The following is a 72,089-nucleotide window of genomic DNA, read 5'->3' as shown; positions in this document are numbered from 1 at the left end:
CCCCTATGCTAATTTCAGTCCCTCCCAAATTAAGAATTAAGAATATGTTATTAAGAATGCGATCATGGGATGAAATCCTATTTTAATGGTAGAAAGCATCTGTTAATTATTATGGGCCAATGCAGCTCAGAGAGATATGAAGAGACTGCAGATCACACTAAACAAGGCAGGAAGAATGCTCTTAAGGTGTGGGTTTGAAAAAGGAGTGAGGGATCTACATATTAAAATGGATGGCCCACTTACTCACTCAGTACAAAAAAAAAATCCTAAGAAAAGACCAACACCCACAATTATTTGATCATACTAAGTATTGAGAGACAGACTAATACATTGTTTGGTCTTTTCATGGCATTTGTTGACCATAAGAAAAAAATAGAGTAACACCCTTTAGATTAAAAGTTACATACATTTAGTCTGTACAAACGTTTGACCAGTACTACAAATATAACTTTCAAATTGTGCACTAAATGCTGAATCACTTTTTTAATAACTTGGAAGTATAAAATGTTCTGGTGAGTACAGGTCACATGAACCTCATTTGTAAGATATAATGATGTTCTAAGAGTTTTAAACTTAAATGTACTTCACATCCAATTCAATCAAGATATATACTATTATTTTCTGCTAATCTGTTAATTTTCAATATCTACTATATATATATATATATATATATATATTTCAACAGTAATCACCCATTTTCTTTATCCTCTGCAAATGTGATGGCATCCATCACTACTCAACCTAAGATACTCCTGTCTGGGCAGCTGCACTAACAGAGACTTATCTGTCAAGTTATCTGTTTTATTTGAAATACTCTTCTGTGTTATGACAGTTGGAGTACACATTGGTTAACAATTGTTAATATCATCAGTACCTTCATGTTTCATGTTAAAATCATGCTCTTTCAGAAGTGCTTTTCAGAAAGGAAGCAGTGTAAAACTACTTTAAGAAGTTGGGATCGGTTACTGGTAGTGGTCTCCATGTGTGGACATTAGCTTGTGCTATAAGTCCTGGGGTTGAAGATATCCCAGCAAGCCGGCAGCTTGTCAGACAAAAATGAATAGAAGCAAATTGGGCCACTCTACATGGCTTAGCATGTAGAACAAAATACAATATCTTTAGTATGTTTCAGAATTGATTATTTATAGATTCCAAGTTGCAGTAAAAAGTGTCCAATATGAGGCCATTCTACTGTCAGATCGTGCGCCATAAATATTACAGCTTACATTTATACAATAATATACGCACATCCAGAACTTGGCGAATGGAAAATACATTACTATATGTTTAAACAGTCATCCAATACATAAAATCTGTCTAATAACACTCCACATGTCTCTAAGTAAATGTTATGGGAAGCAATGAAGGCATTTATTTGTGGCCAAATAGATGCAACAGGCCCCAATCCTGATTCATTAACCGAAAGGACTTCTCTACAAACTGAATTCACTCTTATCAGAGACCATTAATTTCCAAATCATTTTACGAAAAATTGTACAAGAAGCCTGTGGAAATACTGGCTCATCAGGTTAGAGCATCAACTGGAACAAGATTAATTGCTAAAATTCATACAGATTCTGGAAGTATAACAGAACAAGTAATGATTAATTAAGGATTTAAAGAGCTATATGTTAATTTATATACAACAGAATCAACTGGGGAAATTAGGCTCAAAGAGGAGTTTTTTGGCAACCTAGATATCCCCTTCTATTAGTGAGGAAGTTAAAAATTCTTTAGAAAATCCTATTACTCTAGAAGAGATCACTCAAGCAATATGTTACAGTGCCGTAAGGCACCTGTCCCAGACAGCTGTATGTCTGAATTCTTATCTTATCTCCGTCCTGTTGGAGGTTTTTAATGAATCATTAGAATTGGGTCACTTTCCTCCAACATTCTACCAGGCATCAATTCCATTGCTTCATAAAAAGGATAGAGATCCACAGGATCCATTGTCATTACCGTCTAATTCTCTTGGATGTAGATATGAAGATTTTCGTTTACCTCTGTCACCCTGTCAAAGTTGTTGATGTTTTGTCAGTGTGCAGTGTACTTTTGGGGAAATTTCAGTCCCCAGAAGTAGCTGCAGAGTGAGCGCTGCTCGCTTTCACGCTCCTCGCTTTCACGCTGCTCTCCGTAAAATCATTCCACAACGTCAAGTCGTTCTGTCCGCACGGATAAGATGTCTGTGATGAGTATAGGCAGTTGCGGACCCAGACCCAGGGTGAGTCTCAGTGAGATGGAGGCAGCTGCCTGGAGAAAGAGATAATGTTATCTTCTGCCTTCTGCTTAGAAGTGGTGAATTTAGCACGCATTAGCTCGGAGGGCTAACTTGGCTTGTACTATATTATGTGAACGTCGCAGTCACCCTGAATGTCCTGCTGAACTCTCTTCAAAAGCCCCATGTCTTCATGAAGAGTTTCTTTCGCACCCTTGTGACCTACATGGGCCTCTCTCAGGTCTGCATCCATGGTATAAACACCTGGACACATTGGAACCTAGTCTAGCTTCCATTTTGCTTCCTAAAGTAACCTTTTTCGGCAGACGAAAGCCTACACTGCCTTCTCTTCATGATCAGGTCACCGCCCACCTCACTGACTGTGCTCATCAGTACGCCGCTCAGACAGCAGCGGCCATCAACAACATCTCGCTGCTCACCTCATCCACGTCCTCTATTGCAGCTCAGCCCGGGGCACTCCCTCCTGATCTGGCAAGTGAGATTGGGAAGGCAATGGCAGCTGTCCTGACACTCTCCATGGCTTCGACAGTGGCACAGGCATGGATCATGGCATGGATGACCATGCTGTAGCACAACATTTGGCTCCACATGTCTCAGCTTTCCGAGCCAATCAGAAAAGGCTTGTTGGATGGCCCCATCAGCCCCGACAGGCTCTTTGGTCCGCTCCTCCAGCAGGCAGTCACTCACATATAGGAAGTGACCGAGGAAGGTGAAGAGACACACCTCTTGGAGCAGAGCCTCATCATGTCCTCAGAGCCAACTACCTGTCAATAAAGAGCAGTTTCCTAACAATCAGTTGTCCTCTCTCCTCTCTGCAGCCTCCCCACACACTCATCAATATGCATTAGTGGAGGTTTTTCACCATGGCATGAATCTGATTCAGATAATGAGTGTTTCGAGTTTTCTACTGACACCCACACACCGCAGCAGCCTTTTCGGCCCTGCCCTCCCATTGGCTGTGTCAAGCAGACATTCACACAGGGAGGGCTCTTTCATGTAATGTCCACACAGGCTCCTCAGATGTTTGCTCACCCACTTTCAGAGCACTGCTCAGTGTGCTCAAAGTCTGCTTTCAATGAAACAGTGGATGGCAAAATGAATAAAAAAGACGCTTAATTTCATGTTCCCATCATCCCTAGGCACAGGAAATTCCTGCGCTTCTCTTTCAGAGGAGTCCAGTTTCAGTACTGTTAGTACAGTACAGTAACTGTTTGCCATTCGGTTATTCTCGGCTCCATGCACCTTCTCCAAATGTGTGGAAACGGCCTTGGACCCGTTACGCAGGAGAGGAATCAAAGTTTCATTCTATCTGGACAATCTGATCATGATGATGTCCTCCAGGGAAAGCGCAGCGCTCCACACGGTGGAGCTTGTGAATCACCATTTGCCATAAACTGTCGAAAGAGCTCCCCCCTCCCCTCCCAATCAATAATCTATCTGGGAGTGTGTCTGGATTCATCCAGGCTGTCCCCAGCCAGGCTGGAAGCGCTCAGCTCTCTCCTGTTGCACATCGCACCTCACAAAGTGGTCACGGCTCTGTCTGTGATGCGCCTGCTGGGCATGATGTCAGCAGCCATGTAGTAGTTCCTCTGAGTCTTCTTTACATGAGAAAACTCCAGAGATGGTTTGGCCATCTCCGCCTCGACCCGATTCGTCACAAGTTGCGCATGATGATGGTCCCTCCCTCCCTACAGTCGAACCTGATGTATTGGAAAACCCCTCACGTTCTGTCAGCTGGGGTTCCCCTCGGGAGAGCTATGTAACACATATCGGTACACAGACGCGTCTCTCATAGGATGGGGAGGAATGTGTCAGTCAAGTTGTGGAAGGAAAGTGGCCAGAGCCTCCATCTCTCCACATAAACTGCCTGGAGCTGTCTACAGTGCTGAAAGTGCTGAAACACTTTGTTTCACTGTTGAAAGACAAACATGTGGTGGTGAAGACAGACAACAAGACAGCTGCAGCTTATATAAATCGCCAGGGTGGTGTGCGCTCAGCTCGGCTGCTGGAAATGGCCAGAAGCCTCCTGCTGTGGTCACACACGAACCTACTCTCCATCCATATATCCTGGGCAAACAGAACTTAGCCACGGATCTGATGTCACGCAGAGGTCCTTCTCAAAACAAGTGGAGGCTGAATCCCACACTTATTCAAACATTGTGGGACAAGTTTGGGAGAGCGGAGGCAGATCTGTCCTCACAAGAAAATGCACAGTGGCATAGGACGCTCCCCCACTGGGAGTGGATGCCTTCTCCCACCGGCCGTGGCCCAAAGCTCTCCTTTACGCTTTCCCCCCAGTTCCCCTAATTCCTCTCCTTTTAGCGCACATTCTGGAGAAGTTAGTGGTCATTCTAGTGGCCTCAGAGCACACGCGCACCTCATGGTTTCCATCAATGATTCAGCTGCTGTCAGGAAAACCATGGCAACTGCCGTGGCACAGAGACGTGCTCTCCCAGCTGGACAGCTCAATCCTATACTTTCCAGTGGTAGGCCAGGGTCTGTGGGTTTGGCCCCTGAATGGGAGCACTTGGAACGGTTAGGTCTGTAGTACGCACTATTCAGGGCGCATTCAGCACTCCATCTACTACTGCCTCTTACGCAGCGAAATGGTCTGCTTTTTAGCGCTGGTGCGTGGAGAGGGATACAGATCCCACATCGTACCCTCTGTCTCCTGTGTTGACTTTCTTCCAGCTGTTAGTGGATAGAAATTTGGCTCTATCTACAGTGAAAACATATGTTGCAGCCATCTTGTCCTGTCATGAAGACAATGAAGAGAGATCTGTCTTTGTGCATCCGCTAGTTAAGTGTTTTCTGAAAGGAGTCAGAAGACAGTGACCTGTCATGTGCTCTTTGGCACCACAATGGGATTTGCCCCTGGTTTTACGCACTCTTTGAGGCTGAATCCTGCCCAAAGTCATAACTAGCTCTTTCAGATCAAGAGTTATTTCCCTGGAGGGTGTTTTCCCTCCTCCTCACAGAAATGAGATGGAAGAAACATCATATTGCCTCTGTCCGGTACGCGCGTTGTCCCATTATGTTGCCCACACGGCAGTTTTCAGACAGACGCAGCAGCTGTTTGTGCATTACAGAAAGCATGGCATTCATGCCCACTCTATGAGGGCTTTGTCCTCCTCCACAGTTCTCTTCAGAGGGATGGCTGTGGAAGACATATGTACAGTGGCATCATGGGCTTTACCATGTCCTTTTATTTGGTTCTATCTGCGTGATACATCTGGTTTTTCCCTGACTCATTCAGTATTGAACGTGCTTGAACAACCAGCGACACACTGTCAGCTCTGGGCACGTTACACACACACAGTCATCGCTGTAGAGAGCCGATACATGCACCGCAAGCTGTCATATGCTGAGGCTCTCTCTTAACATATTTGTAAGAGCATTGGGAATGTCACAGTGCGTAACGGCCGTCCATACTGCTCTTCTAACATAAGTTCACTGTGTGTGTGAGTGTGTGTACGTGCGCTTGCTGTGCGCACCCACGCGTCATGCCATATTCTCCCTTTTATTCACACCTTCGTGTTTTGAGTGAGTTATTCTGCCGTCCTGTTCCTGCTCTGTGTAATTATCATCCCCACCCTCTCCTCTTGTAGCAGCAGGTGTGTTACATGAGTGGAATGCCACCATCTTGTGGCCATGCTGTTTCAGAGTGCCCATTACAGCACGATGCAGGTGAAGGCGATACCACCATCTATGGCCTGCACAAGCACAAGTAACTTTGTGCAACACTGTGAAAAACCTATGACAATAACTGATGATATATTAAAGCAAGGCATTATCACACAATCATGGCTGCTTTTCTCTATCATTCTCAGGGGATCTGTTAATCTAAGTCCTGTTCAGGACTTAGTGGTTAAGAAACCAAAGTCATCTGCTGGAAGTATATGTAAATCAACGCTCTATCAAGCATACACAGGTGATGGTCATTATTATTTTACTGTCATACTGTTGGCTGTGTAATCATGATCATATTGTTGTATGTTACCAATTTTAACTTGCAAGAGAAGTGTGGATGGATGATGAATTTAATACTTGTACTTTTAACATTTGTTTTTTTTATGTTTAATTTGTTTCAGGATCCCTCCCTGACCCATCAGTGTTGTCCCTTAGGGAAGGACTAAAAAGCCTTAGACCGCAACCACTACCTTTCTGGTATTGTGTATAATAGCACTGTATTACATGTGTTATTACTATTTTATATTTTGAATTGTCACACAGAGCTGTGTTTTCTTTGTTGAAAAATACAATACAAAATAAACAATAAAATCAGTGAAATGCAAAAATGTAACTATATTTAGCATTTCACTGAGATAATTTTTCCCATCAAATTGTATTGTTTGGCAAAAACAAAAACAACACTATTCAAGTTAAATCAACTTAAAAAGAAAGAAAGAAAAGCGCAAGAAAAATGAAGATAAGCTCTCAGATGTTGACTCAGCCACAACTCATGACCCATAAGATGCCAAAAAATATATGTAATAATGTATTATGTGTACTATTGCTGCTAAGCAGCTTGAACGAAACATGTCACTAGAAGATTTTTTTTTAGCAAATGACCTCTAGGTGGAAGTGTTCATCAAGGGTGATCAAATGGGGGTCTGAATCCTTTTACAGTGATGTCTGGTGTTGCCCCCCAAATTCATTGAGGCTTCATTGGCATGCCATTTTGATTTAACCGTGTTGCCAAAGCATATACATAAATGAAGTGTCAACATATGATAAATAATACATAATAGTAATACAATAATACAGTGTCAGAATATATGATATTGTAATTAATACACAAAAATATTAACAATAAACATTCCATGTACAGTAAACAGTACATGAAATGAAAAAGAAAATACATTTTCTGTACTCTTTTTGGGAAGTCATTTTGAAATATTACGTGGACGAAGTAATTAGTTAAAGGAGAGGCTCTCCCACTAAGCCCTCTTTCCATTGGGGCTTGTTTAGGGTCAAAAAGCAGACCCGACAAATGGAATTTAACTGTTTAGCTCTTACTGTTCTTCTTACTAGACATGTCCAGAGCCAATCCTAAGAATCCTTATCAGGGGCTGATCCAGGCATATTTTAATCTCGATCAGCTAAAAGCGGATCAGAATCCGATCCTTTCTTTAGTGTAGTCTACTCTTTATTGTTCACCTCAGCCTGCTAGTGTTGCAACGCTGCTCTCCTTTATGACAGTGGGGCCTTACAGTACAGCATTTCACTGCATATGCAAGTGAAATGTATGCGTATGAGAGATCGAGCTTGGGTGAGTCCTCTCGAGCTTGGGTGAATCTCTCGGCTTGGGTGAGTCCTGAACCATCCCTTAGTTATGCTGCTATAGGCCTAGACTGCCGGGAGATGCGCCCATGATGCGCCTCTTTCCTCTGTCTTTCTTTCCCTCTCCATCTGTATACATTTTTATCCCATTACATTACTAACTCAACATCTTTTCTCTCTTTCCTCTCTCCTTCTCTCCCTCTCCATCTGTATGCATTTTTATCCCATTACATTACTAACTCAACATCTTCTCTCCCGTAGTCCTGTGCTTTCTCGTTTCTCTCCTCTCCTTCTGTCGCTTTCAGCAGGTATTTCTGCCTCTGGAGCTGCAGAGACTGGATCTGTGGTTGTGGGCCACCTGCTGCCCCCATGTTCCTGCTCGACAACTGCTACTACAGTTGTTGTTATTGGCTCTGTTACTAATACTGACATTATTTTTCCTATAGCTATCATTCCTATTATTACTAATTTATTAATATTAACACTACAATTACTATTCTACTATTTAAAAAATAAATAAATAAATACAAATTCTATGTGGTCTTTGCATTGTGCTTCCCCCCCTGAACTGAAATAAATTGAATTGAATCGGACATTTTTCTGGTGAAGACGGACTGCAAATGCAAGCAGTTAAATTTGTAACTTATAAGGTGAATGGTTTACTCAGTCCAATCAAGAAAAGTAAAATATTATTCACACTGAAGTCCAAGTCGCATTTTTGCAAGACAGAGCATGCTAAACTAAAAAGAATGGGCTTTAATCAGTTCTGTATCAGTTTTCATCATCATATTCATTTGGCCATAGTAAGGGACCTTTCTACATCTGAGGTATGTATGTAAAATTTTTCAAAATCTGGGGATGCAGTATGGCTTGATTAATAATGATTTTTTTTTTACAGATTTTCAGAAATCAGGCAGTTATATTGAGCAGTTAATGAAGGAAAGGGGTTTACAACAAACAAACTGTAACTCATTGTATGTAAAACAAAAATGGGAAAGAGAGGGTAATCTAAGTACACCGGAGGAGGAATGGGAGAATGTATGTGAGTTACAATGTGAAAAACTTCATGCTCAGCTGGAGAGATTTATTGGAAAAAATCTCATTAGGTTCTTTATTATTCCTGTTCAAAAATGTCATTACACCAAATCCTCCAGCTGCTGGAGACTGTAGGTCTTCAGAGGCAAATAATTACCATATATTATGGTCTTGCCCATTATTAGGTTCTTTCTGGTAGGAGGTTCATAAGGTTTTGGAAAAAGTACTCCAGGTAGATATCCCATATCCCTGCTCACTCTCTATTCTTTTTCTATTTTAATCTGCACTTTTCTCTTTATCTACTTTATTATCCACTCTCTGCATAGCTCACTAAGATAACTTATTAGATGTTGCTACTTTATATCATATCCAAAAAATCTTTAGGGGCCAGTGCAGCTTTGTTTTTTCCTCCTTCCAAAACTCTTCAACATACTGTTTTCAATTTACAAGCCCACATTGACTTGTGCTAACTGTGTTACCTTTGTAAAGAGAATGTCTTGTCTGTTTGTAAAATAGATTACAGACAGTAGCATAGCCCCACCTGTTGTCACCAGAAAGAACTGTGCAAACAAATTATATTATTAATTCTCAAAGATTATTATCTGCTATAATTTATTATCTATGAATATGGCATAGATCGTCCTAAATTGCATATCATTTGTGTTAGGATTTTAGTTTATGTTTATTGGTCCCTGCCTTGCTGCTTCAGACTGCATTACCCCGATTCGTGTCCACAGTAGGCCTATGGTGGCCTGAATGTGGGGCTAGCCCCTCTCTCACAATGCAATGTGTATTGTACGTGGGAAAATATGAATATGCATGCTCAGAGTGTTAGTGTATTCAATATAGATCACACAAATTTGATCATCTTTCACCGTCATTTCATATTTCAGAGTTGATTGGCTATCTGTCTGTGACGTCTGGCACCAACACTGTCTTGGAATTTACAGTCGGCAAGAAGAGGGGAGTTTCTTAGCTAACGCACTACTTTCATTTTCTCACTTGAGAAAATGAAAGTAGTGGATTTCATACTCGAGCACAGGTTTGAAACCCTTAAATTGGAGGAGAAATTGGAATTAAAGCAGCTCGGTGCCCACCAGCCACAGGATACTGTCATCAGTCAAAATGCTGGTAAAATTAACTGCAGGTGTAACGTGGAGTGGCTAACGGTTAACGTACAAAATAAGGCACTTATCTGTCTTCCATGTCTGCTATTTGGTGGAGATGGTACTTGGTCAAGGACGGGTTACAAAGATTTGAAATATCTTCCTACACTCCATTGAGCAGCATAACAGTCAGGTGGAGAAAACAGGTACATGCACAGTCAGAACTGTGTGGAAAATATGAAACAGCACTGTGGGGCCACAATGAAGTCGGTGGACTCTCTGAATCTGTGAATATTCAGATGTATTTTTAAGAATGTGTGACAGCGATTCGAGGCTTCAGAGGCACTATGACGCTCAGCCCATCTTCAAAGGGACATCCAGCACCGTACAAAACGAACTGTTGGACTGTATGTATGAAGTGCACAGGGAGAAGAAGTGCCAGGAGCCAAGCAAATGGACGAGACATAATTTGTCACCTTACAGGCAGACAAGACAACTGATGTTTCTTGTAAATCATAAATGGTGGTTGTGCTGCTATACATGTTTCCCAACAATAAAAGAGATGCATTCCATGGCCACCTGTTGTGTGATGGAACTTTAAAAGTAGAACTGTCAGTGTAGTTTGGGAGAACCGCACCCCGCTGCTCCACTGTATGGATACACACACAACCCGGATGGGATGATGCCACTATAAGTGAGGCATGTGGCCTGTCAAAGAAACTCCAGGACAGAGCCTTTCTGCATTTGCTGGAAATATTTTCCTTGCTTATGCCAGAAGTGGATGTTTTATGCAACACTCACTAACACTCGCCAAAACAGAGAATTGATGCACCTGGGATTAGTAGTGCGCTCATCCATTTCAAGGAGAATGTCGAGAACATGCGTCAGCAAACTGATAAATTGGCCACCACTGCTCATGATGGAGCAGGTAAGGCAGGCCAACCAGTAACCAACACAGCACCAGTGATGAAAGAGGCATGCGACAGTCAGGTGCACTCAGGTGGAACATTGGGTTTCACAGAGCGACCACCTGATCGCTGCAAAGCTAGTTGACAGCTCGCTCTTCCCACAATTTGTCCTGTCATTCCCTACATTTGAGCATGACTGTGCTGTGAAACTATGGCCTGTAGGAAATGAGGAAATGTTGAAGTCTGAGCTGACCACTCTGTACACCAAGCTTCATACTGGTAAGCTGGCCCTGTCTCTGTTAAAATCCATCCTCGAGAAAAACTTAGAAGAGGCTTTTGCTGAGACCGTCACTGCTGAAAATTATCATAACTCCCATGATGATATCTGAGTCAGAGAGGAGCTTTTCCACCTTGAAGAGGATAAAAACTTTCTCTCGCAATACCATGGGACAGCCGCGACTCAACACATTGGCCATGCTGTCCATCGAAAGGCAGCTGATTCAGCAGCTACATGACTTCATCCCCAAAGTTATTGAGAAGTTTGCCCAGAGCAAGAACTGCCGTGCCGCCTTTCTCTTCAAGTGAGCCCTCAGATTTGGTGAGTGAAAGAATATTTTAATATAGATGGTCAGTGTTTCCATTATCTCTTAAGGTTGTTGTTATAGAATGGATCTGTATCTCTAAAAAGTTGTGTGCTTCGTTGTGGCCTTCAGTGGTGTTGAGCTCTTTGCTGTTCACTTATGGCCCTGTAAGCTCATTTGTTCTGAGCTTAGTTGTGTCAGTTTATGACTATGGAATATTTCTTTCTTAATTGAGGCTTGTGACAGTGGTAATGTAACTTGTGTAATTGCTCTCCTTCTCTCTCTCTCTCTCTCGCTCTCTCTCTCTCTTACGCACAAACACTATCTCTCTCTTCCTCTGTGTATGTGTACAAGACCTGCAAGTGTAGTAGCAAGTAGTGTACTGTACTGTAGTTTTCCTGGTATGTAGCCTAGTATCTATTGAAGTGGTTGGTGCCCCACCATTTTTTTACATATAAAAACGCCACTGATTACAGACACTATTAGAAATAGATTTTAGGTGGAGTTGAGTGTTTCTGGGAAGAATAAATGGATAAAGATGTAAACTCACATCCTCATCTCTCTCCAACTCCAGCCCCATGTCTCTGAGTTTCCCCTCAAACTCCTCCCTCCTGAACGTCTTGTGATCCTCCTGGCCGCTGAAGGTCTCACCCGGACAGCCCAGCTCCACGTCGACCACTGGTGATGACGGCAGGGACGATGAGTCTCTCGCCCTTTGTGCTCGGTGATGTCGGAGATGTTCGTCACAGCTCTGGGGGCCACGGCGTAGGCTGCGGGCAACAGCATTTTCAGTGAGCAGGTGCGCTGGCTGTCGGCTAGAACGCCCCCCGGTCGGCTTCTTCACGGGATAGGTGAGGACGTAGTCGACACGCCGCTGACCATCCTGGAAGTAGAGGCCGTGCTGGCAGTGGGTGTTTTCCTCTGGGGTTAGAGCCTTCAGTAGCTGACAACACATGGGGACACACAGAGAGGGGTGAGGATTTAGGACACAGGAAACTGCATGTAGAGGCAGAAGTGCTTGTCTACGTGAACAGTTTTGTTTCTGTGATGCTCACAAAAAAGGGATTTTATGAGTCATGAAATTCATATTTATATAAGATTTGTGAGCTAATAATTCATATACATATAAATCCTTTACTGTTTGCGACAAATTTGTGACCACCAATTTACTATTGATCAGGTTGTCCAATTTAAGTCCTGTTATGCTCTTTTCTGTCAGTAGGTGGTAATATTTAGCTGTGATTCCTCTGGGGAACTGAGTTAGAGGGTAGGGGTGCATTCCAACTCATAATAGTGATGGATGAAGCAGTTCTTTTCATTGTATTGAATCATTAGAATCAGTTCATTAAAGTGATTCGTTCAAAAAACTTCTTCACCGAATAGTTCAGTGCTTGACCGGAGCTCCGACTGCGTAGTCCCACTCATTGAACTGAAACTCGACCGAACATTCAACTCGCTAATTAGTGAACTATCATTCGTGAAGGATAAACCAGTGAGCTGAGAATTTAGTTGGATTAAGATAGCCTACACTCTTTGTAATGCTTTGTAAATATCACAATAAGTTATTTTTTATTACCTTAATAAAATATCTGAATATCCCTTAAGTGATTGTTTGAGTTGGACATACCAAAATAAATAATAACTGTTAATTTTGTCTTAAATTTACATTTATTGTTTAAGTTGTTTTCACGAAAGTAAATTAGTATTTGACTAGCAAATTATATTTTTAAGATGTCCTTAATGTTTGGTAAATTTCAATAAAAACAATTTAAGAATGGCGTAATTATACTGAGTTTCAAGAACTACAATTATTACTCATTCCAAATCAGTATTCTTTCATCCTTGACAACAACTTAATAAGTTGAGTAAGTTACGCTCTAAATGTCATGATGTTGATGCAATTAACAATCGTTTGCAAAGTGAGCGTCCTCATGGGAAATCTGTTTTTTATCTGCATGTGGCAACACCGCAGCAAGAAGCACCTGGAAGCCTCCTTACAAATCCTGGTAAGTAGCCAGCTAGCAAAAGTTAATGAAATATTGACCCTGTCTTTGTACATGCACAACTTTACAGCAGCATCGAAATCCTCCCAGTAGCGCTGGCAGCTAGTGGCACCACAATGGCAGCTAGTGGCACTCTGTGATAGGTGAGTGGCACAGTTGCGAGACGCCTCCCTTGACTCGCTGTCAACTAGGGCAGGGCCAAGTAAGTGTGCATGGTCTGTTGTGACAGGTCAGCAGCCATCACTCTGTTTTAGGAATGTTTGTTTAGCAAGCACATTCTACTCTTGTTTTGAAATAAAAAGAAACAAAAATACAGTCTTTACTAAAAATGACTTTTATAGTAATTTTAAAAACCATTTAGGCTGCTTAATAAATATAAAATAAAAATATGAGAAAAATAACATTACACATTTTTATTTACAAACTTGTTTTTCACTGTTTCATGTTTGTTTTTTACTTCTTCGTAATATATAAGCAGGAGCAGAGTGACAACTGACACTGACATAGTTAAGTGGTGTAAAATATTAAAATATAACTGCCACAGAGTGCTACAGAGTGCCACTAGCTGCCACAGGGTGCCACAAAGTGCCAATAGCTGCCACAGAGTGTTAAAGGGTGCCAATAGCTGCCAAAGTGTGCCACAGTGTGTCACCTACTACTTCCTAAAAATTAAGTTTATTCATTATCAAAACAAACTGCTGTCACAGCTCTGTCTGTCTCTTCCCAGCCAGTTCCTCACTTTCCCTCAGTTCCCTAGCCTCTCTTTGTTGGTGTTTTGTTGTTCCGGTGTTTCCTCAGCAGAGGGTCCCTGTGTTCTCCATGTGTGAGGCCCACTCTGTCCTGCATACCTGTGTCTCATTGTCATAATACCCCCATTTGTATATAGTCTCTGTTCCCCTGTACATCTATGCCTGATCTTCATATTTGGTACCATTAAATGTTACCTTTAACTCCCTGTGTTCTTGAGCATTGTTCATGTTAGCTTGAAATCCCAGTGTTCCCTAGCTCCATTAATTGTTATAATAACTTTCATGTCAACCCTGTTTTCTGAGTTCCTCTGGTTCTATTGCTCTTGTGTTCCTACCTGTGATAACCGCAGCTTTATTGATTCAGCAAATAGTTTGCTTCAATATGTAACTTTATTTTATCAGTATCATTGAGTTGTTAACCATCACATATACATCTAATACATTTCAACAGCAGTTTTTCTTTGACAAAAATATAACCAATTATCAGTCAACAGAACCCAACAAGAAAATAAAATCCTCCTTTTTTACAAACTTTTAGAAAGAAGACAGCTAGTGGCTCTGTGGCAACTACTGGCACTCTGTGGCAATTAGTGGCACTCAATGGCACCTTGTGGCACTCTTTGGCAGTTTGTGGAATTCTGTGGCAGTTAGTGGCACTCTCTGGCAGTTAGTGGCACTCTGTGGCACCTTGTGGCACTCTGTGGCTCTTAGTGGCAGTTAATGGAACTCTGTGGCAGTTAGTGCCATTCTGTGGCAGTTAGTGGCACTCTATGGCACCCTGTGGCAAAAATTAGATATAATATGCCACAGTTAGTCACTGAAATAAACTCCCACAGCAGATGATATTGTACCACAACTGGGCAAAAGTTATTGGAGTTTCAAAATTCAACATGATAGGGCGTGAGTATGGATGAAACCATGGGAGCTTTGAGGCTGTCTTCCTGTTTTTGCAGAAAAAAGATTTGAAGCTTCGGGGCATTGCGCAGTGGCATCTGGTGGTTTGCAGACATTATAGCAGCAATTAAAAACTTGTTTTGAATTGAGAGGCCCTGATCTCATAATTTTATTTATATTTTATTATTTTTTTTAGATTTTTATGCCTTTAACCGAGAGCTGACAGTAGAGGGATGACAAGTGAAAGACATGAAGAATGACATCCCTCAAAGGTGCCCAGCCGGATTCAAACCAGGGATGTTGCCATTCAGTACCTTACACCCCTACAGAATGCAGTGTGTTAGCATTAGAAAAATGTGCTGAAAATACAGTGTGGTCACTGAATGCATTTTGTCTGAAAGCAATGAAAAATGGTTCACAGTTTGGTCTGCATTGACTTCTGTTTCGCTGACTGTGTGAAGAGTTTTGAAATGGGGTTTCAGTACTGAACAATGCTTGTTAGCAACTGGAAAAAAACTGTAATGTCTTTAGTGTAGTATATTGCACCAAAGACATGGTAGAGGTGTCCAAACTATGGCCATGTGTGGCCCGACACTCAGATTTACTCTCTTTCACCAAGTGACTATGGTCCCTTAGACTCACTCTTTCAATGCTTAGAACAAGTAAATAGCTGGATGGAATTAAATTTCCGTAAATTAAATAAAGACAAGACGGGGCTTGATTCCAGAGCTATAAAGACGAAAGTTAGAAATCTTGGTGCTTTAATAGACTCAGATCTGGACTTCAGCAGCCACATCAAGGCAATAAATAAATCAGTGTTTTATCATCTCAAACAAATAGCAAGAATTACAGGTCTCATGTCCAGACAAGATCTAGAGAAACTCATTCATGCCTTCATTTCCAGCATGGCAGACTATTTTAACAGTCTCTTGTCTGGTCTTCCCAAAAAGACCATTCGACAACTTCAACTCATTCAGAATGCTGCTCATTCAGACTCATTCAGAATGCTGCTGCATTGTTCAGTACTGGCCATCTTACTGGCCATCTTAACACATTAAAACATTTAATTAAAGCTTGCAAGGAAAAGATAGGCAGTGACGGCAACGCGGCACACATTAGATCAGGGTCAGGGAAATGAACAGGATGTTTGGCCACTATCTTTAATTTTCCAAGCAAAGTCTGCATGTAAATCCTGAGGTGTGAGTGGTCTAAAATGGATGTATGGTAATTCCTAGGATACTGGGCTGTAAAATTAACACTTTGGCTCACCTGTAGTGGAATACCTGTAGCTCTTTGTGCTGTTTATTCAAGTTGATCTTTATATCAATGTTTCAAATCACATCTTGTGATTAATTGATTACTTAAAACAAGGTAAGTGATGAATGCACCAGCTGCTTTATAGACAGAGACTGCACCTTCATCTAATGTTACATTAATTACTGCAGTATCACTATGGAATCCAATTTAGCGAACAGTAAATTACAAGTTTAGAATTAGAAGTTTACACAGATAGAGCTCATTCTGAGCTCCAGATACAGCTATTCAGGAATTTGGATGGCATAGAGACATGGTGAATGAAAATTATGATTTCAGGAGCTCGGGCAGGTGTTGGGTGCCATAGTAGGGGTGGCAGCTGCTCACTGTGGTGCTTCAAGTAAATTCTATATGAGACATAAATAGTGTGTTATGAGCTGTGTCATGGCCTCAGCCTAATACAGTATTTCTCCTTATGAAGTCTACTCATAAGGTGTGGCTACAGATCTGAGGGATGGTGTTTACAGATCAAACTACACAGAGAGCACGCACCAATATTAAAAGGGGAACTCCACCCATTTTACACTTGAAGATCCTTTTGATCCGTTTATTGCAATTAAATCACAGATTTTGCTGTGATTTTGTGTTCATAGCAACATAGTAAGTAGTAAGCCAGATAAAGGGCTAATATTCACAGACTGTGCTTAGTAAACACAAATTATCCCTTGTGCGACTAACACAAGGTGAAAATTCACTTGCTGTGGTCACATCCTCAATACATGGCAATGATTCTGTGAGTACCTCTAACACCTTAGAGGTGTGCTTTGCTAAATTTACTCAGGGCCGCTCAAAGTTTTGAGATTAGCACCAAATAGGGCTGATTATTTCTTTTTTTATTGTTTGATTATTGTTTAATTTTATTGCCAATACAATACCACTTACAGTACCAGTACTAAAAAAAAAAGTATGCCTTGCTACTCAATCCATTCCATGTGTATAGCACATGTTTGGAAGTGAAAATAGCAGTACCATTTAAAATTAGCAACCAAAAAACATCTGGTAACTGTCAGGGAAAAAACAGGTCACTAATCATAGAGACTCTGGCAAGAGATGTTCTGCACACACCTGCAGCACTGGAGAGCATTCCACTACAAATACCAGGCACCAAAGTCAGGTATTTAGCAACTCAAATGGCATCTGTGTATTTAAGTGTGCCAAAAGTAGTGACTTGTTTTATGCTATGCGCCATCTTCTAATGTCAAGTAAGTCAACAAGCCATTTTTGTATTACAGAAAAACAAACCATTTTGGAAACGTGATGAAAAACTGACAAAACAATCTCACCACAAGTTCAATATTTCTGAACACTTTAAGGAATTTTCATCAAGCTCCAGGACAGCTATTTTTTGTCAACTTCTGTTTCTGAAGGCAAGAATTAACTTTCAATCTCAATATGGACAACAAGTCCTTAAAGCGCTCAGAAAAATGTAAATTTCAACATTTACCATTTCGTGACAACTGTGCAACACAATCTGCTGAAGATGATCATGTGATATGATTTACAAGTAGTCTTAACCACTCATACGTTGCGTTCTAGTTAGCGAATATTTTGGAAATAAGAAAAAATGTATGAATCCTCCTAGAGTTCTTAGTTTGTTCACAAGAGAGGATCAAATCTGTGTATCGAGTTTTCATGAAGGAGGCCCTTTCTTGCAGTTCTAATCCAGCTCTTTTGTGAGCTTTCTGCTTCCCAGACAATAAGCAGAATGAACTTTGTTTTGATCTTCATCATGGATTGAGGTAGCAGTGGTTATGCAGCATGACAGGTCATCAACACTGTCCAGGGAATCAGTTATTATATGACTTCATGTTTACAACTCTTTGTGAGTAAAAAGACAGTGAGAATACTAAATGTACCATGACCATGGTACTGACTTAATAAAATCTGACTTTTAAAATCTTTTTTGTCTGCACCATTCCATCAAATGGAAAGATTTATTTCATGTCTTGGGTATCATTTTATACATATTTTCCTAAGCTTCAGCCTGACATATCTGGTATCTTTGGAAACTTTGGGATCTCCACAACAATTCCAAACAAGGTTCTGTGAGTTAGAACAAAATGTGGCAGAAAATCATGAGTCAGTGAGGTTAAAAAAATTATGTCAAATTGATTGTACTTTGTGTACTATTGTAAAAATGAAAATCATTTGTTTTTTTTTTTTTTACAATGCCAATATCCCAAATCACAAAATACTTCCTGTAATAGCGTTACCTATAACAAGTATCTATGGACAGTCCATACTGTGTACATCTATACCTAAACAGATTTCATTCAGTGGCTCTGTCTGTCTTGTCGTAACTCTCATTTTACTCCCTCACTGTTAGTCTCTGTCTGCTCTGTCTGTCTCTCATGGAGAACTCACCTTAAACTTGCCGTGGAAGATGACATCTTGTAGAAAATGTGGAGCATGTTGCTCAGACCCGGAGGTTGGACAGAGGTCAACTCCCACTTCTACTTCCTCTGTCATTGTCCAGTCCCAGCAGGTAAAAAGCAGAGATCAACTGATGTGATGAACCACAAGTGAATTATTTCCAAAAAGAATAGTTTGTGCTCTTCCTCTCTCTATGCCTGTGTCTCCTTCTTAAAATGTTTCATTATATCACAGTGTCCTGCATTAACAGCCCCTTTCCTGCCTCTCCTCTAATTTTCTTGTGAATTGCCACTGTTCTGTGCCTTTGTGCGTCTCCCTTTAAAGCTCTGTGTGGAGCTCTGTTTCTATCTCAATGTGGAGTGGCTGAAGTGAGTCTGCAGCCTTGTTACTTGAGAAGCCGTCTGTGAGCCAAGATCTAAACTTAGGCAACGATAAAACTCTGATGAACACAAGGTGCCCTCCCTCACTCTCTGTCTCTACTCAACTGTAATCACTACAAGATCAACCAACCCAATACATATCCAACATCTCTCTCTCTCTCCCTATCTCTGCCAGTAGCTACTAATCACTGCAAGATCAAATGTGATGTATTACGTGTAAAAGAAATTACAGCATGGCTCACGAACTGAAAACATTCTACAACTAAGTACACTGTAACCATTCTTCCATTTACAACTAAACTGCAACAACACTACAACAATATTGCTGCAGGAGGTACAGCTACCAGTCTGCTTTGAGACTCTTTAAGTATGTTGAACTTTTCTGTGTCACTGTACGAATGAAAGCAGAAAAATATCTACATGTTTTTGGCTTTGAAAGCACTTATGTTCAACAGGGTCACGTCAACAGAATGTCCCCAAATTTACATAGACATGACAGAGCAATGCTGCAAGGCGAGGTTATGCTCGAATTTGAGTTATAGTGCTCACAGGGCTTCCATCGTCAACAGCTGAAAACATTATTTCGCCCACATCTCAGGCTATACAATGTTCCTAAACACTTAAGTATATTGAGTAGATATTTCATATGCTGAAGTTTTAGATGTGCTTCCTTTTGGTGCCAACAGCGCCTCAAGTGGCTAGTGCTGGAATAACAAATTAAAAAAAATACTGACGATTTAACGCACTACAAGCCTAGGGTGTTGGCTTGTATTTGACCTGTATTCTCTACCGTATTTGCACTAAGGCTGTCACTACTAAAAGTCTGGATTAAACTATGGGAAAGAACACATTAAATTGCATCAAAAAAAGAGTATCAAAGTATCATATCAGCAATAGCTTATCATAATCAAAAGGTGCCAGTCTCTAGTAAAATATGATTATAAAAATATGATTTTACCCAAACACGTGTATTATGTCCTGGGGCCTCATTTATAACTGTTGCCTGGTATTAACATTGAATATCCTGATTCCTTTTCATCTTAACCACATTAACTATGATAGAATTATCATTATCAGTTATAGAAATCCAAGATCACATCAAATATCTTTATAGAAATGTAGAACAGTGCACTGGTCGATTTAAAAAAAAATCTTATAATACTGTTCATGTTTCGCTAAATACTTACAGTATATACTATTTATATTTTACTTAGATTTACGCACTCTGCCTTCTCCAGCCACCTCATCTGACACATCATCACTACCTGCATGCATTTATTTACTGTGTAAATAAGATTTGTTTGTTTTTTTTTATGCTGCATTATGGAGTTACGTACAGCGTTATTTGTTAGATATTTTAAATATTGAATGTGTGTTTTCATCAGCTACATACATGTCCACCAGTAACATGCTACAATACTACGTGGACCTCCATTTACCTCCATGTCTGAACATGTTAAATTTCGGGAATTGTCCTGTATTTTGCACTGACTGCATTAACAGCTGCTGCAGCCATCAGCCTATCAAACTTTCTTTTGTGTGTAACAATGCCCTTTTCCACAGGAACAGTATGTATATCAGTACTCGTGAATGGTTTTGCAGTGACCATTCTTGGTAAATTGTGGGAGTGTAGTGTGTATTGTATTTTGCCATTTTTGCATTTTGTCAGTGTGCACATAAACTGTTGGTATGGAATCTTATGCACGGTTATATAAATGGGGCCCCGGGACAGCAGAATAAAAGGACAATCTAACAAAGTCTTGTTAGAACTACTGCATGGATATTTTTTGACTTAAAATAAATCTAAAATGAATACATTTACTTCTTTTTACTTTGACCAGAAAAAATATGTCTATTATCTATATTCATTAGCTCACAAAGAAAGACATACATAATTCTTACAGTTGCATATGCAGACATTATCCATGATACATTTCTGGGGATGTGGGTACATTATTTTATACTGTGGGAATGATCACACTGCTAGGGTACGTAAAACTCTATAGTTTATAGTTTAGTCTATAGACTAAATACAGTTTGAGTAATTGACTTCATTACTGTCAGGTTTACTATCAGGTTTTACAGTGTAACCCTGGAAATTTGTGACATTTTACCTCAAGTATATTAAAAAGTGACCAAAACATGAAGCTTGAAGTTAATTCTGTGTAGATATTCCTCTGTGAAGCTGTTCCAAGAAACTGTCCTTTCTTCCATAATTGTTTACTTTTTGAGAACTAAGATCCAGAAACTTTCTGTACAACCTCTTATTCCTGACACTTCAATCCCACCAGCTTATGTAACACAGCAGCAACATCCGCACTCAAGTGTATTTTTAGACTTTAAGAGTTAAAAAATATACAGAGAATCAAGCAAAGGAAAGCAGGGACCTTGTAGAGCACATGCCGTCAAGCTCCCAAGGGATATCATGTTTCTGACTTGATGCTGGGAGCAAGATGTAGGGGTCAGAGGTCATTTCTCACAGGAAGCAGAAGGAAGTGGTGTTTGTGTTCACATACTGTAACTAAGCTTTTTCAACAATTACCAAAACTTGTGTACACCAGTAAAATTAGGTTTTGACTAATCTGGATTTTACAGGTCAGTTTTGAGACCTCTTCAATGGTCTAGTGTTTGGTGTTTATTCAGAAAATGAATGAAACTGCTATATCACTAGAGAACTGGGTAACACTTTACAATATGGTACACAAAATTGTGAGTATTTTCTAAGAAGTGAGTGAGAAAGAAATCAGGAACGACCTGATAATATACATAGTTCCTAAATAACTCATCATAATGATGATGAGTTGCTAGAGAACAAACTCTGTGAAACTATATTAATGAATCATTAGGTAATGATTAGTTCATAAATATCTGTGAATTGACATACTGACCACTTTCTCCATGAGTAGTTCCCAATTAACTATGAATCAGCCACTGAATAGCACAAACACTTACCAAATACTCTTTTGTGCACTTCCAGATAAAGTGATACATCATACAGAGTAGTCCCTCATTACTTCATGATTACCTGGCTATTACTTACCCCTTTTGTGCCCCCTGAAGTTAAGTGGTACATTATATTGATTAAATTAAGGCATCATCATACAAAACTAGCTACTGACTTGCTTACTACTGACTGAGGAATTCACAGTTAGTTCCTTAGTAACAAACCAGAGACAGCAGGATTCTCAGAATATTTTTTATTCATCATATTCAGAGCACATAAACATTAAAGTCCAACTGAAATCACATTTATTCTTCCCTTTTTGTAGTCAACATTAATAATGTCAATGTGTTTTTGAAATATATTGTCAAGTTTATTATTATAATTATTATTATTATTATTAATTTATTAATAAACGGAAGAAAAACGTTCTTTGGGCTCGGTGTCGGTGTCTGTTTTGATTGAATAAGAGACAAAGAAAACAAACTCGCACTGTAGCCTACATGTCATGAGCAGACAGCATTCGTTTTGTTTGTGGTACTGAAGAGTAAGGACCACACAAGCATCTAACCAGACTGAAGTGACATTTTTAGGTATGTTTTCAAGCTGTTCCTTGTGCTGCAGCTGAGCAGCCATCTAGTCTGCAAACTAACATTAGCAGTGCACTTTTCCCCAGTGAAAGTTTGCTTGGTCGCTCGTTCAACAAGCTAAGGTGCAGGGAAAGATGTGTGTTCATGTTTGTAACATGCCACACAAACTCTCGCTTATCTATAAACAATATGGAGTACATCAAACTTTGTTACAATACTATCACAAACAGAGTGTCTGTTTTACCATTAAGAGACCTGGAATTTACATTTAAAGGAAAGCTTACTCAAATCTTGGGATTTATACCTAACTATAAGTCTTTGAAGTCTTTGAAACCCGTGAGGACACGGTAATCGATGAGGATCATATATCACCTGATGTGTATATCGCACCACATCCTGCCGATATTAATGTTGGGATGTACAACATTTTCATCTATTCCGATATTATAGAATATCAAACTGTAGGACACAGCTATGTACCTCTTTTAAGAATCATACGTATTGAAGGACCGAACAATCGTATGATCACAAGGACGTACAACAGACCACACTACCTTACACATCGACAGCATCGAAATATCTCTCAAGTCAGATCAGAATCAACATATACCTTTTACATACGGAAAAGTAAAAAGAAAACTACACTTCCGACCCACAAAACATCGCTTTTTGACAAGAAGTGACCATGTATCAACCATATATGCACAATATGGACAGATACATTGCGTACTATACAGCACAAGCTGGTGGTGATTTACCAGGATACAGCGGTCTTGGTTCTCAATATGGGGCAGGTCTTGGGGGTATTTTTCGTGGCTTGTTTAGACTTGCATTTCCCCTGCTCAAGAAAGGATTTACCATCACAGCACCACATTTAAAGACAGCAGTCAAAAACATTGTTTCTGATGTTATCATCAATGTTATGCATCATAGTAACAAGCAGACAAGAGATATATTCTAGCAGAAATGGCTTTGGTACATGATATGTCGAATGAATGTGTTAAATTGGAATTAGATCTGTTTATGGTGCCTTTGACACAAACAAGTATCGAGAAATTTGCCTTCATCAAATCCCCCCTCTAGCAGCCATTTTGAACTCTGCGCCAATAGAATTTTTTGTCCCGGCAAGCACCGATGACTATCTGGATCTGAACATTACTTTTCTATATACACGTGTCAAGATCACCAAAGCTAACGGGGGAAATCTGGCACAAGGAGATGAAGTGGGATTTATCAACTACCCGGGTTGTATTTTCACAAGTGGACATTTCGCTGGGGGATCGGCTTATGACACAGTTGTCAAACATCTATCCTTATCGATGTATTATAGAATGTCTTTTAAATTATGGGAAGGATACTCTGCAGACGCAGTTTGGATCTGGACTATTCTGCATGGATACTACAGCGTATGTGACAGCTGGAGGAGATAACGAAGGTCTTGTTAAGAGAATGGGGTATACGGAAGGAGGCTGTGTGGTAGTTAATTGCACCTTTACATTCTGATTTGTTTTTCAGGACAAGTTAATGATAAATGGTGTTGATATTAAGATCAAATTTATTAGAGCTAAAAACGCATTTTGTTTAATGCGCAACACTGTAGATAACTTTCGAGTCAATATTCTATCTGCAAGCTTCTTTGTAAAGAAGGTCACAATGTCTCCTGCTGTTAAACTAGCTCATGCCAAGGATCTAATGCACAGTAATGCGAAATACCCTATCCACAGAGTATGCCTCAAAAATTTCAGCATTCCCACGGGCACTCAGGTTTGTAATCAAGAAAATATATTCTTGGGACAGATACTGTACCTAAATTTATTGTCGTAGGATTCGTAGATCATGAAGCCTTCACAGGTAGTTATGTGTGTAAGCCATTTACATTTAATCATTATGATATAGAGTTTTTATGTTTATATGTTGATGGACAGCAATACCCCTCAAAGCCTTTTCAACCTAATTTTGCTAGGAGTAATGCCATTAGGGAATATCATAAAAACAACGTATCTTAAAAACAACACTCATCCATTACCCGTGATGAATTTTGTCGAGGATATAGTTTGTTTTGCTTTAACTTGGCCCCTTACAAAGGCTGTGGAGATCACATGTCTCTCATAAAAAATGGGAATGTCAGATTAGAGGCTTGGTTTAGAAATCCTCTTCAGCGAACAATAAATGCAGTTGTCTATGCTACATTTGATTCTATAATTGAGATATCATCAAGTTCTCATTGACTTTTTCTAATTTTAAATAATTGTAATATGAATACAGTAGAATTGTCAGAGATTCTTGATAAGTTGGTGAAACAAAGTATCTTTTTAGGGGTATTTGCCAGCGATCAACTTCCTAAATCAATTATTAAAAAGAGACCTGTCATGCTTGTGATAAATACGGATCCTTCTTACTAGAGCGGCCAACATTGGGTCGCTATTTCATATCAATTATATCAATAAGAAGGGGATGGGATTATTCTTTGACAGTATTGCGAACCCGCCTACATACTCACATTTTCCAGAATAATTTTCTGGCTTCCTTAAGAGAAATTGCGGGTCTATGCAACATTCTGAAAAACAGCTACAAGATGTGTGTTCTGCTGTATGTGGTCAACATTGTATTTTTTTCTGTATCATATGGATAAGGGGTTATCTTATGATGATCTAATGATGAAATATACTAATGTTTTGTATGAAAATTAATTTATGGTTTGTAAATTTGTGAAAAGAATACCCATCGATTGCATGTGTTACGGACAGAAGGGCAGGAGATCCCGAGGTGGAGACAGATGTGGTTTTTATTCAATACAGCAATGAGAACACAGTACGTTGGTAAGTGATGGGTGATGGAGCAGTCTAGACTAGCGAGTGGAGTACTGATACTGTCCTTTGTAGAATGGGGTTGGAGATTGGGAGCTGGAGCCACACACACTGGAGACTGGTGAGCACTCAACTGGAGGAAGGAACGCTGGAGTGGAAGCGCACACTGGCGTAGGAAAGGGAAGGAATCCAAACGTCGTCCTTTCATCGATGGGGAGAGTCCTTAGTACAAACGAGACTGGACAGCTGGCTGAGGTGAGTAGGGTGCTTTTATACTGCTGGTGATGAGGTGTTGATGGGGAGCAGGTGTGTGTCATAGGGAACAGGTGTGTGGTTAGAACTCTGGTGAGGGAGTGCGCTGTCATTGGGTGATCGTGGAGCCTGGTGTGTCCGTGACAGTACCCCCCCACAGCCCGAGGGCCAAGGACCCCGACGTCATAGTTGTCGTCCTTTTCCCTGGGGAGCAGGACGAGTTGGATGGGCAGCGTGGAAGGCGTTGAGCAGAGAGGGGTCAAGGATGTCGTGTCTGGGTACCCATGAACGCTCCTCAGGACCGTAGCCCTCCCGGTCCACCAGGTATTCTAGTAGACCACCACGGCGTTGGGAGTCCAAGATTTCATTCACCTGGTACGCTGCTCCGTCCTCCAGGATGAGAGGCAGTGGGGGCTCTGCTGCAGCGCCAGGCTCTGTGGAAACAGAAACAGAAGGGTGGTGAGGTTTGAGGAGTGACACATGGAAAGTAGGGTGAATTCTGTATTGTGGTGGCAATTGGAGCTGATACGTGACCAGGTTGATTTGCTTGGTGATGGTGAAGGGACCAATGAATATGGGACTGAGCTTTTTGCAGGGCAGGTGGATCCTGATGTCTCGGGTCGACGGCCAGACCTTCTGACCAGGTTGGTAGACTGGAGCAGTGGAGCGTCTCAGGTCGGCTGTCAGTCTGCGCCTGCAAAGTGCTCATTGCAGCTGATGATGAGCTGTGTCCCAGACCATCTCACTCTCTCGGAACCAGTAGTCGACCGCAGGAAGAGAGAGGGTTGGTATCCGAGCACACACTGGAAGAGATTGAGTCCAGTGGTAGGTTGGTTGGCTCAGTCTGTTTCTCTCGCGGATTCTCTACAGATGTGGTGCAGACAGAAATGATCTTGGAGCGACGAGTAGATGGTGGAGGTAGGCAAGGGAAACAGTCTGGGAAACAGGAATTGCCCCACTTCAGCACGTCACCTGTGGTCCAGGAGATGATGGGGTTATGTTGTTCCAACCATGGGCGCCCTAAAATCACCTCAGCAGTAGAACCCTCCAGAACCAGGAGATGTTGCTGTTCCTCATGCAACACTCCTACCCGGATGTTAACGGGACCAGCACATACCTGGACACGTGCGCAACTGAGTGGTCTGCCTGTCACGGCGTGAATCTGGTAGACGGATGGTGTGGAGGTGGTCTTGAAGTGGGGCCGGTGGCAGAGGGCACCTGAGATGAAGTTACCGGCTGACCCAGAGTCAATGAGGGCTTGTACTGGGATGGACACAGCGGGAGTAGTGAGGGTTACCACGGTGGAGAGGAGTTTCATATTCTTAATAGATGGAAGGATGGCACTCAACATGGACCGGAGAGGGCAGATGGGACAGGAAGTGATGGCATGCCCCGCAGCTCCACAGTACAGACACAAGCCCCGGGTCAGTCTGTTGTTTTCCAGCTGCATGGGTTCTTGGTCTGGTTCTGGAGGGAGTCCAGGTTGGCGGAGGGATGACATAGACGACGGCTGGTTCTGGTGTTCCGCCAAACACACCTGCATACGGGTGGTGACTCGGCTAGATAGTTGGATGAACCGCTCGAGGCTGATGGTATCCTCGTATGCAGCGAGATGCAGCCGTACCCTGGGATCCAATCCCTGACGGAAGGTGGTGATTAGGGACTGCTCGTTCCATCCACTGGCAGCCGCGAGGGTTCGGAATTCCAGGGCATAGTCGTTCACGGATCTGGAACCCTGCTTTTTGGGGTTTGCGTTTTGTTATTACCTTGTGGATCTAAATAAACAACTTTACAATGATAAATGTCTGCTTATTTGTCTTTTATTTAAAAACAATCAATGATATACAATTAAAAATGTATCCAGTCAGTTACATGTGTTTCAGGAGATAACAAAGGGCTTGTTTCAATTTCTGTTAGCCGTTTCCTTCTGCTAATAAGAGAAGTAAGAGCGTCAGATGTCATTTTCTTAAACTCTTCAATTTTTCTCTTGACTTGATGATTTGGTACAAGTGATAAAGGAACATTCAGCATAGCCAATGATTGTAAGTATTCGTTTCATCCTCTAGGCCGGTGACTGTCAGACACATTGTGAGTAGCAGTCACACTTCTTATCAAATCATACACATGCAAGCCTTTCATAATATTGCCACTAAATACAAATTCTCCTTGTTTAGTCCACGAAGTAATGTTCTTTGAGGATGACATTTTGTCCAAAATATTTTGTACCTTATTCATGCTGTTTTTTGGAATGTTTTTTAAAATTTCTTCAATCACAGAGTCTTTTCTTTCTTGTTAGCTTGTTCTGAACCATGAACATCCTCCTCGACTGGGATAGACAAAGTTAGCGTATTCTGGTCCCGTTATCCCTGCATTACAATTGTGAGAAATCTCTGTAAGGCGATGGAATATTTTTTTGTCTTTTCATGAATATCTTTAGTTTTCTGATCCAAAATGCCTTTAATAGCACGATCCAATTCATTTTCTGCGGTCTCTCAAATAGAATAATGTGCAGGTTGTCTTCTTAAAAGATCAAGTTGATGTTAAGGCACTTTGAGCATACTCCATGGTCTATTAATTCTGTCTTGAAGCAATAAGACTCGATATAAAGGGCACAGCAATACTTAGGAGAGGCAAGAGAAATCCTCCAGACTGATTAATCAACCACCTTCTTCTTTTTTAATTGTTGATACTGTGATTTGTTTAAAGGTACCTTTCCTTTTAAAACATTGTATGTTATCTCACATAATGTTAAAATAAAGTCTGGGGATGCTGATTTAATGATATTCTTTCTCTGAGAAGGAAATTCTCTATGCAAAATTTTCAATAAAGACAAGTTTCTTCTGATACATTCTGACATGCTTTTATTTCTTCTTAGACACATACATAACAGGCTGGTCAGAAAGCAAATCAGTTCTGAGCCGGAGATGATCGGGTGTCTTGGCTTTATAATGAATCAATAGATACCCATAAGAAACACTTTTAGCATCATCAACACTCCATAAAAAATGTACATTGCCCAGGAAACATCTGCCTTGCCATTGTCTCAGGGGGTTTTAAACAAAGCAAGATAGTTTGTGTTTAGATTAATTGTCCTGCTGGCTTTACCTTGAAAAAACAAGTTTTGTACCTAATATAAACAACTCAAGTTTCAGCAGTAATCAGCAAATTGTTTTTATTTACAGGTAACAATGCATCATCACATAAAGACAAAGGCAAAGGCAAACCTTTCACATTTCTAATTTTTAACAATTAGACATACAATGGCTGCCAGCATGAATATTGTATATAATGTTTTTTAGATCAGTTTTTCAACATTTTTACAAAATAAGTCTTTCCACTATTTGATGGCCCTGATAAAATTAGACTAAATGGATGCTGTAGTCTAAAATCAAAATCAACATGCTCTCTACCACCCATTTTTAATAGCCGTAGGGTAAGGTTGTCAGATCAGAGAAGACACGACGCTTGGTTTACACCACTTGAAGCCTTTTAACAACTGATTCGTTTTTTAGCTCAAATAAATGCTTTTTTATTCCTCACTATTGTGTCTGATATCGTCACTATATTTTGTGGTGTCTCGTCACACTTCACAAACTCGAATAGATACATCTTGCCCCTAGCTTGTCCATCAAATCATAAAGCATAAGTCTTGCATGAGCCGTCGTAAAGGCTCCAACAAATATGTGTGGTTACAGGCACTGGTCTGGTTTTGAACCTCTGCACATGTTCTACACAAAAGAAACATTAGCTTATTGTTACACTGATATGGAAGAACGGGTGATACAATCTCCTGGGAGGTAGCACAGTACATTTTATCAGCCCAAAGTAATTTTCAATCGCCTCAAGATTACTTGAGAATGTCCAGTTGGGTAGCTCTTACAAGCCTGCACAGTTGGATACAACGAGGTGAAGTCATAATAATACATTTTCTCACCCTCGGCAACTTTATAGTGTAATCTGTAAGCGTTGGTGCGGCCCCCAAACAGTGCCTTTCGTGGGTCGAGCCTTTCAGGCATCTCGTAACAAAAAGTCCTGCAGAATCTGGTTTCTTTTTTTGGTTTGTTCCCACTTGCATTCCCACATTCCCGCCTGGACGTGGAGTTTGTGTCTCTGTCTAAGACCTTGTATTTTTTTCTTTAAACTGTCTGTACAGAACACCAATTGCAATACCATTTACAGAATTTTTATGTCTGGGACTATAGCACTTGGGACAACCATGTTAAAAACAACCAGTACATTGTCTCGTTTGCAAATTCCGTCAACATGATATGAACCAGTTTGTTCTTCAAGCCACTGTATAGAGACATTACAGAAAGACTTGTTTTGATTGATGTAAGTACCATCATGTCAGTACCAGTGTGTCAGGGGTTAGGAATTGTGTTTTAAACAATACAACATGAATCAAGTGTGGTGTAATCAAAAGGATCCAATTTGGTGCATTTGATAAAAGCTTCACGGTACATAATGCATGCTTTACGCAACACAACAACATCATTGATCCCATACACTTGGAGCTCAGCATGGAAATCAAACACCCCATGACGCACTGTATTGTACCACTGCATGAAAGTCGCACTGTTTTTGTCAGACATGTTGGCATATCAATAAAAATATGGATCTGGATACAGTCCTACATAGTTAGCATTCTCGGCTATGTTGAATATGTGTGGGAAATAACCCTTTTTGGCATTTTTTAAACCCAACGTGTCGGGAGCTCTCAATAAATGCATTGGAAGGAAACTGAAAGGTTGTTCAGAAGGTCCTGACACTGGTGTATCACTGATCCATATGGTCTGAGATGATGTCACCGGAGTATCTGGAGCACATTTAGGATCTGTTTTGACCATATAAAACACACACACGTTAAATCACGAACAATATGTTGTTTAAAACAGTTTATTTCCATGATACATATTTGAATACAAAACCCTCACCCAAATCTTGGGAATCGAGTATCACAACGGGATCCACATCTTCTGGGTTCTGATATTCAATAGGCCTTGCCCATGGTCTATCTGAGACACTAATAGTATCTGTTTTGATCATATAAAAACGCGCGCAGATTTTGTTCAGATACTTCTTCTTTGTCTCTAAAAATCATGAGCATATGCCAGCTCTTCTTTGAGGGATTTCATCAAATAAATGGCGTTCCTCTAGAGATAACATCAAGTTTTTTAAAAAGCAATATATCAGTTTTATTTTAAAAGAATCATGAATAGCGTATATTCGTCAGAGACACATGCAGTATCATGCGTGAGTGTAAAACAGACTATCACACCCCCTACCTGAGAAATATGTCCTCTTTCTTGATCCCCTGCTTGAATTTCCCCGCCCGGGGATTCTGTCATGCAACTCAGTGCTGTTTCGAAAATACCTGTATATTTTAATAATAAAAAATATATCAGATAAGAAAATACTATAACATTTTTGAAAACAGCATTTAGATCTTAGTTTTGTAAGTACTCACCAGCAACAACAGCCATTTTTTCTACAGAATGCAGGGCTTAGTTAAATTGTCTTCAGACTGAGACGATATCTCAGCAAAGAGGCCTCACGGAAAAGTGCTGTTGGTGCCCTACAGCCAGGCATATGTAGGGTAAAAAACACCCTGCACACACCTGTCTTACTTTTGATGTCTTTTGTTGTTATTGTCTGCTGGATCTTTAAACAGTATTTTAGGAAGTTTCCCCTTCACAGCCCCCCTATACCTGTCATGTAGTTAACTCCATCATCCTGTGTGAAATGCCCCCAAATGGCGTTTTATTACCAGCCCGGGTCTCGATGTATCTACTGTAGGAACATACATAGCCTACTGAAGCTGTAAAAAATAAGAATAAATTAACACCTTCCCGTGGGAATAGGCAGAGGAGAAGGACACCCCTTGCACTGCGCTCACATACCCACAGAGGATGAATAGACGAACGAAAACATACATTATGATCAATAATACACTATTTTTTAAAATAATTTACCCCATTATATTTTATAGTTTCGGAAAACTAATCTCTGGAAACGGACGGCGAAGGGAGGGGCCCTCTGGAGACGGACGGCGAAGGGAGGGGCCCTCTGGAGACGGACGACGGAGGCTGGGACCCTCTGGAGACGGACGACGGAGGCTGGGACCCTCTGGAGACGGACGGCAACTGGGCCTCAGGGCTGGAGTCAGGCGGCGGCGGCGGCTGGGCCTCAGGGCTGGAGGCAGGCGGCGGCAGTGGCGGCTGGGCCTCAGGGCTGGAGGCAGGCGGCGGCGGCAGGCGGTGGCGGCAGGCGGCGTAGGCAGCGGTGGCTGGGCCTCATTGCTGGAGGCAGGCGGCGGCGGCTGGGCCTCTGGGCTGGAGGCAGGCGGCGGCGGCGGCTGGGCCTCAGGGCTGGAGGCAGGCGGCGGCTGGGCCTCAGGGCTGGAGGCAGGCGGTGGCGGCTGGGCCTCTGGGTTGGAGGCAGGCGGCGGGACGTCGAGAGGCGAAGCAGATGAGAAGACGAGACACCCCTTGCACTGCGCTCACACACCCACAGAGGATGAATAGACAAACGAAAACATACATTATGATCAATCTCACAATTTTTTAAAATAATATACCCCATTATATTTTATAGTTTCGGAAAACTAATCTCCTCCCTAAAACCTGAAACCAAATGTATACCGTCATAGACACTGAGCGTCCCTGGCAACTATAGCAACGTCACCATTCCTACAAGCGCACATTTCAGGATAGGAGATCCGCTGCATTGCTGAGCTTACTCTAGCTGTCATATGGCCTCAGGGCTGGAGGCAGGCAGCGGCGGCTGGGCCTCAGGGCTGGAGGCAGGCGGCGGATGCAGGCAGCGGATGCAGGCGGCGGATGCAGGCGGCGGATGCAGGCGGCGGCGGCAGCGGCGGCTGGGCCTCAGGGCTGGAGGCAGGCGGCGGCGGTTAGGCCTCAGGGTTGGAGGCAGGCGGCGGGACGTCGAGAGGCGAAGCAGACGAGAAGACGAGACACCCCTTGCATTGCGGGGTTCGGTTGATGACCAGTTTGACAGGCCAAACTCCTGGCAGAACAGCGTCAAGAATCGGCCCAGAGAGTGTAGAACCACCTCTTCCCGTTCTGCCAGTGACCCCGCCCAGCGCAGCGCCGGACCGGCCAACCGGAGCACTATGAAGGCTACCTGTGACCGCTCAGACGGGAACTGAGCCGGGTACAACAGGAACACTAGGCAGCACTTTGCGAGGAACTCTTCGCAGTTCCCCACTGCACCAAAGAAAATCCCTGACTGTAGTAACTCATCCGCAGCTGTAAAAGGAGTGGGGAGGCTGAGAAGATTTGCGTTTGGCCAGACCACTCAGGTGAAGCAATGGGTTCTCGGGGATTCTGGCCGTCATCCTTGTTGTTGGTCCAGTCTTCTGTTACGGACAGTACAGACCAGAGACACAGGGAAGATACTGATATGGTTTATTGACACACGAGGAGAATGAACAGATAATGGATGGAAGTATACTGTCCTGTCACTGGAGATCGTGGAGCTCTGGAGTAGTGTGGCTAAATTCCAGAATAGAATTTAAAATCTTTCTCCTCAGCTACAAAGCTCTTAATGGTCAGGCATCATCATATCTTAAAGATCTCATAATACCTTATTACCCGACTAGTTCACTGCGCTCCCAGGATGCAGGGTTATTTGTGGTTCCTAGAGTCTCCAAAAGTAGAATGGGAACCAGAGCCTTCAGTTATCTCTCCTGTGGAATCAGATCCCAGTTTGGGTTCGGGAGGCAGACACCATCTCCACATTTAAGAGTAGACTTTCCTCTTTGATAAAGCTTGTAGTTAGGGCTGGCTTGGATGAGCCCTGAACCATCCCTTAGCTATGCTGCTATAGACCTAGACTGCCAGGAGACTTCTCATGATGCACCTCTTTCCTATCTCCTTCTGTCCCTCTCCATCTGTATTCATTTTATCCCATTATTGCATGTTACTAACTCGACATCTTCTCTCTCCCATAGTTCTGTGCGTTCTTGTTTCTCTCCTCTCTCCTTCTGTTGCTTTCAGCAGGTATTTCTGCCTCCAGAGCTGCAGAGACTGGATCTATGATTGTGGGCCACCTGCTGCCCCCGTGTTCCTACTGCCACTTGCCTGTGTGTTTCATTGTACCTATGTCAGGTGGCCAGACAGTTATTTCTGGTGGGTTCTGTTGGAATTATTCTCTGTCTTCCTTGGACCTTGTCTGGATTCTCAACTTTGAACATTTGCCTGCTCCCTGTCGGATTTGTTTAGCCTTGTTGGACTTATTTCCTGGTTTCGACCACTGCCAGCCTATAACCCGTTTTCTATTACCTGGACCTGTATCTGCCTACCTGCCTGTTACCTGTTTGTTGTCTGTCTGCCTGCCTGTCTGGCTGCCTGTACCTGCCTGTAAGCTACATCACCAAATAAATAACTGAAGTCATCTGGCTACCTCATCCACATACTGCTTCCTGGTCTTCTGCATTTGGGTCCTCATACTGTGCTACATATGACATCTTTTTCATGGTAGTTATTTAGTAACAAGGTACGGTTATTTAAGAACTTGTCTTGTAAGTAACAATAATTTGGCCTCTGACTTCTAGTGGACAGCTTCCCACGTGGGGTTAAACAATGACACCGCCCTTGGGGGAATTAGCACGTCCACTGATTGGTCAGATGCTTCTCTGAACTTCCTTAACAAACTTTCTCTATAAAAGACCATCACTGGAATGCAACGGTGGATTTTCTTTGTTACCGGTGCAAGGTGTCCCATTCCGTCTTCCATTGCCAAACCAACTTCAATCTTCAACTAATCTTCACCCCTGCGGCTGCAACACCGTCCTCTCCTGACATCACCATAGTGACTCCACAGCTGCCAGCACGGACACACAAGTAACACACTTCTTCTCTACTTATCGAGTGAATTTATAATTACAATTCACCTCTCTATCACAACTTGATTCTAAATTTACTACCGCTTTTACACCAGCTGCTTCCATTGATGGTCACTAATCTCATTTGGTTTATTCATCTGTTGCATCCCTGCCAAACTCTTTCTGCATTCATATTCCTATTCATATTGTTGTGTCTTTCTTAGTTAGTAGTGTTAGTAAAAATGTTACATAGAATACATAATTATGGCCACCCCCCAAAAAAAATGTGTTGTATACTTTGAACATACAATATTTGTCTATGAAAGGAATAATAATCATGAAAGAAAACCTAAACAAAGTCCTTAAATTGATTATTGATTTTAATATTCATGTGGACTTCGATAATTATAGCCTTAGTACTGCGTTTATCTCATTAGATTTGATTGGCTGTGTCTGTTCATAAACGCACTCACTGTTTTAACCACACCCTCGACCTTGTTCTGGCATATGGCATTGAAATTGAACATTTAAGTCTTTCCACAGAATCCTTTTTTATCGGACCATATTTAATAATTTTTGAACGCCTATTACTGGACTACATGCCATTAGGCAAAAACTCCTACACTAGATGTCTGATAGTGTTGTTGCAAAATTTAAGGAAGTGATTCCATCACCTTTAACTTCAATGCCATGTCCTATGCTAACTTCAGTCCCTCCCAAATTGATCATCTTGTTGACAGTCATGCAGGTTCACTGAGAATGGCACTTAACACTATTGCCCCTCTAAAAAAGAAGATAATAAAACAAAAGGTTAGCTCCATGGCATAACCCCCAAACCCACAGGGTTTAGAGGAATATAAAAACAACCCCAGGTTTCTTTTCAGCACTGTAGCCAGGCTGACAGTCTCAGCTCTATTGAGCCAAGTATTCCTATAGTCCTCAGTAGTAACGACTTCATGAACTTCTTTAATGATAAACTCTAATTATTAGAGACAAAATTAGTCACGTCCTGCTCTCAACAGGTACGGATTTATCTTTAATCTATCTTTATCAGAATCAGAATCAGAATCAGAAATACTTTATTGATCCCCGTAGGGAAACTCTTTGTTCCAGTAGCTCTTCTTTACGTCAGTGCACACAGGAGAAAACGATAATTTAAACTATAAACAGGTCCGAAATAAATTAAGTAACATGTTGGTATAAGTATAAGATAAACTAAGTGTCGAGTACCAAGTGGGTTTACTGGTAGATGGTGAAGTACAGTATAAATACAATGTCACTAATTATGTAATAAATAATAGTAAAAGCGGAGGTGCATGTACTGTCGAGAGTAATTGAGGTATATCCGTAACAGTAATAAGAAAAACTAACAAGGGAAAACTAATATTGCACTTGAGTAGTAAACAGAATATTGCACAATTATTATTAAGATGTAATGCTCAATGTCCAGTTTAGTGACCTAGGGTCAAACAGACTAATCCTTAGAGGGAGGAGTTAAATAGTTTGATGGCCACAGGCAGGAATGACTTCCTGTGGCGCTCTGTGGTGCTCTTTGGTGGGATGAGTCTTCCACTGAAGGTGCTCCTTTGTTTAGCCAGCACGTCATGGAGCGGGTGGGAGACACTGTCCAAGATGGCGTGTAGTTTGGCCAGCATCCTCCTCTCTGACACCACCGCCAGAGAGTCCAGCTCCACCCCCACAATGTTACTGGCCTTACGGATCAGTTTGTTCAGTCTGTTTGCGTCCGCTACCTTTAACCTGCTGCCCCAGCATGCAACAGCATACAGGATAGCACTGGCCACCACAGACTCATAGAACATCTTCAGCATTGTCCGGCAGATGTTGAAGGACCTCAGCCTCCTCAGAAAATAGAGGCGGCTCTGGCCCTTCCTGTAAACAGCCTGAGTGTTCCTGGTCCAGTCCAGTTTATTATCCAAGTGTACTCCCAGGTACTTGTAGTCCTCCACAATGTCCACACTGACCCCCTGGATGGAAACCGGGGTCGCCGGTGCCTTGGTCCTCCGTAGATCCACAATCAGCTCCTTTGACTTTGTTGCATTGAGCTGCAGATGGTTCTGCTCACACCATGAAACAAAGTTACCCACCACAGCCCTGTACTCCGTCTCATCACCACCGCTGACACATCCCACCACAGCAGAGTCATCAGAAAACTTCTGAAGGTGGCAGGACTCTGTGTGGTAGCTGAAGTCTGTGGTGTAGATGGTGAAGAGGAAGGAGAGAGGACAGTCCCCTGAGGGGCCCCAGTGTTGCTGACCACGCTGTCTGACACACAGTGCTGCAGCCGCACATGCTGTGGTCTGCCAGTCAGGTAGTCCACAATCCAGGACACAAGGGGCGTCCACCTGCATCGCTGCCAGCTTCTCTCCCAGCAGGGCAGGCCGGATGGTGTTGAAAGCACTGGAGAAGTCAAAAACATGATCCTCACCGTGCTTGCCGGCCTGTCCAGGTGGGTGTGGATGCGGTTAAGCAGGTAGATGATGGCGTCCTCAACTCCCAGTCGGGGCTGGTAGGCGAACTGAAGGGGATCCAGGAGGGGTCTGACCATGGGCCGCAGCTGTTCCAGCACTAGTCTCTCCAGGGTCTTCATTATGTGGGAGGTCAGTGCCACTGGTCTGTAGTCCTTGGAGCCACTGGGACGTGGCGTCTTCGGCACGGGAGGCGAGGCAAGATGTCTTCCACAGAATGGGGACCCTTTGAAGACTCAGGCTCAGGTTAAAGACGTGTTGAAGGACTCCCACAAAGCTGGGGGCACAGGCTTTTAGCACCCGGGGCTAACGCCATCGGGGCCTGCAGCCTTGTTCGAGTGGAGCCTCATCAGCTGTCCTCTCACCTGGTCAGCAGTCAGGCACACAGCAGAAGTTACAGGTGGGGGGGGGAGTCGTCGGTCTGGAGAGGGCCGTTAGCCTGATGGGGAGGGGGAGCAGAGTACTCAGAGGAGATTGAGGGCCGACAGCAGCTGAGTTAGAGGGGGATGAGCAGGAGCCGGTGTGTCGAATCTGTTAAAGAACAGATTCAGTTCGTTGGCCCTGTCCAAGCTGCCTTCAACTCCTCTGCTGCCAGTCGGTCTGAAGCCAGTGATGGTCTTCATGCCGCTCCAGACCTCCCTCATGTTGTTCTGCTGGAGTTTCCGCTCCAGCTTCCTCCTGTACTTCTCTTTGGCCTCCCTGATTTTCACCTTCAGGTCGGCCTGGATTGCCCTTTAATTTATCTTTATCCTCCATGCACGCCAAAATTAGTCACAAAGTTGCTCCATCTATACGCATTCTTATCCCATTAATGCATGTTACTAACTCAACATTTTCTCTCTCCCATAGTTTTGTGCTTTCTCGTCTATCTCCTTTTTCGCTTTCAGCAGTTATTTCTGCCTCCGGAGCTGTAGAGTCTGGATCTATGATTGCGGAAAACCTACCGCCCCATGTTCCTGCATCACAACCATTATTATTATTTTATTACCACTACTGTTATTTTAAATCTGTCGAATTTGCATTGTGCTACTGTATGTTCTCTTTCCTCCTGCTCTTTTTGCCACTCTCCCACAAGGGCCAAATATTGGTTCACAGCAGCGAAAGCTGAAAAGTTTTTGAGTGCCTGTTTATGAACCGGCTACTTTGGCCCTGGTATCCCTTCTTACACTTCTGTCCTTTGTAGTAAATAAGTATATCTGCCCGCGTTCTCCACCAATATGTAGTGAATACGTAGGGAAGCAGCAGCAATTTAACATTCTCCACCATTGCATGTAGTTAAAATTTGGCTCAGTTTTAAACTAAGCTGTTTCTCTTGATCAGTCAAGAGATAATGCACAAATTAGTCTGTGGGTAAATTAACCTGGAATCAGGTAGCAAGAGGTGAAGTAAGGAACGAATACGTAAAGTGACTAAAAGTAAGTTACAGAAAACGAAGGGCAACAACTTTATGCGTGAAACATTTATTACACACACAACTAATAACTACTAGACACACAAATTAATTAAGTTTTTTGTTTAACTTCTATTACAATTGCTGATTTGAAGACAAAAACGGGAAAAGCATATGGATTTCCGTTTTTTTAATTCACACAAAAAACAAAATAATGCATTGTATATTTGTTTATCCTGTTATCAAACAAGTTGAGCACAGCTTTGGACAGAGGGTACATGACCACGTACATGGACCTGTAAGTATCTAAATAACAAACCTGGCAAACAGTCTATACAAAACGATAAAACACTGAGTATTCCTTTGTATTTTCAGCATTAACTCCTTAGTGAGTCATGGGTTCAGAGGATAACCAGTGGTGAATGTACAGTAAAACACAGTAGGCCTACACTTAGCGATACAGAAAGTGCGCCAGAGACTTGTCATGTACAAGAAGCTGGAAGTGTTCAGCTTTGCATCCAGTGTGTTTCGGAGTTGATTTATTACTGAATATTGAGAGGAGAAATTAGCTTTCTTTTAGCTTTTGGAGGCATTTGATGACGTGACTGTTCATTACAAATCGGGGGGAGGGGGGGTTTACAATTAAATGAATTATCGTAATCATATCTATATCGTAGTTATTTTATCATAACAATATATTTCCTTGTTATAATTACATATTTTTCGTGTTCTTAGTTCGTACCAAGGGACCAAATTATTTTTACATTACACAATTAGTTTTTACAAGAAACTTCTCTCGTTAAAACATTAGCTTTTACAAATGGTAAATGGACTGTACTTGTATAACGCCTTTCTAGCCACTCAAAGTGCTTCACACAATATATATCGCATTCACACTGCTCATCAGTACGAAGAAACTAATTAATCATTCACACACACCAAAGGCACAGCCTTCGGGAGCAATTTGGGGTTCAGCGTCTCGGAGGACAAGGACACTTCGACATGTGGACTGAGGGATCGAACTGCCGACCTTCCGATTGGTGGACGACCCACTCTACCACTAAGCCAAAGCTGCTCCTTACAAGAAACTTCTCTCATTAAAACAACGTATCACTAACAAAACGTTCTTGTTATTATTATTCAATCAATAAACATTTGTTATAACATTTTAAGTTGATTTTAACTTTCAGTTTTAAACAGATGGACGGACACAGCTCTTTTTCCACCACAGACATAGTGAGGACATCAAGATCAGTCAGTCAAACAGCTTTGACTATATAATCTCTCCTTCATAAACTACAGTACTGTCTTGTTTGGATGTATGTATGTCATCAGTTGTTTAAAAAAATGGGAGGAACATCCTGTCCTCCACCAAAGAGCGTGAGAGGTTTCTCAGTTCTCTGGGGTGAAAGACTGTCTTGTATCCAAGGAGCTCAAGGATTGGTTGGCAGGCAGTCTGAGTGTAAACAACCATGTCGAAGGACAGCTTCACTCTCCAGTTCTCTGCATTAGCAGCAGAGTCCCGAACTGTGGTGAACTTCTGCTGGGATGACAGATCACTGCTGCCCCGGGTGTTGTTGATGATCCAATCCTCCACACTGTGGTCCAGAACCAGACCAACAAAGCTGTAGAGCTCCCTGGTCTTCTGAAGAGGAAATCTGGCCAAATCTTCATATCTGACCAAGGACAGGGAAGGGAGAAAGGATCACTCAGTATAAAAGAACAAAAAAGACTAAATAAAAACACAAAATAATATTAGACTGTTGTATAGACTGTTTTCTGATCTGTCACCTATATGGTTAAGGTTTAGTTAGGTTTACACAACTAAAACTACATGGTGAAGGTAGCGAACAGATTGTGGTTGTGATTGGAAAAACAAGAAACATAAACAATGTTGACTGTTCCTGGGACACAGGACTCAAACGGCAGTCTCCGGTATTAAATGATGGTACATTAACTTTAGCTTCTTACAGAGGACAGTAATTATTCTCATGGCCGCAAGAAGTTGCTTGTCATGAAAACGTAAACCTGATTAATCTGGCGGATTATTTGGCAATGCTTGCGCTCACGAGGCCGATTTTTTAAAAAAAATGTCTGCAGACACATCTGCAGGCAGCCTTGTCAGTGTGGCTGCTGTGGAACGATAGCACTCCCCCTTCTGAGTTTTGGGAAGGTGGTGAAAAAGTTAGTTTCGAGCCCTTTACTATACTGTAACTCTCAGTATAGTAAAGGCTGTAAACGTGCCTAAATTTCAGTCACCATCGTCATTTCTAAAGACATGTTTCTTCCATCCTAAATGACAGCAAATCTAATCTAAAACCGTTACTGGCTAGCGTTAAATATATATATTATGTTATAATGTATAGAATAATGCAGTTGTACCCTGCTCTCCCATTCTGAATTCTACAGCATAACCAAATACATTTTTTTATTTCATTAATTAATAAAAATTCCATCTAAAACAACATGTTACTGGCTAAGATAACTATGTATATTAGATTGCAATGTGCATGGAATAATGGCATTACACATGACTTTTCTTTGTTTTGATATTGGCATTATATATCAGAGCACTAAGGCTTACACTGCGAACAACAATCCCTCTCCTTCTCACCTGAGCAGCATGTACCTCCCTCTAAGCCAGGCAGGTCTGGCCAGGCCTGTCGACACAGACCTAAGGAAGTCCTCACACACTGTGTTGATCTGTCCCAGGTCCAGGTTGAGGGGTCGACGTCCGGTCACTCTCCACAGACGCCACAGCCGGTAAGTGTCTCGAAATGTCTCAATACGAGATGCCAGGATGCCACGTGGATCTCGAACTAGCTGGACCACCTGATGATGATAAATGATGATGAAACATATTCACCAGGAATACACTGTGGTAGTACAGATGTCTCTGAATGTCTCCATACACCAGCATGTCTTTAAAGGTTTCTGGATGAGCTCCCATTAACAACAGTACTCTAGTACTAGTGGTAAAAGTGGTAGAAGAAATATTAATAGTGATAGCAGCAGTAATACCTGCAGTAGCACTACAGTGGTGGATGTAATAGGAAGAGTAAAATGAAAGGATAATTCCAGTTTATTACAACCTGGGCCTACACTACAAAGTCCATTTGGTAGCTGTTCTGGAGCTTTTAGGCACATGAAGTTTGCCCAGTTGACATGGAATTGTAGATGTTCAAATTACCATTTTTGTCTGGACAATAGATTAGAGTTAAGTGTACATTATTGCAGTGGCGACTGGCCAATAGAGGGTGCACATGTGGCACTCCACCAGCCACAAACCTAATTTTTTTTTAACCATTTGACACAAGTCAATTAGTTTTTATGTTTTAAGCATTTGATATTAAGAGAGACATTTAGATTCATGAGCGTTTTGCCAAGTACACACAAGTAGCAGAAACGTTTAGCCATGTTATTCCACTCTTTGAGAAAATTAAGTATTAAAGGTCCAGTGTGTAACTTCTAGCGATGAAATTGCAGTTTGCAATCATTTGAATACCGCTCACCTCATACTCCCCTTCCAAGCATGTAGGAGAAATTACGGTGGCCGTGAAACTCGCGAAAAACGCATAAGGTCCTATCTAAAGCCAGTGTTTGGTTTGTCTGTTCTGGGCAACTGTAGAAACGTGGCGGTGCAACATGGCGGCCCCGCTCCCTTTGTAGATATAAAGGGCTTATTCTAAAGTAATGCACAACAATTCTTATTTTCAGGTGAACATACTTAATAAATACCTCCTCCTTACACACTGAATGAGCTGAGATATTTGAGACTGAGAATATTGTGAGCAAATGGACTGTACTTTTATAGCGCCTTTTTAGTCTTCTGACTACTCAAAGCGCTTCACACTACATATCACGTTCACCCCATTCACACACTGATGGCAGGTTATCAGTACAAAGAAACTAATTCAGTCACACACACCAAAGGCAATTTGGGGTTCAGTTCTTGACAACACGTGGGCTGGGAGGAGCTGGGATTGAACCGCAGACCTTCCGATGAGTGGACGACCTGCTCTACCTCTAAGCCACAGCCGACCCAGAAGACAGAAGACTTATGTGTTATTACAACTTGGTTCTTATTTTTTTTGCTGTTATATGGACCACAGTTGGCAGCAACGCATCTGATTTAGAGTTCTTTTTAAGTCTTTTGAAACAAGTCCAAGTCAAGTCTCAAATCTTTAGAGGGCTAGTCCAAGTCACGTCTCAAGCTCTTAAAACTAAAACTACTAAAACTACTGAATGTACAGTATAAATACACAACTGTTTGCTAACAAGTTCACCATATCAACATAAAAGGTGATCACAACTTGTTTCCACTACCCCCAATTGGCCAAAAAAAAATCAGTTATTGCAGGTTTAAAAAATTTAGTGTGCTGAATCCACACAACTGAACCAAAGACGAAAACTCATGGCTTTAATTTTATATGTCAGAAGGATACAGATTTATAGAAGGATAGAAAGTAACATCAGATTCTGACGTTGGATTTACAGGCTCCGTACTTTAACGAACTCCTCCTACAGAATAAATCGGATCGATTAAAAATTTTCGTAGAGCAACCTAAAGACCTTTGTGATGAAAAGTTATCAAAAGCTTGAGTATCGTCGAAGGGCGTGTCCATGGCCATTAAAGAGTCATAGTCATTGTGCCACCTGCTGGCAACAGGAAGTAGGCCTTGTGTGACAATCGTTTAATTTATGTGAAATTTTCATGCCTCTTGGAGCCTTACCCTAAACCCATCAGGAAGCCATTTTGAAGTGAATGTGCAATTTTAGGCCATTTTTCACCATTTACAGGGTCCATACTTTAACAAACTCCTCCTAGAGAATTAATCGGATCGAAAGTCACGAAACATTGCGCCCAGACTTTAACTGGTAAATACTTTCATTTGATTCCAATGTTGGGCTTGGGGTTGGCACGTTGGCTCTATAGCGTCACGTAAGGACTTTTAGCCGTCAAAACAGCTAGGGATGGTTGAAAACTCATGAAACTTGGCAAACGTGTCAGAAGGGGTGTGTTTTGTTCACTGGTATAGTCTGGGACTTGGGTGTGGCAAAATGGCTCGATAGCATCCCCTACAAAATTTCAACAAAGCAGCCCCTGCGGTACATTTCACTTATATGTACGAATCTAAGACTAAAACAAAAGCCTCTTGGAGTCATACCCTAAACCCAACAGGAAGTCAGCTATTTTGAATTTAACGTGCCATTTTTCGGCATTTACAGGCTCCCTACATTAACGAACTCCTCCTAGAGAATTTATCAGATCAACTTAAAATTTTCACAGTGCAATCTAGAGACCTTTGTGACACTAAATCTCAAGCGGTGTTGCAGTGGCGATGCGGCGAATTCTGGGTTCCAAAATTAGTAACAGCGCTACCTGGTTCCGAAATTAGTAGCAGTACCACCTGGTTTCAAAATTAGTAGCAGTGCCACCTTGTTCCAGAATTAGTAACAGTGCTACCTCAGCTCCACATTGTCAGATTTTTAAAAAAATTTTACATGTTTGATAAGAGTCCCAGCCTGATGATATCTACATGGCAATATTCAGACATAGTCATAGCACCACCTACTGGCAACAGGAAGTAACAGGCCCTATACTCTTAAAAATGACTCATAATAGGTTAACCAGATCCACCTCAAAATTGATGATGCTTAACATTGAGTTTTCATCAAAAGCCGTTGCCATGATGGCTCATTATTCGGCATGAAACAGGAAGTTGAGTGTACATTCTTCGATCTGCCCAAAATTTCATGTTTGATAAGAGTCCCAGCCTGAGAACTTCTATGTCAGTATTGAGTTATAGCCAATCTAGATGGGTGTAGATGTGGTTCAGCAGGAAGATGATGGTGTCGTCGCCTACCTGCCCCGGCTGGGAGTTGAGGATGCCATCATCTTCCTGCTGAACCGCATCTACACCCACCTGGACAAGCTGGCAAGCACGGTGAGGATCATGTTTTTTGACTTCCCCAGTGCTTTCAGCACCATCCGGCCAGCACTGCTGGGTGAGAAGCTGGCAGCGATGCAGGTGGATGCCCCCCTCGTGTACTGGATTGTTGTCTACCTGACTGGCAGACCACAGCATGTGCATCTGCAGCACTGTGTGTCGGACAGCGTGGTCAGCAACACTGGGGCCCCTCAGGGGACTGTCCTCTCTCCACGGGCGACTGTGGCTTAGTGGTAGAGTGGAAGGTTGACGGTTCGATCCCGGCTTCCCTCAGCCCACATGTCGAAGTGTCCTTGGGAAGTGGGAATAACTCAGCAATGTTTCAACTGATCAGCCTCAAACTGCATGGGGTTATTGATGGACCACTCCCAGTTACACTTACGTGACATTCATGAGTGACAGTCATAGCGCTACTTACTGGCAACAGCAAGCAAGCCACATGTGACAATCATCATACAAACTACATGGTCTGCACTTGATATACAGCAACATCTGTTGATGTGTCGAACAGGGTCGCCATGGCAGACGCATGACGCCATGCTTAACAGGAAGTGGGAATAACTCAGCAATGTTTCAACTGATCAGCCTCAAACTTCATATGGTTATTGATGGACCACTCTCAGTAACACTTATGTGACATTCATGAGTCATAGTCATATTAATTAGTCAATTACTGGCAACAGGAAGCAAGCCACATGTAACAAACATCATCTTATCTACATGAAATTTACATTGTGTGGTGTACACTTGATATACGGCAACATCATTTATGATTAGTGCGTGTTCTCAACCACCACATAGTGGACGCAGGAAGTGATATTTAACTCCTTCGTGCAGTGCCTGATGGTTGTGAACATTCGCTGTTAAAAAAAGCCTCCTGGACGCATACCCTAAACCCCACAGGAAGTTGGACTTTTTGAATTTGGTGGTCATTTTTTGCGATTTACAGGCTCCATACTTTAACAAACTCCTCCTAGAGAATTAATTGGATCAATTTCAAATTTCCGCAGGGCAATCTAAAGACCTTTGTGATTAAATGACATGTTTTATACTTTTATACTTGAGTTTTTGTTGAAAGGCATCTCTGTGGTGTCATGGCGAATTTCGATGTTTTGACATGAAAAAAGAAACTGTTGTAACTCCCCTCCACATCGTCAAATTTTTTCCAGATTTCACGTTTGCCTGAATACATCAACAGGCCAATATTCAGTCATATTCATAGCACCACCTACTGGCAACAGGAAATAAGATTAAGCAGATCCATATCAAATTTGGGCAGAAAACCCTTAAGACCTTGATGATGCTCAGTAGTAAAGATTGTGACTTTTCATCAAATGCCGTTGCCGTGGCGACGCATTATTCTCCATTAAAAACTAAGCTGTTTTTGAGGGGCTAACAATGATTGAAATCTCACGAAACTTGGCACATGGGTTAGGAGTGATGTATTTTGTTGTCTCTGCAATGTATTTTGTTGTCTCTGTCTTGGATATGCCAAAATGGCTCTATAGCATCCCCTACAAAATTTCAATGTAGTAGCCCTCGCGCTATGTTTCATATCAGCTCTATAGTGTCCCCTAATGACTTTTAGCCTTAAAAATGGTTAGGAATAGTCGAAAACTCATGAAACTTGGCAAATGTGTCAGAAAGGGTGTGTTTTGTTTATTGGTATAGTCTGGGGCTTGGGTGTGGCAAAATGGCTCAATAGCGCCCCCTACAAAACTTCAACGAAGCAGCCGCTGCCGCGATACATTTCACCTAGATGTATGAAATTTGGGAGGCAGATGTATCATCTCTAGACTTAAAAAAAGCATCTTGGAGAAACACTCTAAAACCAACAAGAAGTCAGACATTTTAAATTTACTGTGCATTTTTAGGGTATTTTTCGCTATTTACAGGCTCCATACTTCAACAAACTCCTCCTAGAGAATTAATCAGATCAACTTCAAATTTGGTTGGTGCAAGCTATAGACCTTCGAGATGAAAGTTGTTCAAAGATTGATCATAAATTGAATGGTGCGAGGGCCTGTTCATCGCTGCTTGCAGCTTTAACAGTTGCAATTATTTCTCTACCTTCAGGTTGAGTCTTGGGTCCTCAATCAGCGTTCTGAGGTTACTGATTTGAGGAATCCGGACCGTCTTAATGGCTGCATGGCGCTTTGCTCTACAGGCATCAGCAGCCAATGACACATTGAGCGGCCCACACCTCCTCACACACTCCCCCTCATCAGCCAGCACCAGGCTCTGCTCCTCTGGCCCCAGACGAGCCTCACATACAGGGGGGGAGCACAGAGATCGGCCTAAAAACAGGACACAGACAATGTACGAAACTGTAACACAACGACAATGCTTTGCAAAAGCAGTACATACATAAAACATTACTGTAGTATCAATATCATTATGAGACAAAGTGCTAAGAAAAATCCCATACTAGCTCCTCGTCTGAACAGCTTGTAAGTGGAGTGGTTGGCAGGACGGGGTCGTATGTAACTTTCCAGACTGTTGAGGTGACAGTGGTACAGAGACCTCAGCAGGTCTCTGGCTGCTCCCAGCATCACCCTCCTCTCAGCCACGCTCCGACTCTGCGCCAGCCGAGGAAGCAGCGCTAACTGGACATGGTACAGAGGCTCAAACAGGTAGAAGACCTTGGATATGAAAAATATAAAGACAATATATGATAGTGACTGACAGTGCACTTCCACACATACAAACTGTGTAATAGAATGATGTTTCAAGGTGCAATCAATAAAAGTTTAGTTCCTCTTTGGACAAAATAACCATCGTATTTTAGTGGATGTTATCATGTCTTACTGATCAAGTGGCTCAATGGTGTCACCCTGGCTCTGTGTATTTGTTGGGAATGCTCCAACCTCCAAAGAACAATATTCTGCAAAACCTAACTGAACATTAATGCAGAATTTGAAAGAAGAGGAAGGTCTGAACTTGAAAACATCAATACTAATGCAGAGCTGCCATAATATTTGTTAATAACCAACCTGTGATGTAGCTAACATCACCCAGATAGCTACCCTTATTTTGCTAAATGACAAATATTGTGCAAAATTCTACAGGCTGTGAATGACACACGTGATGAGCTCATTCGGGGAGTATCCACTGTTTCCACGAAGAAAGCTGAATCCCCTTTTCCACTGAATGATCCCTCTCTTTACCACAGGTCTTTTAGCATTATGTGCTCTTCATATACAGTTGCGATATTTAAAAGGTAGAACATTTATAAGTTAGGTTAAGGACATACTCAATTATCAAAGTCTCTCTTCATGTCATGCATTGAGCCTGGCCATTTTCTTACGAAAGTCCAAGAGTAATACTACTTATTTTTACTGTATTTACAGTTGAACACAACACCCAGGTAAGCCCAAAATCCTCATAAAAGCAGCTTGCTTATGGCAAATGGTTTGGGGGTTGTTAGAGTACTCACTAAGTCTGGTGCTATCGGGGCTGTGTTACACTTACTGTGGGCAGTGATGAGCCCAAGTTACAGTATCACTTGTGTACTGCTGCATTTTCCCAGCCAACAAACATAGTAATATATTTTCTTTCATAAAGTGTAATTTTATAAGTCAGAGAAGTGACCAAATTTTTGAGGAGGTCAGTGTCACTATTAACACCATGCTGTCATACATTTCCAAAATATATTTCCCTTGAAAATTGTGTGTTTTCTGCTTCTGTGTATATAGTGCAGCCATCAGTTGGTGACTCGTAAAGACTAGAACATGCTTGTGTTTGCATAGAAGGGAACGGTCATAGGTCACAGGTGTTGTCATTCAGAGGTGTTTGCTTGGCTCTTTTCTTCTATGTTCCATAACATCCTACTCTGCATATATCTGCAGAGATGTTTATATTAATCTTGACACAAGTACTGTATAATTCCTGCATTACTGGGTTAGGATACCTCTCAGGCGCTCTCAAATAATGTAGCAGCTCATGTAGCAGCAAAGACAAAATCTCTGAACATTTGGAACGTTTATGTGCAACATTTCCTCACTTTCAAATCAAAATTTTATTCTAAACATACATACAGACCAACCCTGGTGAGCTGTCATATGTCTTTTACTTGACTACCCAGTTTACTACATAGGCCTCACTGATTGACTGCTACAGAGATGGTTGCTCTTCTGATAGGTTCTCCAATTTCTACTCTTTTTTTCCTGGATTCTGAGGGTAATTTAACATCTTTTTGGCATAATCTTTCTACCATTTTGAATTATGTCCAAAACCTTTATAAGTTTTCACAGCATTCAAATTTCATTCAATTTAGACCAATTTTCACACATGAAAAGTCTGGACCGAGCTGCACAGCACATATTTTGATGCTCCTTTCCATGTTGCAGTTATATATTTTTAAAATTGTGTTGTTATAAGGCGCATTTTACATAAACACACATTTTTTTCCTAAATGATCATGACATGATCTAAGCATTCTCCGGTTGATCGTAATCGGCCATTTTAAATTTGAAATAGTCTCTACAAAAGTCAATCAGAAGAGCCGATCAGATGACGCAAAATGGCCTGCGATGCATTTTGTAAAGAAACACAGAAGAGAGAGAGAGTGAGATGTTAAATGTTAGATGACATGACGGTTATAACACGGTGTTACAAAAATAAAAGGGATACTCCCCTCAAAACATGATTCTACCTATTTTCACTCTAACACCGGCAAGAGCTGAGGGGTCTTTCGTGTAACAACAAAGCCAGCTGTTGCAGAGGGGTCTTTTGTGTAACAACAAAGCCAGCTGTTGCAGTATGAAGTTGCCATTAGTATTGTCCTAGCCTGTGGGAGTACAATAGATGCTAGCCACATTAGCCCCCGCAACATGCTAACACCAAGTTCAACAGGCTAACCTGCAAAATAAACAGTAAAATAAACAGTAAAGCAACATAAAAATGGCAAAACTTACAGCTACCAAGTTTGAAGTCGGTATCGAACAATCCTTGAGCTTCGGTTTTGGCACTATGTCCCACTAAGGCCCATTATCATCTGATACTGAAACAGAACTCAAGTCAGATGCTGTAAGGCCCACCCTCACCCCCCTTTCGGCAAATCAGATTACATCTCAGTTCTGTTTCTGTCGTCCTATAGGCAGAAACAGAACTGGTCAGACCATTCAGCAGTTGTCTGACCAATCAGACTTTGCCTTAAATCATTGCTTTAGCACTACGAAGTGGTGTGTTTCAAGACAACAACATTAACACATGCACGGATGCAGTCATTGGCTACATGTATCAAATGTATCAATGACATTGTACCAAGGATTACTGTACAGAAATTCCCGAATCAGAAGCCTTGGATTAACAGGGAACCGATGCCTACAACTCAGGTGATTTGGAGGAGTACAGGAAGTCCAGGTATGCACTCCAGAGAGCTATTACCAGTGCTAAGAGACAATATGGGGACAAAGTGGAGTTTAACTACCAGGGCTCCATCTCTAGAAACATTTGGGCTGGATTAAGAACCATCACAGACTACAAAAGGAAAACCAGAAGTATTGAGATAATGTCTACATCTCTTCCAGATGAACTGAACATCTTTTATGCATGCTTTGAAGGCAGCTCCCTGGCTAAGGATGTACAAAAGGTCAAGGACCCCTGCCCACTAGTCATATCGAGGGAAAGGCACCTGGACCTGATGGCAAGATAGATCAACGGACGATGCTATTGCCATAGCCCTCCACACTGCCCTCTCCCACCTTGACCAGAGGAACACATACGTGAGAATGCAGTTCGTTGACTACAGTCTAGCATTGTGCCATCCAAGCTCGTCACCAAGCTCAGAGACCTTGGGCTCAACACCGCCCTCTGTGACTGCAAATAGGCAGCACTACATCCTCTCAAGACCAGCACCCCTCTCCTGTACTCTCTGTTCACGCTTGACTGCAGGCCACACATAGCTCCAACAACATTATCAAATTTGCTGACCTAACGGTGACATCAAGACATCCTACAGAGAGGAGGTCAGAGCCCTGACATGTTGGTGCCAGGACAACAACTTCCATCTCAACGTCAACAAAACAAACGAGTTGATGGTGGACTACAGGAAGCGACAGAGAGAACACACTCACCTCTCCATCAATGGGAGAGAGAGAGCAGCTTCAGGTTCCTCAGTGTTCACATCTGCAAGGACCTGACCTGGACTCACCACACCAATACCATCATAAAAGAGGCAAGACAACAGCTCTTCTTCCTCCACAGGCTGTGGAGGCTCCACTACAGGATACTCTGCAACTTCTACAGATGCACCATTGAGAGTGTCCTGACTGGCTGCATCACTGCCTGGTATGGCAGTTGCACTGCCCTCAGTCGTAAAGCTCTCAAGGTCACCACTATGACACTTTACTTGCACTGTTACACCTTATAAATATGTGTATATGGGAGTATGTACAGTATACAGTGTATATATTTACGTGCATTTTTCCTGTTTTAACTTTTGCACTATGTATGTCTTGTCTTAGATTATCTTTTTCTCATTTCTCATTTACTTGTGTGATTTTCTTTTTTACATTTTTGTATGAGCATTGTTGGAGGGAGCCTGCGAACAAGAATTTCATTGCCAACGACTGCTTCACTGTAATTGTTGTGCATATGACAAATAAAGAACTTAAACTTGAATGATAAGGGTCTCGAGGCAGGTCTTTCATTATTACCTGTCTCGTAGAGGGGGTCCAAATTAAATGGACCACAGCAACCTCCCTGAAAAGAAGCCAGTCACCATCACAGCGGCAGACATCCAAGAAAGAGTCTCAGGTATGAAGAACTGGACAGCACCGGGCCCTGACAGGATCCACACCTACTGGCTAAAGAAGCTCACTTCTCTAGGCGCTCACACCATGAGCGCCTAGCAGCAAAAATGAACCAGCTGCTAAGAGATGGGACGCACCCTGAATGGCTTACCGAAGGGCGCACAATTCTGATCCTGAAGGATCCTGCAAAGGGTACAGTCCCATCCAACTATCGGCCAATAACCTGTCTCTCCACAACATGGAAGCTCATGTCAGGCATCATCGCGACTAAGATAAGTGGACACATGGATCAATACATGAGCAAAGCACAGAAGGGCATTGGCAAAGGAACCAGAGGAGCCAAACACCAACTCCTGGTTGACAGAACAGTCACCCAAGACTGCAGAACCCGACACACCAACCTCTGCACTGCCTGGATTGATTACAAGAAAGCCTATGACTCAATGCCACACACGGATCCCTGCATGCTTGGAGATGTACAACATCAACAGGACTCTAAGAGACTAAACCACCCTTGAGGCCAATGGCAAGCCACTTGCACAAGTATCCATCAAATGTGGCATATACCAAGGAGATGATCTGTCCCCACTGCTGTTCTGCATAGGTCTGAACCCCCTCAGCCAAATAATCAACAAGACTGGCTATGGATACCGACTCAGGAACGGGGCCACCATCAGTCACCTCCTCTACATGGATGACATCAAGCTATACGCTAAGAGCGAGCGGGACATCGACTCACTGATCCACACCACCAGGATCTACAGCTCTGACATTGGGATGTCATTCGGGCTTGAGAAGTGCAGTCGAATGGTGACAAAGAGAGGGAAGGTAGTCCACACAGAAGGGGTCTCACTCCCAGAAGGAACAATAGCAGACATTGAGGATGGTTACAAGTACCTTGGAATACCACAGGCAAATGGCAACCTCGACGAGGTAACAAGGAAAACAGCAACTGCCAAATACCTCCAACGAGTAAGGCAAGTCCTAAGAAGTCAGCTCAATGGCAAGAACAAGGCCCAGGCAATAAACAGCTACGCCCTGCCAGTGATCAGATACCCTGCGGGAATAATAAGGTGGCCAAAGGAAGAGATACAGACCACAGACGTTAAGACGCGAAAGCTCCTCACCATGCATGAAGGGTTCCACCCCAAATCCAGGACCCTGAGACTGTACGCTAGCCGTAAGGAAGGCGGCCGTGGACTAGTGAGTGTGAGAGCCACTATCCACGATGAAACATCCAAGATCCACAAGTACATCAAAGATAAGGCCCCAACAGATGACGTGCTCAGGGAATGTCTCAAGCAATGGGGAACAGAGGAAGACGTGCTGGAGGAGGGACCATCATGGGAGGACAAACCCCTACATGGGATGTACCACCGGAACATAACTGAAGTGGCTGATATCAAGAAATGGCTAGAGCGGGCCGGACTAAAGGACAGCACAGAGGCACTCATCATGGCTGCACAGGAGCAGGCCCTGAGCACCAGAGCAATAGAGGCCCAGATCTACCACAGCAGACAAGACCCAAGGTGTAGGCTGTGCAAAGAGGCCCCTGAGACAATCCAGCACATAACTGCAGGATGTAAGATGCTGGCAGGAAAAGCATACATGGAGCGCCATAACCAAGTGGCTGGCATAGTGTACAGGAACATCTGCACTGAGTATGGACTGGAAACCCTGAGGTCAAAGTGGGAAACACCTCAAAAGGTGGTAGATAATGACCGAGCCAAGATCCTGTGGGACTTCCAGATTCAGACTGACAGAATGGTAATGGCGAACCAGCCAGACATCGTGGTGGTGGACAAACAGCAGAGGAAAGCCATTGTGGTTGACGTGGCAATACCAAGTGATGGCAACATCAGGAAAAAGGAACATGAGAAACTAGAGAAATACCAAGGGCTCAGAGAAGAGCTGGAGAAAGCCTGGAAGGTGAAGGCGACAGTGGTGCCCGTGGTCATCGGAGCACTCGGGGCAGTGACCCCCAAACTGGAGGAGTGGCTACAGCAGATCCCTGGAAGAACACCAGACATCTCGGTCCAGAAAAGTGCAGTACTAGGAACAGCAAAGTTACTGCGCAGAACCCTCAAGCTCCCAGGCCTATATATATATATATATATATATATATATATATATATATATATATATATATATATATATATATATATATATATATATATATATATATATTAGATGCTTGGCCTGGGAGTTTTTTTTTGTTTGTTTTTTTTGTTTTTTTAACCAAACTGCAACCCAACAGGGGGTCCAGAGGGCCCGACAGTTCTTTTTAGCCCAGGGGGTTAATCCGATCATGTCAGTGGCCATTGTACAGCTTGATTTTAGCACTGATATACACCTAAACAGACCTTTCTAGATCACGTCCAGTGAAATGTATTTGCCACAGGCAGACTCCAATCAAGTTTTATTCACATTTCAAAGATGATCAAAAGAAACAGGATATATTAGTTTGGAGTGTCAAAGCAATGGTTCTTAGTACATTCTCAAATGTTTACCTAACACGGAAGTCATTAGCAAGTAACAGAAAAAAACATGTTCAAGTTCAGTGTTTTTGAAATGACAAACAGTATTTCTGATGATTGTATTGTTTAATTGTAGATGATAATTTGATATGAAACAGGTCATATGTATCAATATCACATTCTAACCTCTGGATGCTGATTGAACAGTTGACCCACAAACGAGGATCCGCTCCGTGTGGTGGCCAGAATGAGGATGTGGGTTCTCTTGTTGTTGTTATAGGAGGGGAGGGAGAAGGAGGGGGAGGAAGGGATGTGTGAGAGGATCTCATCACAGCCTTGGTCCGAGCCCTCGAGTGTCTCCTGGCCCAATCGTGTCAGATCTTTGAGGCTGCAGTTGATAGTGTGGCCCATGGATGCCAGGCCCACAGAGCACAGCAGGCTTAAAGGCTTTGTGGAGAAGGTGCGGATGGCCGTGTACTGGATGGCTATGGAGGCTAATGCTAGCAGCACCATGGACTTCCAAGAACACTGCATGGTGGCAGGACAGATGCATTAGGAAGCCACAGCACTGTCTGCCAGAAAAGGGGTCAAAGACAGAAATACATAAGGAGGACAGGAGACAAAGACATATTAAGACTGTTGTCTTTTGTTTTCTTTACTATTTTGGTTCACTCTTACTGTTCTCTTCAACCTTGTTTTCAGAAGCAAAAGGCAGTTGTTTTCAATGAAAAAGCTCTGTTAAACCTACTGTACACTACCTGCCCAGCACCAAACAGCAAACAAAGTTAGAGACTAGCCTGGTGAACAAAGTGGAGCATTTAGCAGCTAAAGAGACAGATATTTTTCTTAGGGGTTGGTGAAGGCCAAAATAGAGCAAATAGGAGAGTGAATATTGGACTGACATTTATCAGGTGGACACAAGCTCTGTGGCTGCTGTATGTGTAAATAGGCAGCTGTTAAAATTGATAAAAGATGTGTCTATTTGTTTTTGGCTTGTTTCAGCCTCCTCCAAGTGGCCAAAATAATAAATAATGCAGCTTAAAGTCATTTGTCTTTACTGATAAGAATATTGGTAATAATAAGCCTATATATTTATTATCAAAATGAATACCCACAAACCAGTCACTAAAATTAACATGTTATGTCTCACGCTTTTATTACTTGTAGCATCACTTAGTAGACAAGTTATTGTCTTTTTGTCTTATTTATTTTACCCCTTCAGTCCCCTTAATCTCGTTTTCTGTTATATTTTTTGTTGTATTCTTAAAAAACAAAAAAAAGACTAAATCTGAGCTGCAGTGACTAAAGGCATCTGACATTATCTCGGATGTGTATGTGGTGTGTTGCGACAGTTGAGTGCGGATGTCTGCGGGGTGCACTGAAAGTTAAAATTTGTTGAACTTTGAGCAGAACTCAATGACCTTGGTGGGCGCAGCCAAATGCTGTTGACCACTGCTTGAACAAAAAGATGGATGAAAAACTAAGTACTTGTGTTTCTGAATTCCCTGATCTGATGAATTGAGAAATCATGTTTGAAAATGTGACATTCAATTCAATTCAGTTTTATTTATTTAGCACTAATTCATAACAGAAGTTATCTCTTTGCACTTTTCCTATAGAGCAGGCCTAGACCATACTCTTTATAATATTATTTACAGAGACCCAACAAATCCCACCATGAGCAAGCACTTGGCGACAGGGGCAGGGAAAAACTTCCTTTAAGAGGCAGAAACCTTGGGCAGAACGAGACTCAATGGTGGGTGGCCACCCACCCTGCTGGTTGGGTTGAAAGAGAGAGAGAGAGAGAGAGAGAGAGAGAGAGAGAGAGAGAGAGAGAGAGAGAGAGAGAGATGTTTATTCAACATTAAACAGAAAGAGCGCTTTCAATTTGGAATCAATGTAGATTCCATACTTTATGCCTGTAGATTCAGTACTGTTTATTCAATCAGTCGACTTGGAGCCCTAATATGTAGTAGTATAAATAATGTAAATATTTGAAGTATAAAATAGCATGAAATTGAAATACTCAAGTAGCCTAAAGAAAATGAGGAAAATCAACTTAAAATTTCATTTTGAAATGTGTGAAATAACCCCCATTAATTCCTGGCTATGCCAGGCCTATGGCATATTAATTAAATGGGTGAATTCTATTATTGCCCTTCTGCCTTTCTGTCAGTAATTCTATCTATCTAGAATAGTCCAGTTACAGCACTATAGGCCTATTTGCACAAAAATGCAGAGGCTACCAGTCTGTCATTATGTCACTCTATCAGAGAGATCCTGTTAGATGTAACGTCATCTTCCTTCACAACGCCGCTGGCTAATGCTGGCACAACGCGAGCTTGTTGTCGGCATGCCGTCATTCCAACCACATCCACAGGCCCGCTTCATCCTTGAACACCGGGCCTGACGGTGCGTTTAGTTACCTCTCATCTGTGTTTTTGCCGTCAGCAAGAGGCGACGGGCTGGCTGTGGCGGAGACATGATAACGCTGCTGTGTCGCTCCACCGCTGGGGCAAACACCAATCTGCGTCTGTCTGTGATCCACACAGGGAGAATGATGACATAACGCTTCGGACAGGAGACAATTCAAATCCAAATATGACCTAAACGAATGTTTCAGAAACCGTGACGACCGGAAGTCACATCCAACCTGCTGCTGGACTAGTACATGACGTAGCCTACGTGAACGGTACAGGTCTCTTTACCAGTCTGTCTGATGTCTGCTACATCATCATCTCTCTCTCTCACCCCCTCTCTACCCAGTCTCTTTCCACCCCTTCTCACTCCCTCATTATGGTTCACATTTTCACGTTTATCTCAAAACAATACTCCCACTGCTATACTGCTATGAGTATGTTGACAGAGTTATTAGATGCTATAATTATTCCTCATCTCCATACTGGCTGGCACGTAAAGTATACCGGCGCGGGGGGGGGGTCTCCGCCTGTATTCATAAAGCACCACTGCATAATACCAAGTGTGCCTGATGTAGCCACTGCTATTAAACTATTTCTTACTCTACCCGTGACTGTCGCAAGCACCCCTCTCAAAACCAGGGACGCTGGAAGTCAGTCACAGTTAAGGGTGCTGAGAGAAGGTATAATTATTATATAATGACGTCATAATAAATGGTGCGCGATATTCATGTTTTTGTTATTAATTTGAATGGCCAGGATAACTTATATCTAATAGGTATTAACAACAATTTACAATAATTTGAGAACGTTTTTACACTTCAGCAGACAGCAAACTTGAACACAAACTTGAACACCAACATATTGTATGTCAAAGCAGCCACTACACAGTCAACAACACAGAACTATTGGATGAGAACTGCAAGGAGATGAAGAGGGAGACACAGCGCCTCTACATGGGCGAGAGATGTGACCCACAGTTCATCATAGTTTATAATAATGCAGCACAGTGATACAGACGTATCATAGACGTCCCGGGGGCTAGCCGAGCTGTTTGCTCAGCTTTTCTCTGATAACTTAAGACAGACATCTAATGACTAAAATCCTTCATCTGGTTAAAAGATATAGTTAAAACCCAAGATGAAGGTGATTGTGACTTGAAACAGTAGAAAGCAGTCGGTAGCTATTTTTGGTTGTCAAACATATTGTTTTTCATTGCCTTACATTCCCATCGAATTTGATGTTTATGCATGTTAATTTCGGTCATGGATAGTGAACTTTTTCATTAAAAGACCTAAATAAATAAAAGTCGTAGTTAACAGAGGCTGTAGAGTGGCTGGTCGGTGCAGTTTGCCTGCCTTGCCTTAGTTGTGTTACGCTATGCTTTGCTATATGTTATTCCCAGTTGTCACGTTACTAGTCCATAAAAGATGTTGCTTTGGTGCTGCTTTGGTGCTGCGTTGTTAGCTGGTGGTTCCGTTGTGGATGTGGGCCAGGAGGGGAAGAATTGTGGTTCTGGGAAAGGTCAGTGTTCCGATTGTGCAGATGGAGGAACCAGTCGTTCCGTCTGTTCTCCTTAGAGTTAGCTTGGCGCTAAGTGGCTCTCTGTTGCTTGTTAAAAGTTATCCCCACAAACTTTGTCGTAGCTGCTGCCGCTAGTGTTACCTCAGCTTGGTTACAGAGATCTTGGGCATGCCCTTGCATCGCTGCTGTAATGAAAGAGAGTTTGGTTTTGCTGTGTCTGCTCTGGGCAGACTACACTGAGAGGGAGACAGCTGCAGTTGTCTGTTGCAGTGAAAAGAATTCCAGGAGAAAGTGAGAGAACAATGGCCAGCTGATCCTTTTATTGACCTGGTGACATCACAGGTCACAGGTCACACTGACAAGAGTTCATACACAGGTGTGAATTGAGTGTGAATTAACACTACAATTACTATTCTACTATAATAAAAAAAAATTAAAAATTCTACGTGGTCTTTGCATTGTGACTCCCTCTCTCAAAACCTAACATGGCAGCGGCAGATGGCCGCCCACCATTGAGTCTGGTTCTGTCCAAGGTTTCTGCCTGTTAAAAGGAAGTTTTTTCTTGCCACTGTCGCCAAATGCTTGCTCATGGTGGGATTTGTTGGGTCTCTGTAATTAATATTATAAAGAGTATGGTCTAGACCTGCTCTGTAGGAAAAGCGCAATGAGATAACTTCTGTTATGAATTGGCGCTATATAAATAAAATTGAATTCAATTAAATTAAATTCCTGGAGGATTGTGGGAAACTGAGTTCAATGGCTCAGTTTCATAATAAAAAGTTCAGTTACAGTATTGGCCTCAAAAAAGTGCTGGCTGCTCAGGAGGTCTGAGAAATTCCTTGGGGATGTCATTGATGCACTGCTGTGTCCACAGATCCTGCCAAAGTCGAGGCTGACAGCAAAATGACCACTGCAGATCTAATGGAGCCTGATGGAGTCACTCTGTCTCAGTCTTGTGTCGGATTATTTCTAGAAACGGTGCACTATTACCAGCACTTTGTGCCCAGTTACTCCACCATAGCAAGACCTCTCTTTGACCTCTTGGCTGGCTAGAAGCAGAGACGCAAGGGAAGACCATGCACAAAGTTGACATCTGCTGACTGGACGCCTGATCACCATCAGGCTTTTGGGGATTTCAGTAGTTTGGGCCCAACCCAGACTTCACACACCCATTTGTATTGTCCACTGACGCCTCCTTGGATGGGTTAGGAGGGGTTCTTTCGCAGGTTCAGGGGGTTGAATGTGTGGCCTGGCATTAAACTGGTCTGTGTGTGACAAGTTTAGTCATGGACCATGTCTTCACTGTGTGGACAAATAACCCCCTCACACACATCATGACAAAACCATAGCTGGATGCATGCGAACAGCGTTGGGTAGTGAAGTTGGTGTCCTATGTATTCGATATCAAGCACATCCCCGGCTCCAAGAACATTGTTGCGGACACACTGAGCCGCCGGCCATTTATGAAGTCAGTTGCTGGAAAGAGGTTGCTTCGATACCCTTACCTTACCTGTCCTTGTGGACACAATCCCTGTCTCTTCTGACTCTGTCCAGGAAGCCTTCAGACAATCAAACAACAATCAAAATGGCTGTGACAGTGGAGTTGGGGAAGTGTCTGAATGTGTCAAGAACCGGTCCTTCTCCAAAGAGGAAGTCCCTGCCATCCTTGAGACGCACAACCTGTGGGAGTCTAGTGCTAGGACGTGAGCTGTTGATGTTCTCCAACAGCTTCTACAGCTTTGGGACAAGTACTTCTGCATTTATGGATTTCCTGAGAGGATCCACTCAGATCAGGGTGCCTCATTTGAAAGTCAACTGATACGTGAATTGTTGAAGGTTGCTGGTGTGAGGAAGTCCTGGACAACACTGTACCAATGGGCAATGGTTGCATGGAACGCTTCAACAGAACAGTGGGTAACATGATTCGAGTCCTCTCGCCTGATGTAAAGCATAATTGGGCCCAACACTTCCAGACCCTAACTTTCATGTATGACCGTACTGTACGTGAAACTACGTGCTACCCCCCCTTTCTGTATGTATGGTAGAGTTCCATGTGTTCCAGATGTGTCATGGTGGGCCACAGAGCCCCCCCGATCTTTATATGTTTCAGTATACCTGTTTCTCCTCGTGTGTTCTGGCTGTCCCCTGTCTGTGTGGATGTGTGTCTGTGTTCAGGCTGGCTCCCCGATCTCCCGGCTGCAGTTGATTACCGGCACACCTGTTCTGCATCATCATCAATTGCAGCAGTTTATCTACTGGGCTCATCCATGCTTCCGGCACCAGATCGTCCCTCCGTACATCCGTACGAGTATTCGTAACGGCTCCCGCAGCGCTTTATGTAAAAGTTTCGGTTTTGTTTCTTGCCGCAGTAGTAATCCGTTTGTCTTGCTTACAGACTCTCGCTCTGCCGGTGACCATTGCCTCAGTCTGCTCTTCCGATCATCTGGACCTCAACTACCACGCCACTCTCGCCATCCAGTTGGTCCCTGCCTCCGGACACTGCCGGTCAAACACACCACACGCCCGGCTCCAATGATCTTCCGCCTGGTCGGTTCTGCCTCCCCACTACGCTCGCCAGCACGGAGACAGCTCGCCTCGTCTCCGTCCAGAGTGCCGTCAGTCACATCTCCGACTCTGCCCAGTCGGATCCGCGGGGAGGCCACGGGTGACGCTGGATTCAGCATTTATCATTGTCTATAATTATCTGCACACTAAAGACCGTCACGTTCATCCAGCTTTCTCCTGTGAGTTCCTGCATTTGGGTTCTAGAAAATTGCCAACCCACGACAGAACGATCTGGCCAACATGGACCCAGCAGAACTCAGAGCAGATGAACTACGGGAATTAGTGTTGGACTTGTCTAGCCTGTTGGAGATTTGGGGAACAGCCAGCAGCGAGCATGCCAGGCTGACTGTCAAAGCTGCCGCGCGTTATGCTGTCTCCCGCACGCCCTGGTTGTGGGATGCTCTTCCTGAGTGGGCCCAGGGCTTTGTGTCTGCCCCCGGTTCCCGGCTTGACTCCCGACCCGCCAGTCGTCAGCCTTCCCCGCTGTCTAGCTGCTCGTCTTCCCCACCCTGTCCTCGCCTCCGCTGCTGGATCGCAGCCGCACCCTGTCCTCGCCTCCGCCGCTGGATCGCAGCCGCACCCTGTCCTCGCCTCCGCCGCTGGATCGCAGCAGCCTTCGCTCCCTGGACTCTCCGCCGGACCTCAGCAGCCCCCTGGAGCCCCTGCTGGATCGCTGCCGACTCGTTTCCCGGCTGGATCGCAGCAGCTCCTTACTCCCAGGCCTGAGGTTCCGAAGATGGCGCTATGTCCGGAGGTCCAGTCACCAGCGCCATGTCCTGCTGTCCCGGCGCCATGTCACGATTCCCCGACCAAGTCCTATGGTCCAGTTGCCGGTCCCATGTCCTGCTGCCACGCCGGCTCCAGTCCCTGCTGGGTCGCAGCAGCCCCTTGTTCCATTCCCTGCTGGATCGCAGCAGCCCCTTGTTCCATTCCCTGCTGGATCGCAGCAGCCCCTTGTTCCATTCCCTGCTGGATCGCAGCAGCCCCTTGCTCCAGTCCCTGCTGAGCCACAGCAGCTCCCTGGACTCTCTGCCGGACCTCAGCAGTTCCCTGAACTCTCTGCTGGATCGCAGCTGACTCCTTTCCCGGCTGGATGGCAGCAGCTCCTTACTCCCAGGCCTGAGGTTCGGAAGACGTCGCCATGTCCAGAGGTCCAGTCGCCAGCGCCCTGTCCTGCTGCTTTGAAGCTGGTGCCATGTCCTGTCGTCCTGGCGCCATGTTACGATTCCCAGACACCGGCACAAAGTCCTGTTGTCCAGTTGCCGGTCCCATGCCCTGCTGCCATGCCGGTTCCAGTCCCTGCTGGGTCGCAGCAGCCCCTTGCTCCAGGTCCTGCTGGGTCGCAGCAGCCCCTTGCTCCAGGCCCTGCTGGATTGCAGCAGCCCCTGGTTCCAGGCCCTGCTGGATCGCAGCAGCTCTTTGCTTCAGTCCCTGCTGGATCGCAGCAGCTCTTTGCTTCAGTCCCTGCTGAATCACAGCAGCTCCTTGGTCCGGAGCCGTCTCCCCGTCTTGCTGACCAGACGCCGGCTCCAGGTCCAGCCTCCTCGGCGCCCTGCCTTGACGTCCCACCGTCGCCGGCTCCATGTCCAGCCGCCTCGCCACCGGCTCCTGGCCCTGCCGCTTCGGCGCCATGCCTTGATGTCCCACTGTCGTCGGCTCCCTGTCCCGAGGCCCAGCCACCGGCTCCCTGTCCCGAGGCCCAGCCGCCGGCTCCCTGTCCCGAGGACCAGTCGTCGGCTCCCTGTCCCGAGGCCCAGCCGCCGGCTCCCTGTCCCGAGGACCAGTCGTCGGCTCCAGGTCCAGCCGCCTTGTCGCTAGCTCCCGGCCCTGCCGCCTCGGCGCCCTGCCTTGATGTCCTGCCGTCGCCGGCTACCCACTCTGATGTCTCGTTGCCAGTCCCCGGCCCCGCTGAACTGCCATTGGTCCCTGAGCGGATGGGCAGGCCTCCAGAAAGGGCCAGTCCTCGCCATTGGCCTCCAGAGACTCTCGGGCTTTGCTGCCAGCCTCCCGGAGGGTTCAGCGTCCGCCGCCGGCCTCCAGAAGGGTTCCGTCTTCGCCGCCGGCCTCCAGAAGGGCTCCGTCTTCGCCGCCGGCCTCCAGAAGGGCTCCGTGTTCGTCGACGGACCTCAAGTGACTCTCCGTGTTCGTCGCCGGTCTCCAGAAGGGCTCCGTCTTCGTCGCCGGCCTCCAGAAGGGCTCTGTGTTCGCCGCGGGCCTCCTGTGACACTCAGTGTTCGCCGCCGGTCTTCTGTCTGGTCTTTGGATGGTGTCAGTTTCCATCACAGACCTTGGGAGATCAGCTCCGAGGTCCCCAGCTCTGCGCCTGTCCAGCCCCCGGGCCGTCCGCCCCAAGTCTCCCACCTGGCCCGGGATCGTCTCGTCTCCGTCCAGAGTGCCGTCAGTCACATCTCCGACTCTGCCCAGTCGGATCCGCGGGGAGGCCACGGGTGACGCCGGATTCAGCATTTATCATTGTCTATAATTATCTGCACAATAAAGACCGTCACGTTCATCCAGCCTTCTCCTGTGAGTTCCTGCATTTGGGTTCTAGAAAATTGCCAACCCACGACAAGATGTTCTTTTCAAGAATATCCTAAGATCCAGAGATCAGCAGTCAGCTACGTGGTGTCTCAAGGGATGGCCATGGTTATTGCTCAAGTACATGTTGACAAGGAGCAGAGTCCTCACTCTGAAATCTATGACAGCAAAAGGGAAGTCCATCACTGCAGGTGACTGAGTCCTGGTCTCAAACAAATGTGACAGAGGGAAATGGAAGACAGCAGACCGATGGGAGCCCATGATATACACTGTCGCGAATGTGAATGCCTCCACTCACACAAATCAGATCAGGAATCTGTGGTCAGGAGAGAGTCGTGCACCGTAACCTGCTGATGCTTGTTAATGTCTTACCTGTGGATGTGGACAGTTTGTCAGATCGCACCTTTGTGTCCTCCTGTGGGAATGAGTCAGATGATGTCACTGAGGCAGATGGATTGATGTCTGTTGTGGAAGAGGAATTTGCTGAGAGCAGAACTCAAGAGAGGTCGGCAATCTGAAGAATGCATGTGTGGATAACCATGCAGGGCATGTTTCGCCTGGCCTTCAGGATGAGCCTGAGCATGCAGGTAGTTTGCAGCCTCAGTCACAGACAGAGATGAGCTCTGGACACAGCTGCACTCATACCTCTTCAGCTGACACTGCACATAAACACTTCGTACATTCTGTCCATTCAGACAGTACACACCAAGAACACCCTCCATTCACTCTGATTCAAGCACCATACACAGAGTCAGAACTCGTGTTGGATGCACAGTGAAGCCAGTTAACCATCTGCTGCATGTGATGTTCAATCAAGGTGTTGTTGGTGATGCCAGTCAACTCACTGACTAAGTCAGTGTTTCAAGTATTCCAGTGAAGCAATGGTTTTCACATGTAGTTTGATTTAAGTGTATTCTTTGGAATGTCATTGCATCACCATGAATGAGTCCAAGTCCAGGTGTAGGGACCTGTTTGTATGTAGGGGACAAGGTTTGTGTGGGGTGTAGAGTGCATCCTACTTCCAGAAGCTATTAGAGTTAGGCGCCACTCTCTTTCCACTTCATTCTTTTGGGGATACTTTTCAAGTTGGAGTGTTTATGTGACAATGTCAAGTTAGAACAGAGTTAGGAATAACCTCCATCATGAATTTCTACAAAACTGATATGCTTGTCCAACATCAACTTATCTCGAGTAAGTTCAAAAATATTACTTTACAAAAAATATTACTTACTACTTGTATTATTATACCGTATTATTATCATCAACCGGTAAACCCACTTTGTACTTTACACTTATGTTAATTTTAACAAAAGAGTTTCCCCTCGGGATCAATGAAGTATTTCTGATTCTGATTCTGATTAACATGTGCCAACACTAACAAAGTGTTAACATCAAACAAATTTGGTCCTTCATATTTTCAGTTTTTAATGTTTCTGTTGTAGAATTTTGATCTTCTGTGAAGAAAACACGGCTTAAACTAATGTTGTGTCCGAAATCATCATCTCAAGTAACACGTGCCATCACTACTAAAGTGATAAAAGAAAGTAAAATCAAACAACTTCATTTATATTCACCTATTTTTTGTTCTTATACAGTACATGTTCTTCATATTCATCCAGATTTTAGTGTTAATAATGCAGAAATCTGTTTCTAAGAGCTTTTGGGAAGGAATTACAGCTTTAACATCACAAATGTTTTTAATGTTCCTATTGTAGAATTTTGATCTTCTGTGAAGAAAACACGGCATAAACTCATGGAAAGAAAGACAGCTTTAACATCACAAAGAGGTCACAACTAATGTGCTGTCTACAGACAATGTTGTCCTTCATATTTTTAATTTTTAATGTTTCTATTGTAGAATTGTGATCTTCTGTGAAGACGGCTTAAACTAATGTTGTGTCCTAAATCAACTTATCTCAAGTAGAGTAAGTTCAAAACTAACACCTGCCATCACTAACAAGGTGTTAAACCTTTCACCTACGCAACATTGCAAAATTCAGGCACATCTTGTCTCAAAATGATGCCGAAAAACTAGTGCATGCATTTGTTACTTCTAGGTTGGACTATTGCAATTCCTTATTATCAGGCTGCCCGAATAAGTTCCTTAAGACTCTTCAGTTGATCCAGAATGCTGCGGTACGTATACTGACAAGAACTAGGAAAAGAGATCATATTTCTCCAATATTAGCTTCTCTGCACTTGCTCCCTGTAAAATCCAGAATAGAATTTAAAATCCTTCTCCTCACCTTCAAAGCTCTTATTGGTCAGGCACCATCGTATCTTAAAGATCTCATAATACCTTATTACCCGACTAGTGCGCATGCGCCAACATGCATGCTGCCTGTTGCCGTAACTCCGTCAAAGAGTTTCCACTCGGTGATCAATAAAGTATTTCTGATTCTGATTCTGATAGAACACTGCTCTCCCAGGATGCAGGGTTACTTGTGGTTCCTAAAGTTTCCAAAAGTAGAATGGGAGCCAGAGCCTTCAGTTATGAAACTCCTCTCCTGTGGAATCAGGTCCCAGTTTGGGTTCGGGAGGCAGACACTATCTTCACATTTAAGAGTAGGCTTAAGACTTTCCTCTTTGATAAAGCTTATAGTTAGGGCTGGCTCAGGTGAGCCCTGAACCATCCCTTAGTTATGCTGCTATAGGCCTAGACTGCCAGGAGACTTCCCATGATGCACCTCTTTCCTCTCTACATCTCCATCTGTATGCATTATTATCACATTACTGCATGTTACTAACTCGACATCTTCTCTCTCCCATAGTTCTGTGCCTTCTGGTTTCTCTCCTCTCTCCTTCTGTCATTTTCAGCAGGTATTTCTGCCTCTGGAGCTGCAGAGACTGCAGCTGTGGTTGTGGGCCACCTGCTGCCCCTGTGTTCCTGCTCGAACAACTGCTGCTACAGTTGTTGTTATTGGCTCTGTTACTAATACTGACATAATTTTTCCTATAGCTGTCATTCCTATTATTATTATTATTATTATATTAATATTAACACTACAAATTCCAGGTGGTATTTGCATTATGCCTCCCTTTCTCCCACCCCCCCCTTTCCCAAAACCTCTCTCTCTCTCTTTCTCTCAAAACATAACACGGCAGCGGCGGATGGCCACCCACCATTGAGTCTGGTTCTGTCCAAGGTTTCTGCCTCTTAAAGGAAGTTTTTCTTGTCACTGTCGCCAAATGCTTGCTCAAGGTGGAATTTGTTGGGTCTCTGTAAATAATATTATAAAGAGTACAGTCTAGACCTGCTCTATAGGAAAAGTGCTATGAGATAACTTCTGTTATTAATTGGTGCTATATAAATTAATAAATTGAATTGAAATTGAATTAAAAAACAGTAAAATCGCAAAAATTTGGTCTTTATATTGTTTGTGTTTATACAGTACATGTTCTTCATATTCATCCTGTTTTTAGTGTTTACAAATCTGTTTTAAGAGGTTTTGGGATGGAATGACAGCTTAACTTCACAAAGCGGCAAATCTTTCTAATGTAGAATTTCGACCATCTATGAAGAAAACACATGTAAATTTGTTACAGTGTCCGATATGAACTTATCTCAGTGTCAAGATGAACACTAAGAAAGTTTTTAAGGAAATTATATCAGTCATCTTTTGTCTTCATATTAATTCAGTTTTTTGTCGTTATAAAGTACATGTTCTTCATATTAATCATGTTTTTAGTGTTTATAATGTAGATATCAAATCTATTTCTAAGAGCTTTTGGGAAGGAATGACAGCTTTAACATCACAAAGGGGTCAAATGAATGTGTCTAATCTGTCTAATGCACAATTATGACCTTCTGAGATGAAAACACAGCTGAAAGTATTACAGTGTCCGACATCAACTTATCTCAAGGAGAGTAAGTTCAACAAAAACATGTGCCATCACTAAACAAAGTGTTAAAAGACAGTAAGATCAAACAACTTTGGTATTTATATTCACCTATTTTTTGTTTTTATACAGTACATGTGCTTCATATTCATCATGTTTTTAGTGTTTATAATGTAGATATCAAATCTATTTCTAAGAGCTTTTGGGAAGGAATGACAGCTTTAACATCACAAAGGGGTCAAATTAATGTGTCTTATCTGTCTAATGCACAATTATGACCTTCTGAGATGAAAACACAGCTGAAAGTATTACAGTGTCCGACATCAACTTATCTCAAGGAGAGTAAGTTCAACAAAAACATGTGCCATCACTAAACAAATGTTAAAAGACAGTAAGATCAAACAACTTTGGTATTTATATTCACCTATTTTTTTGTTTTTATACAGTACATGTTCTTCATATTCATCCTTTTTTTAGTGTTTACAAATCTGTAAGATCAACCTGTCTCAAGGAGAGTAAATAACAAGAGTTTCCCCTCAGTGATCAATAAAGTATTTCTGATTCTGATTCTGATTCAGATTAAAAACCTAAACGTGTCATCACTAACAAAGTGTTAAACAAAATAAAATCTAAAAAGGCCAAAGTTGTTTAACTTTGGTCTTTTTACATGTTCTTCATATTCATCCTGATTTTAGCATTGTGCAACATGTGCTGTCTACAGACAATGTTGTCCCTCATATTTTCAGTTTTTAGTGTTTCTATTGTAGAATTTTGATCATCTGTGAAGGAGACACGGCTTAAACTAATGTAGTGTTTAAACTAAGATCAACCTATCTCAAGGAGAGTAAGTTAAAAACTAACACGTGCCATCATTATCAAAGTGTTAAACGAAGTGAAATCAAAGAACTTTGGTCTCTAAATTCATCTATTTTTTGTGTTTAAACATCCTGTTTTGAGTGTTTATAATCTGTACATCTGTTTCTAGAACATTTAGGAAGCAATTACAGCTTTAACATCAGAAAGGGGTCAAATTAACGTTTGTAATCTTTCTAATGTAGAATTTTGATCTTCTGAGAAGAAAACACAGCTTAAATTATTAGAGTGTCTGACATCAACTTATCTCAAGGAGAATGAGTTCAAAACTAACACGTGCCATCACTAATAAAGTGTTAAAAGATAATAAAATCAAACAACTTTGGTATTTATGTTCACATATTTTTTTGTTTTTATTCAGTACCTGTTCTTCATAATCATGCTGAATTTAGTGTTAATAATGCAGAAATTTATTTCTAAGAGTTTTTGGGAAGGAATTACAGCTTTAACATCACTAAGGGGCCTGTCATCGCGTTCGTTTATTTGCAAAAGACAAGTCTGGAGAGAAGCTATTCCTTAACTTGGCATTTATTAAAGCATTGGAGGATCAAAAGCATCTTGTACAAGGATCTTTTCTATTCAGAAAACCACAGTCAGCAAGCTGTTAATCTGTAGCCATCATCCTAAAAAAGAATGCTATTCTTAACATTACACAGAGTTTTAAATGAGAACGTACAATTATCTGATAGGTTTCTACAGAGGTGGGGAAGAGCTATGGTTTAGACTTAGCTCTCCCTTCAGTGTTGCACAGGCTGGCCTCTTGGCACACGATTCCACCCTTCGTGTGGAGACAGCGCCCTAGTGGAGGAATCCTACACTTCCTCTGTTTGTAAGTTGCTAAAGTCTCTGCATCGTTCCCCAAAACTGATACTTTTCCTCTCATGGTCATTACAATACATACTGTCATCAGTACACGATGTTCTTTCTGCTATCCCTGTTTCATTGTATAAATGTAAGCCTGTTTGCAAAAGCTCAACTTTTCCCTGCAGTCAGCAAGTCTGCAGGACAACACTTTGAATTGTTAAGCCTCATGCCCTGTGTGTGTTTATGTGTGTACAAAAGTTTGTACAAATAGGCAAGCAACCTTCATTTAAATTATTAATTCTCACAAATCCCTTCTTTAACACCTTTTAAGGTGTAAACTGAATCAAAATGGTGCAACTACACACTACAACCCCCTTCCCCGTCTAAGAAACAAGCAATGGAAACAATTAACTAAACTAAACATTAAACTAATGTAGAATTCTGACCTTCTGAGAAGAAACTAGAGCTTCTTCTCAGAAGGTACAACTAAACAACTTTGTTTTCTAAATTCGTCTATTTTTGTGTTTATTCATCCTGTTTTTAGTATACATAATGCAGAAATCGGATTTTAAGAGCTTTTGGGAATGAATTACAGCTTTATCATCGTTAAGGTACCACAACTAACGTTTCTCACCGGCAGAAGTAGGAAATCAACATGTGCTGTCTACAGTTAATGTTGTCTTTCATATTTCCAGTTTTATTGTTTCTATTGTAGAATTTTGATCTCCTGTGAAAAAAACACGGCTTAAACTAATGTTTAACTTATCTCAAGGAGAGTGAGTTAAAAACTAACATGGGCCATCACTTACAAAGTGTTATAGAATGTACAATTAAACAACTTTGGTCTCTAAATTCATCTAGTTTATGGTTTTTATTCATTCTGTATTGAGTGTTTATAATACAAAAAATCTGTTTCTAAGAGCATTTGGGAAGCAATTACAGGTTTAACATCAGAAAGGGGTCGAAACAAACATGCAGAATTTCGATCTTAAAAGAGATTAACATCAAACAACTGTATTCTCTAAATTCATCATTCATTATGTGTTGTAGTGTAAATAATGCAGAAATCTCTTTCTAAGAGCTTTTGTTAAGGAATTGCAGCTTTATCATCACTAAAGGACCACAACTAACGTTTCTCACCGACTGAAGTAGAAAATCAACATATGCTGTCTACAGACAATGTTGTCTTTCATATCGTCAGTTGTATTGTTTCTATTGTAGAATTTCGATCTTTTGTGAAGAAAACACTTTTAAAACTAATGTAATATCAAAATTAATTTATCTCAAGGAGAGTGAGTTCAAAACTAACGTGCTATCACTTACAAAATGTAAATAGAAAATAAAATCAAACAACTTCGGTCTCTAAATTCTTGGTTTTTATTCATTCTGTATTGAGTGTTTATAATGCAAAAATATGTTTCAGAGCATTTGGGAAGCAACTACAGAAAGGGGTCGAAACTAACGTTTCTAGTGTTTCTAATGCAGAATGTCTATCCTAAAAGACAGTAAAATCAAACAACTTTAGGATTTATATTCAATTATTTTTTGTTTTTATACAAAAAGTTCTTCATATTCTTCCTAATTTTAGATTTTATAATTTTATAATTGTTTCTATTGTTGATTTTCGATCGTCTTGTGAAGAAAACACTTATAAAACTAATGTAGTGTCCGAAATCAAATTATCTTAAGGAGAATGAGGTCAAGACTAACGTGCTATCACTAACAAAGTGTAAATAGAAAGTAAAATCAAACAACGTTGGTCTCTAAACTCATCTAGTTTAATGTGTTTATTCATTCTGTATTGTGTGTATATAATGCAAAAAATCTGTTTCTGGTTTTCCCAAAATCTGCTTTGGCAAGGATCATCAGAAAGTGGTCTAACGTCTCCAATGTTTCTAATGCATAATTTCTATTTAAAAAGACAGTAAAATCAAACAACTTCAGAATTTATATTCAAGTCTTATTTGTTATTATACAGTACATGTTCTTCATGATTTTCGCATCATATTTTCTGTTTAATTGTTTTTATTGTAGACTTTTGATCTTCTGTGAAGAAAACACGGCTTAAACTAATGTAGTGTCCGAAATCAACTTATCTTAAGGAGAATGAGTTCAAAACTAACGTGCTATCACTTACAAAGTGTAAATAGAAAGTAAAATCAAACAACGTTGGTCTCTAAATTCATCTAGTTGATGGTGTTTATTCATTCTGTATTGAGTGTTTATAATGCAAAAAATCTGTTTCTAAGGGCATTTGGGAAGGAACTACAGCTTTATCATCAGGAATGGGTCAAATTAACGTCTCCAATGTATTTAATGCAGAATATCGATCTTAAATGAGAGTAACACCAAACAACGTTTTTCTTTAAATTCATCTAGGTTGTGTGTTTATTCATCCTATCTGTAGTGTAAATAATGCAGAAACCTGTTTCTAAGAGCTATTGGGAATGAATTACAGCTTTACCATCACTAAGGGACTACAACTAACGTTTCTCACCAACAGAAGTAGAAAATCAACATGTGCTGTCTACAGACAATGTTGTCTTTCATATTTGCAGTTTTATTGTTTCTATTGTTGATTTTCGATCGTCTTGTGAAGAAAACACTTGTAAAACTAATGTAGTGTCCGAAATCAACTTATCTTAAGGAAAATGATTCAAAACTAACGTGCTATCACTAACAAAGTGTAAATTGAAAGTAAAATCAAACAAAGTTGGTCTCTAAACTCATCTAGTTTAATGTGTTTATTCATTCTGTATTGTGTGTATATAATGCAACAAATCTGTTTCTGGTTTTCCCAAAATCTACTTTTGGCAAGGAACTACAGCTTTATCATCAGGAAGGGGTCAAATTAACGTCTCCAATGTTTCTAATGCAGAATGTCGATCTTAAAAGACAGTTAAATCAAAGAACTTCAGAATTTATATTCAAGTCTTATTTGTTATTATACAGTACATGTTCTTCATATTCTTCCTGATTTTAGCATCATATTTTCGGTTTAATTGTTTTAATTGTAGACTTTTGATCTTCTGTGAAGAAAACACGGCTTAAACTAATGTAGTGTCCGAAATCAACTTATCTTAAGGAGAATGAGTTCAAAACTAACGTGCTATCACTTACAAAGTGTAAATAGAAAGTAAAATCAAACAACGTTGGTCTGTAAATTCATCTAGTTGATGGTGTTTATTCATCCTGTATTGAGTGTTTATAATGCAAAAAATCTGTTTCTAAGAGCATTTGGGAAGGAACTACAGCTTTATCATCAGGAATGGGTCAAATTCACGTCTCCAATGCTTCTAATGCAGAACATCGATTTAAAAAGACAGTAAAATCAAACAACTTCAGAATTTATATTCAAGTCTTATTTGTTATTATACAGTACATGTTCTTCATATTCTACATGATTTTAGCATTTATAATACTGACATTTGTTTCGAAGAGCTTTTGGGACTCAATTACAGCTTTATCATAAGAAAGGGGTGAAATTAACGTCTCCATTGTTTCTAATGCAGAATATCGATCTTAAATGAGAGAAACAACAAACAAGTTTTTTCTTTAAATTCAACTGTGTTGTGTATATTCATCCTATCTGTACTGTAAATAATGCAGTAACCTGTTTCTAAGAGCTTTTGGGAATGAATTACAGCTTTACCATCACTAAGGGATTACAACTAACGTTTCTCACCGACAGAAGTAGAAAATCAACATGTGCTGTCTACAGACAATGTTGTCTTTCATAGTTTCAGTTTTATTGTTTCCATTGTAAATTTTCGATCGTCTGTGAAGAAAACACTTATAAAACTAATGTAGTGTCCGAAATCAAATTATCTTAAGGAGAATGAGGTCAAGACTAACGTGCTATCACTTACAAAATGTAAATAGAAAGTGAAATCAAACAACGTTGGTCTCTAAACTCATCTAGTTTAATATGTTTATTCAGGCTGTATTGAGTGTTTAAAATGCAAAAAATCTATTTCTAAGAGCATTTGGGAAGGAACTACTGCATTATCATCAGGAAGGGGTCAAATTAACGTCTCCAATGTTTCTAATGAATAATTTCTATTTAAAAAGACAGTAAAATCAAAGAACTTCAGAATTTATATTCAAGTCTTATTTGTTATTATACAGTACATGTTCTTCATATTCTTCCCGATTTTAGCATTTATAATGCT

The 72,089-nt window shown here is 42.2% G+C and overlaps 3 protein-coding genes and 1 long non-coding RNA gene across 5 annotated transcripts in view; 2 read left to right on the top strand and 2 right to left on the bottom strand.

The window, feature by feature from the left end:
• Window positions 1–18,953, bottom strand: part of LOC122874574 (anoctamin-1) — a 252,254-nt gene extending 233,301 nt beyond the window's left edge. For both annotated transcript variants that reach the window (XM_044192613.1, XM_044192614.1), the window contains exons 1-2: window positions 18,474–18,953; window positions 11,700–12,092 (exon numbers count right to left, since the gene is read on the bottom strand). In XM_044192613.1, coding sequence (XP_044048548.1) covers window positions 11,700–12,092; window positions 18,474–18,578 — 498 coding nt within the window. In that variant the 5' untranslated portion in view covers window positions 18,579–18,953. The remainder of the gene's footprint in view (window positions 1–11,699; window positions 12,093–18,473) is intronic.
• Window positions 12,006–15,119, top strand: LOC122874578. Its single transcript, XR_006377642.1, has 3 exons — window positions 12,006–12,122; window positions 13,122–13,155; window positions 14,992–15,119. It is a non-coding gene; the product is annotated as an uncharacterized LOC122874578 (long non-coding RNA).
• A 19,274-nt stretch (window positions 18,954–38,227) lies between the features above and the next one.
• On the bottom strand, window positions 38,228–56,161 carry LOC122875285 (carbohydrate sulfotransferase 1-like). Its single transcript, XM_044194255.1, has 6 exons — window positions 55,783–56,161; window positions 53,543–53,928; window positions 46,553–46,766; window positions 46,195–46,421; window positions 40,788–41,005; window positions 38,228–39,849 (listed from the first exon to the last, which is right to left on the bottom strand). Exons 2-6 carry the CDS (start codon window positions 53,888–53,890, stop codon window positions 39,513–39,515), a joined length of 1,344 nt encoding a protein of 447 aa, XP_044050190.1. The 5' UTR covers window positions 53,891–53,928; window positions 55,783–56,161; the 3' UTR covers window positions 38,228–39,512.
• A 1,900-nt stretch (window positions 56,162–58,061) lies between these two features.
• LOC122874975 lies at window positions 58,062–60,447 on the top strand. Its single transcript, XM_044193590.1, has 2 exons — window positions 58,062–59,599; window positions 59,693–60,447. Exons 1-2 carry the CDS (start codon window positions 59,287–59,289, stop codon window positions 59,995–59,997), a joined length of 618 nt encoding a protein of 205 aa, XP_044049525.1. The 5' UTR covers window positions 58,062–59,286; the 3' UTR covers window positions 59,998–60,447.
• Window positions 60,448–72,089: the final 11,642 nt, after the last annotated feature.

This window comes from Siniperca chuatsi, linkage group LG4 (assembly GCF_020085105.1).
Source record: "Siniperca chuatsi isolate FFG_IHB_CAS linkage group LG4, ASM2008510v1, whole genome shotgun sequence".
NCBI classification, from domain to species: Eukaryota; Metazoa; Chordata; class Actinopteri; order Centrarchiformes; family Sinipercidae; genus Siniperca; species Siniperca chuatsi.
This window is presented reverse-complemented; position numbering and strand designations above follow the sequence as displayed.

What these genes read in the sequence shown, in the direction of transcription:
- LOC122875285 (XM_044194255.1), bottom strand. Translation starts at nt 53,890, where the DNA reads ATGCAGTGTTCTTGGAAGTCCATGGTGCTGCTAGCATTAGCCTCCATA. An exon ending in TGTTCAATCAGCATCCAGAG is followed by an intron (nt 46,767 to 53,542) that starts GTTAGAATGTGA and finishes TTCATATCCAAG; the next exon opens with GTCTTCTACCTGTTTGAGCC. An exon ending in ACCCAAGACTCAACCTGAAG is followed by an intron (nt 41,006 to 46,194) that starts GTAGAGAAATAA and finishes TATCATCATCAG; the next exon opens with GTGGTCCAGCTAGTTCGAGA.
- LOC122874975 (XM_044193590.1), top strand. Translation starts at nt 59,287, where the DNA reads ATGACCGTACTGTACGTGAAACTACGTGCTACCCCCCCTTTCTGTATG. An exon ending in GATCGTCCCTCCGTACATCC is followed by an intron (nt 59,600 to 59,692) that starts GTACGAGTATTC and finishes TCTTGCTTACAG; the next exon opens with ACTCTCGCTCTGCCGGTGAC.